The 69,038-nt window shown below is 41.3% G+C and overlaps 1 protein-coding gene across 1 annotated transcript; it reads right to left on the reverse strand.

The window, feature by feature from the left end:
• Positions 1 to 4,103: 4,103 nt before the first annotated feature.
• MBOAT1 (membrane bound glycerophospholipid O-acyltransferase 1) lies at positions 4,104 to 60,536 on the reverse strand. The gene is made up of 13 exons (XM_086842202.1): positions 60,380 to 60,536; positions 37,381 to 37,526; positions 36,783 to 36,860; positions 33,400 to 33,495; positions 23,120 to 23,175; positions 20,826 to 20,880; positions 17,984 to 18,167; positions 16,146 to 16,338; positions 13,291 to 13,394; positions 10,447 to 10,511; positions 8,976 to 9,108; positions 7,680 to 7,831; positions 4,104 to 5,962 (listed from the first exon to the last, which is right to left on the reverse strand). Exons 1-13 carry the CDS (start codon positions 60,467 to 60,469, stop codon positions 5,830 to 5,832), a joined length of 1,485 nt encoding a protein of 494 aa, XP_086698328.1. The 5' UTR covers positions 60,470 to 60,536; the 3' UTR covers positions 4,104 to 5,829.
• Positions 60,537 to 69,038: the final 8,502 nt, after the last annotated feature.

The raw sequence follows: 69,038 nt of genomic DNA on the forward strand, positions 1-69,038 counted from the left end.
TTTTACAACTTCTTGTGGCATGAGCTGCCTGCTCAATCTATTGTCAGAGCTTCTCTGCACCTCCAGTCCCCACCAATACAATTATTGGTTTGAGGATTGCCCCTTATTTCACACACCCAAGAGGCCCTGCAGCCTGGTTCACACGCTGAGGGCTGCAGCGTGTAATTCTCTCTCTCACACATGCTGTGGATCACACATGTGTTCCCAGAGTGGAGACGAGGAGGAAGTACATGGCACACCCCACCACCCCAAACTGTCCTGGGCAGCCACCCACCAGGCCAGCCAGGGGTGGCTCTGGGTGCCAGAAATGGAAGGTTGTTGTCCAAGCTGGTTCCTAAAAACACCTCCAGTGGAAACTGCACTGTCTGCTTCACACTGGAAGGTGCCATTTAAGAGTACTTGGGGAAAAAATAAAAAATACATCAGAGTAAGACAGGTAAATCGATTTGAATGTGTTCATATTATCCCTTCCAATCACTTCTTTTCAGGTTGCCCTTAGTAGTGTATAAGCCTTTTCAGATATAAAATAGCTACAAAACACCATCTTTCTCAAACACAAATTAAAAATTAAAGCAAAAAAACTAAAGCACACTAATACAGAAGCCAGCAAGGCAAGAATAAGTGTGAACAAAGAGAAAACCATTTGTCTCAGAGCAGTGACAATGTCACTATCTGAAGATGTTTCTGGTAAAGAGGAGTCCATCCCAGGACAAGGCAAGGGTTGCATAGCATGTCTGGGCTGTGGCAGCATTTCTCTTCATCCTGTCCCACAAGGACATTGGCCTTGATGTGTTACACGCTCCTTTTCAAGTACTGGCAGGCACAGCATTTACCTGTACAGCATCTGACAGGAGGATCAGGAAAGCTGCCTGTGAGCATGGCATGCTCCTGGATCAGCTGCCTGCCACTGATGCCAGGGTTTCAGAGGACAGCAGCACAGCCCCTCATCTGGGTGCACAGGGAGCCATGCTACAATACAACAGCCTCCAGGCAAGCCTGGGGTCTCACTTTCGGAGCTGTTCTATGGGTGGACAATAAATTTGGCCCCCAGGGCACTTCTCAGAACTGATACTCCCTCGTCCTGTGCACCCCTACTAAAGACCATATTTGAGTCAGGAGAATGAAACTGTACCGCAAGTTCTTAAGGCATAAAACCACCATTTCTTCAATGAACAAAGCAGCATTTCCTCCTGTAATAATAGGGTTTTCCCCCAATTTATCTAAGGTCTCCAGTTTCTCCTGTTCTCCTGCTCAGCATACCTGTGTTGCCACAGGTGTGAGACCCACCAGCTGCCTGGCAGTTTGGGCATCTGGGCTGCTGCAAAACCTTTCACCTGTGCAGTGTCCCCCACTCAGCACAGGAGGAAAATCTCTCGAGTGATCGCCCACAGAGGGCACCACTCGTAAATGTATGTGAGTGAATGCGCTGCCACTTCACTTCTCACCAGCACAAGCCCAAAACCCTTCATGCATATCATTACTGTCATCTCGGGGAAGAAAGGGAGCAGCAGGCTGATGGTGCACAAAAGGGGAGGCTTTTAAAGCTCAGACCGTGCATTCGCGCTCATGCTGAGATGTCAGGCAAGGCTTCCCATTCTGTATCGCTGTGGAACGCCTCTAGCCCCTGAGAGCTGAACTGCATCAGTTCAGTGACATAAGGAAAGAGAACCGTACCTCAAAGGAGAGCTGATATTTCCATATGCAACCATGCATGTCACTTCAGCTTGGGCAAGGATGAGGAGACACACATGTTCTTCCTCTGTCCACAGCAGGTGGACTATGGGGATTCTACCCTTAAATTAGTTAAAGACAAGTTTTTATTTACTTCTGCAGCTAGTAGATAATTTTTCTGAAGTCCTCAGTCCAGGGATAAGAAGACAAAGGGTTTAAACATGCATCACTAATGTCATTGATAGGAATTTTTCCCCTAAACTTCCTTGGGTGTTGGGATTTCAACCTGTATTTCTACGAAAGACCCTAGATCAGGTTTGCTGAGCCTCGTTTTACATGTGTAGAGAGGTAAGTGCAGCTTTATGCAAACACCTACCAAGAGAGTAAAAATCTGCAGCTTTCTCACCCACCTGCTTCATTTTAAGTGTTGAAAAAATCCCAGCTATGTGTAATGTATGCACACAAAACACAGCAGCCAAACAGGGAGAAAAAACATCTGCCCACCTTGTATCCCACTTCTGTGCTGCCTCCATTGCTTGGCAAGCTCAAAGTGGACATGCAGTAATGCACTTAGGGCCGGGGACAGATTACAGGACAGTAAAAGCATACATTGTGCTTTCAGGTCACTGAAGAAATTGCTGAGCTGTTGCTCCTTTAAATACCAGACACATAGTTAAGTTGAAATGAAGTTTTACTCATCATTCAGTTTTCTCTTCCAAGTGCATCTCAACTTTTAGTTTAGAAAAATCAAAATATGCTGAAAAGCAGCAGCTAGAATATGCCTTCAATCCAAGGGGGTAATGGTGGTGGTATCTTTTTGGTATTCTCATATTTAAAATCAACCTTTGTCCATTCAGTAAAATCTATCTAATCATTCTCATTTCTGTGTGATAGTCCTTTATTTCTTTCTTACAAACCATCAAGATTGTTGTTCTCATCAGAATCTCTCTAGATGCTTTTAAGGTTTTTGCAGCACTAAGAACCCAGAGAGGGATTAGAAACTACTAACGTGTTGGTAATCACCATCATGTATTTTAATCACTGAAGCACACTCTCAAATTACACTAGAATTAGAATTCCCAGAATTCAAGTTCCTGAAATCATCCTTTTCTAAACTGAATCTCTACTTTGGCTCTTTGAGTTACGTACTCCTGTGCAAAGTAGATGCACATTACTAGCACAAGTCTCCTCTAAAGCGTAGTGGCTGTTTGTGGTCTTTCTATAAAACAAAATATCATCCCCCTGAAAAGAAGAAAAGGAGAGGAAGGCACAATACAACAGATTGATCAAGGTAACCTCAAAGCTAACAGCCTTTCTTTTTTTTCAAAGGAATATTTTACATCTTTCTATATTCCCTCTGTGTTAGCTTTGCAGGACTGCCACATTTAGCTAGGTATGCTGCCTAGTCCATGGTAACATAGAACAGCAAAGATTTTAGGTAATTTCCTTCTTTTCCACCCAGCTTTAAGACTAATTCAACCACCAAGTTTCCCTGCAAATGCCATGTTTCAAAAAGCCAGTTTCAATTTTGGCTCATGTAACGTACCACGTTAAATCCGTATGACTGGTTCAAATCCGTACGACCGGTTCTCTTTGATTCCCAGGGTGCCTGTTTTCAGGGACAGGTTCAGGTTGAGAAGGCAGCATGACAGGACAGTAACAGTTTGCCCAGACTAATTCATCACATTACAGGAGACAAAACTACAACATAAGTCAATGGCATTACATATAAGCAAGCTTCACTTGGGGAAACACTAGAAGAGAAACCCCACTGATCATACCTGGCCTCTCTTGAACACACACAGCTCAGGAAGAACTGCAGAACAGGGCACAAGCTGTGTAGGTGGATCTCAGGGCACAGAGCAGCAGGTACAGACCCACAAGCCCCTTTGAGAACACTTGTTTTCCAAAGCAGGTGCTAAAGCCAACCTGCTGGGATCGTTTGCCTTCCACAGTCTTCCCAAAGCCCAGAGTCGATGTGAATTTTGCTGGCTCTGCCAGAGCTCACACTGATTCTTTTGTTTCTGGGAGGCAACTGCAGACTGGCTTTAGCCCACAGGATTCCAGGGCCAGCAGCACCCACCCCCAAGTCCCCATCCCTTTTTGGGGGATGTGCCCTGGTTCCCTCCCACAGGAAACAGGGATGGCACAATCAGACCTCAAGGGAACCAATAGATGCCCAATATGCAGCTAAGGCTGGTGCCACAAGGAGAACATACACATGAGGACAAAAAATCACTGGCCAAGATAAGGGCAAAGCTGCCATGAAAACAGACAGGGGTCACCTTGTCCCTGTTTCAGCAGGAGCAAGATGGAAAGCTCAGCTGCTGTGTAAAACCCAGCAGACCTGAACACCTTCCCTCACAAGTGTGATTCCACCCACCCACTCCCCCATTTTCACATTAGAATTAGTGATCAATAAAGCCAGGCGGTGACACAAAGCAAATTGTTTATTTAGATCAATCTTTTAATCCCATCTTACCCTTTAAAATAAATTAGCAAATAAACTCTTCCATGAACTATGCTCCAAATCATAATGTGGGCACAGGACAAAAAACTCCCATCAGAGGAAAAAAAACAAAATCACTTTTTTTGAACTTGTGTTGGTTTCACTGATTTGTTTCTTCTCAAAACATTAGGATTCTGCAAAATTTTAATCTGACACAATAATCAAAATGCTGTGAACAGCAGATTCTTTCCTCAATCACACATTAGTTAAATGTCGATAAAGTAATACCAATACTTTAACAAGGGAACTGCTTCTAAATCCTGATAAAAACATTCCTGGAAAACATTTAAGAAAAAAGTTTCAGTTCCTTTTGATGTGGGGTACCAGTCTATTTTACTGGGTTAAGTGGATTTAAGGAAAAAAAAAAAACAAAATAAAACAAAAAACCCTGACACAGCATTTTGCAGCAAGTTATCTCAATGCACAACGAGTGCTTAGGAATCAAGCCTCAAAATGTCCCTGTAAGTCAAGGACTTTACAAGCAAGGAAACTTGGATCAACAGTTAAGTCGTATGTCAAGATCACACAAGGACTCAGTCTTGACTCTTGTGGTGATCATATCACATCACAATATTTTGTAGAGAATGATTTATTATGACTGTGATAATTACTGTTCAGGTTTCCTATTAGTGTTATCTGCGGGAATGTAACCCCTCCATCAGATGGGATGTTTTTGAGTAGAACAGTCTGATCCACTACAAAGCTTTTTCAGATTTAACCCATAACTGCAAGTTTTAAAACACTAACCCTGTATGGCTCCTCACTCGAATTGATACCAAAAAGGAAGTGCTGCATCACTATGACTACAAAGTAAGGCTGATGTAGCAATGAGCACCAGCTGCATCATCAGAGAAGCACAGCTCTACAGACCACAGGCTCTATGTCCCTTCTTTTACTCTAGATTTGAGTTTCCCCTTCTGCCTTTTGTTGTTCATTTACTTGGCTTTAAATTTTGGCTTAGCCAGTTATCAGTGCTCCCAGACACCGATTCCCAAGGGACTTGTCTTGCCCTCATCAACAGCAGGTGTCACACTGAAGGATGTGAAGTACCTTTGCTGCCCAGCTCAGGCTGCAGTCCCTGCCCCAGGGTTTGCTGGGGAAAGCCCCGCTCCCCTTCCCCCCTGATGGGGCACAATTCAGTGCCAGCACTTTGAGCAACCTCATGCCTGTAGTCTTCTACTTGCTCCATCTCTCTCCACAACCAAGAGATGAAAAGTTTCCCCTAACAGCTGCCTACAGCACCAGGCTATCAGGCAGCTGGTCTAACTCTTTACTAGCTGCTTTCTGTCCCTCTCTCTAATCATGAGATTATTTGTTGATTAATATTTGTGTATTTCTGTAAAAGAGAAAAAAATGCCTCTCTGTGAAAAAGTTTAAATATATAAAAACACTTCATAAAAATATTTATTATAAAAATGAAATGCCCCATGAGCCTGTAAACGTTGCCTGTAGAATCTCCATTAACTGGAATAATTTGAAATACAGTCATTCAGGCTCTTCTCTGCCCTCTCCAGTACGATTTTAAGACAGCCAACAGAAATGCTACTTGTCTTGTACTTCAATCCTCCTACAACCCGTTTTTCTTCTTATTTTTTTGTTTACAATATAACAGTTTGATTTCCCAATGCTGGCAGTTTTCTTTGGAGGCATCATTTGACTTTGCTTTTAATAGAGTTCATCGTGGCCTGATTCTGAGCCCTTCTTACAGAGTGGGTTTGAGGTCTGATTGGTAACAGGAGCAACACCAGGATGCTTAGAATGTGCATGTGAAAATACACAGACCTGGGAACAAAAGAGAAAGAATATTATATTTTTGTGGGAAATAACATGACTTCTGCAACCCAAATATGCAGAATTTAGTGCTAAGGGATGAATGCAGAATGTATGAACTTGACCTAGAAAGCACAAAAATATACCCTTGAATTTCACACAGTCCTGGAATATGGTGTCTGCTGACATGGATGAAAATGCTGCTGTGGATGATAACGAAGCAAGAAAACCATCAGCAAACTCTAGAATCCAAAGTCTGACAGCTCAGATAAATCCATGTAATTCAACCCCAGACTTACTCAGCCCATCTCTCTTTCAATGTTAGAATACACAAGGCCAAGCTCTGAAGAAAAGTCGTTCATGCTTCAAAAAATTTTAAAAAGTGATAGAAAGAAAAATTTCAATCAAAGTGCTGAGATCTGAAATAAATCAAAACACTCAGCTTTAAACTGGGGAAGGTCAGGTAATGACGTTTACAGAAAGCCTGCATTTTTGATGGTAAGTGCTCAGAGATATCTGTGTTTGGTATGTTTCTAAACATCAAATATTTTTATTTCAAATAATTCAGTATACACAAGGTTGAAGAGAAATAAAAAATACTTAAACCAAATAGATGAGGTTCTTCCAGCTTGGGGAAGATGACTTTTGGGACCAGTATAAACACAGTAATGCACATTTCTGTGGTCTCATTTATGCTTCTTACCATAGTTCTTAATATCTTTCTGAGGTGCTTAAGATCACTGCTTGTGGTGTGAAGTGCTCCAAAAATTCACGCCCTAGTCCAAAAGCATAACATTTCCTTGCTTATGAGTCTCTAAGTTTAAGTGTTAACTATGTCCAAAGTTAACCAGGGCAAAAGTCACCAGGGCAAAATTATTAAGAAATGAAGCTAAGAAAGATTTGGAATAATTTTTACTCCATGGTAAGTTTTCTGTGTTGAAATCAAATGTTTCAAGAAACAGGAATAGAAAATGTCGAAATTCAACCTCCTGCAAACAGACTGCCGCTATTTTGACTGCCAGTTTTGTGTCTTTTACGTTGGAGGAGGGAATTGTCTTTCTTCTGAACCAGAAGCTGCTACTCTATATTGACAGTAAAATGAAAGAAGAGTAAAGCCATGTAGTCCCATCTCCCTTTTCTAATTATTTTCTCAATTTCTCTACTTCAATTTGGCTTCATTAGAGCACATGCAATGTGCTCTGCAACACCAGTGTTTTGTTATCTTTAAGGAATCTGGGGAAGTACTCACTTTGTAAGAAAAGAAGCATGCTTTCATGATGAAAAGCGTACTCATTTCAAGGAGCAAGGCTCTGCCAGGAGCCCTCCATATCTCCTGCTGAGTGATCACACCTCCTCTTATGTGCATTCTGCAGCTGGAAGCCTGGTTTTTGCTCAGCACCTCCTTCCTGCTGCCAACTCACATTATTCTTAACCTCTTCAGCCTTGGCTACTGCTAATGGTTGAGACCCAGCTGTTTTGAAAATGGAAACTGAGTATATGAAATGTCAGGCTAAGGACACAGAATGAGAAGAAGAACCAAAGTGCTCTGCCTTGGCACTGTTATAATCTCATTACACCACAGGAGTGCAAAAGTTACCTCTTATACTTTAGCAGGCATCTGAGCTCCTTTCAAATTTGATGAAATGCTAACTGCCTTTCAGTGTGGCTTGGGTTATTTAACAAAAGTCTGTGCCACCCTGGAGGATAAAGTCAAGGGGAGAGGACTTACTTGTAAAATTTAATGGTGGGCTCCACAGCCAGCATAACGAAGGGTGCGACAGTGTAGCACACGGCCAGCTGAGTGACCGCCCAGGTAACAACGTCGTAGGCTATCTTAAGAGGCACTGACGAGAGGAAGTAATGTCTGCAGTTGTTTCTTATCTGCAGGTCAGGGAGAAGCAAGCAGAAAATTATATAAATTCATTTCTTAGGCAAAGTCACACTGACTGACACACAGCAGTGCATGACTCTCTGCTTGTCATCAGCATTAGTATCACAGGAAGGTTTATACAGCAGCTACAAAGCGCTGGAAGCAGAAATACAGATGTGTATGGACTGGCATATTCAAGATCTCACAGTCAAGCAGTGGCAAAGAGAAATGGCCCCCCAGTTTACTCTGTCATAACCACAGGTGCAGACTCTCATTCTGTGTGTCTGGCACAATATTTTTTGTGAGGGAAGTTGTTCCTCCCTTCTGGTTTTCATTACTTCTGGTTATCAACAGTAAATAGAAGTTACTTTAAATGAACAAGTAAGTGCCATTCCCTAGAGATTTTCAGTTAGTTTCACATCTGTGAAATCCTCATAAATGAGGGGTAAAGCACATGTTCAGCGACCTGCTCTAGCGACAGTGGCTAATAATGGTCACCAGGTTAATTCTCCTTTCATATTAACCTGGTTATTTATCCATAGTCAAACTCCAAAAGACAACAGTGGTGCTTCCCAGTCCTGCACAAGTGGCTGGTTCAGTCTGAAAGATCAGCAGTGATAAATTTAACAATAGTGAGACATGAGCCCTGTTCTGTCTTGGTGACTCTACACAAAATAAGGCCCACAAACACAGAGACCATTTTACTGCATCAATTGTATCCACACAAATTGTTCAAGTTTGGGCTAATGGTCAACCCATGGCAGCTCCTTGTGCAAGACTAGGCCCAGAGTTAAACCAGCATACAGGCAACATGACCCAGCAGAAGTCTGGAATCCAACATGACCTTGAATCCCAAGATAATTTGCACGGACATAGCTGGTGGCACCCCTAACTGTACATGCTCAAGCAACATTTCCTCTGACAGCCAGGGACAGCAGTACATCACATCCAGAAATGGTGCTGGTTTTAACTGCTGGCTACTTCACAATTAGTATCAATACAGTATCAACAACAGAGTTTCAGCAAACATCAAGCCTGCAAAGGCATGAAAGAGGGCTCACAGCAGGGACAAGCTGCTTGACCATGTGAGGGTGCAGCTGACAGCTGGATAGAGCCTAGCACGGGCCTTAGAAGAGAACAATGAAAGGTACATACTGCTCTGGCTGCGAGTGTGATAAGGATTCCAGTGAGAAATGTAAAATAATATCCAGGATAGATACCATGCCACAGGGCCGACAGGATAAATGTTAAAGCTGTAGGGTACCAGGGAGCTCTGTCATAGCAGACACTGAAAAAATGAAAACAAAACAGAAGAGGTTGAACAATGGCCACTGCACTTGAAATCCTTCTGTTTCTAAGGTCTTTCTCTGTTTTCTTGGTTGTCTTGTCTTGGTTCGGTCACAGACTAGGACATGAGGCACTCTCCCTTCATTTAAATAGTGGTTTAGATGGAATGAGGAAGCATGCTTAATGCAAAATAGTTTCCAAAGAGTGCCTGTACAAATATTTCTGGTGCTCAAAGCATCTGAATCAGTAACGGAATAAGGGCAGGCAGGACTTTGCTCACCTTTACATCTCTGTCTGGAATCCTACATTACCCTTCCAAACTCTGATGACAGATCAAGAGCAAGTTGAAAGACCAAGAGATGTGACCCCACCCTTCACTCTAGTGAAGAGAGGTATTTTTAGGCACAGTTATCTGGCAGATGCTGGGAACAACAGGGAGTGCCGTAAACTATTGCAAAACAGGGGATTCCAGCTAACTTTAGCAGCAAAAAAATCTTACTCCCCAGATGCAAGGATAACAGTTCAAGTAAACAACACTCAGTCTATTTGGCTATCTGAAGTTTAAATCAAACACTGTGCTCCACAGAAATGAGTCAAGATAATGTATTTTTTACCAGGAATCATTTGAATAATGAAAAATAGTAGACATTGACTTTTAAGATGTATAGATTTACCATCATTATAGTTACAATAACTACAATAAATCTGTGCCTGCATTTCAGGCACTGTGTTGACTGTATGCTGAGCTTTAATCACACCAGAAAGTGAAATGAGTAATGAGACACTGTCCAATCTACAAAATTTGGACTTATATTAATATTTATGGTATGTGCCTTAACAGTCACAGGTTAAAATCAGGTCATCTCAGTGCTATAAGTCTTAAATATCCTAAACAAGGACTCCCTGGCAAGCATCTTAGGGTAACTCCAAACCAGACTTCACTGGGGCTTTGAAGATTTTGACCTTATTTCTTGCTAAATTTATGGATCCCAGTGACACAGCAAGAATCACCTCTGCATGGGAAACATAATATAGCAAAGCAAAACAGTAGAGGAAAGATAATGGAGGGAAACAACAAAATGCTATTGCTTTTTATTATGGAAGATTTGAATAGCTCGTTTATGACTTTGCTGCTCATATATAAAATAGGAGCATTTTACACTTGCAGCAATAAAACTTTACAGCACCAGATACCCTTGTGTTGCACCAACTAGTACAGGCACAGGAAACAAAGGAAGAACAAGAGGCTATACATTTATGAGAACCACCAGTCAGCATTTTTCCAGGCTGTGGAGAGCTTTTGGATCTCACAAGCAAGTAACTGCTTCATTACTCTTACCGTTTCAGCCAGGCAGCTGTCTGAATGTTCCAGTTCTCAATGTACATTTTAAAACTTGTTGCAGTCTAAGAAAGAAGTTCACATGGAATGTTAGCAATGAGGCCTGTAAAATATTACTTGCAATTTAAATTAGTGAGAAGGTACATGGAAAATATTAAATCTAGCAGCTAACTTTTATTAAGACTGTGCCACAATCCATCATTATACTAATATGACTTGGGAGGGACATTAGGCTGATAGCTCACTGCTAACACTTGGCACTTGCTCTAAAATTTCACTTTGTTTCATATAATTAAATACAGTGTTTGATTACTTTTCAAATAATGGGAAATCTGAGAAGCTTTCTTGTTTTCTATGCCTGGCCTTCCTTTCAGCTCATAAACAGCTTTATTTCTGGAAGAGATATCTGGACACCCATTATGCAATCTGGACTTCCCTACAGTACTACTAAAACAAAGTGTTATCAAAAAAAAATAAAAAAAAAAATAAAAAAGACATTTATTATTATTATTATTATTACTGTTTGGAGAATGAAGGGGGAAGATTGAAAAACACAGGCAAAAAAATTAGGATTAAATTTAGAAGCCAATTCTCAGCCCACTGCTAGGCTTAAGAAACCAGAGTGACTCCAGTATCCTGAGAGAACCTCACATATCTCCTCCTCTGAGCTCCCCCAGCTTTAGGGGGCTGGTGGACTCTGCTGTTCAGCATCAGTTCCCCTACTGCTGATCAACTTCACCTCCCAACTCCACCTTGGTCCCTCACCTGCTGGCAGAAACCTCCAAGGACACCCTGGCCCAGTGGGTACATGATTCAGTGACACCGCAATATTTTGCCATATCAGCCAAAGGCAAGGGCACACTGAAAAAATGCATTAGGGTAAAGGCTTCCAAGGGGAATGTGCAATTATCTTTACACTTCCACACAGAATCCTTAAAGCTAGCATTTCATCCTCTGCTTCTAAAGAGTTAAAATGATTAGCAATTCCCAGTGCAGCACTGCTACATTTTAATTGCATTACTTCACCAAGAGAAGCCAAGAAAAACACAGTTTCTCTTCCAGCTAATATTGTCGCTCTCTTTTGGCCTCCTTTTAGTTCCCCTGTTACATTACCAAGAGAGGAAGTAGTTGCTGGCTGTCAAAACAAGCACGCTGCCAAGGCTTTCAAATCCCTCACGTGCGCTTAGCCCCATCATGTTTTAAGGCCCACACAACTCCTTCCATGTGCTTATCTTTTCTACAGATCAGATAGTCACATTTAGCACTCAAGTTCTCAACTCTGAGGTAATTTTACACATGCATGTGGCTATACCTGCTGAATATATAGACTGTATCTGTAAACACTGTACAATCACACTTAAACTTCAACTCCCAGCATTGCTGCTGGCACATAAAGTGATGGTTCAAGGCTTACCCAAAGCCATGGTCTCTGTAATCTCTCTTTTTTTCATTGCACACATGATCAAATCTGACAGCACCCTATTTAATGCTCTTGGAAACAATTTCTGATCTCTGTTGCCCATGTGACCAGCTAAGGAAGTAAATTTTGAGAGGCCATCAGTTCAGTGAGTAGAAAGGAGCAAAGGCTCCTGTTTCCTTTATTTGGTTTGACTGAAGAGTACTGGCTGCCTTTTACTTTCCTCCTTCAAATGGAACTTGCCTCAGCCCACCAAAGGTAAGAATCATGTCCTGCCCCAAAACCAAATCAGATGTAGAGTCAAGATCTCAGAGTGGTATCTAAGGAGCTTCTTTCATCAGGAAGTGTAAAGCATTTCTGGGCTGTGTGTCCTGTACTCATCAAAGAGTACACTGAGGATTAACCATTGTTAAAAAGGTAAAAGAGAAAGAATGATGAAAAACAGGGGATGTACATCAAGGCTTCCAATTTTGGCATCTTCAATGAGGAATTACAGGGGCTCTTTCATTTTTGAGAAGAGCTATTACAGCACATTCACTTAGTCACAGATTGTTCAGCAATAAAGCAGTCAACTTATTTTTATCTATGATTACTTTTAAAATCACAACTAGAGAATTACAGAGGAAGGCTCCTCCTATTTCTAAAGAAGAAGCCTTTAGAAAGCAGTTGCAAGTTGCAGACACATAAATCTTTCCACATCTCACTGGCACTTACAAAATATTCTTCAGGGCAAACAAATTATATGGGCCATCTTTTGGAGACACAAACATGAATAGTTTTCAAAAGGCTAATGGATCTCAGAAGTATGCAGCAGTCACAAGGAAGGAGCGACAGATGTTTTGAGGAACACTGTGGCTCGCTGCATGGTGTTCTAGATCAGCAGCCATCTAAGCTCTGTGTGCCCCTGTCAGCTCCCACCAAGGCTGCTTGGATTGTAACTCTTATGTCTCCTACCCTTGCTTTTCTCCATGTAGCAAAGGCAGTTCAGCCCTTGCATGTGTCTGTGCCACTCGTGGCAGCCTCTTTCACTACCACTACTCCTCTCAACTGGGCTACAAAAGTGAAAGATTGTTAGAAGTAAATAAACAGAACACACCACAGATGGTGAAGAATCATAGCTGTGAACAATTTACTGACCCACTGAGCTCAGCCACAATCTACAGTAACTGACTGCTCATTTATAATATCTGATATAATTATTTATTAGCCCTCACTAAACTATTTAGAAATACAACCTGAATACTGAGCATGAGGAAGCCTGTGAGACAGATGCATTTTATCTGTCCAACAGATAAAATACAAAACCTCTTCATGCTAAAGAGGAGCAGCCTGGAAGCATAGATTTACTTTCCTTTCAGTAAAGCTTTTACCCATTAACATGCTCATTTCTGTATAATTATGCCAATGCAGCCACTCCTTTATCTCACCTCAATGTTCCAGATATTCAAATTGGACAACAGGTCCCAGCGGAAAGTGCCTCTCTCATCAACTCCACTGAATCCATAACCAGCTGCATTGTTGACTGCATCTGCTGCAATGTCAAAGCAAAACAGGTCAAAATCAGACTGCTGGAAGAGACATGTTTGCTTACAAGTCAGTATGGCACCAAACAAACATTCAAGCTAGCTCTGTAGGGTTTAGCAACCCCTCTTTCTCGGAAAAGCTCCTTTTTAGCAAAGGGGCATTACTATAAAGCTACACAAGAGTCACTTCCTCAAGAGGAATGACTAGCTACTCCTTGTACAGAAGAAATAAAATAATAAAATAACAATGAACATAAATCACTTTCACTACTCTTTGGCCCTTATTATTCATCTGAGACAGATATTGCCATAAAATGAATGAGCATTTTTCTCAAAAGGGCACCTGAATGTCACAGCATTTTCCAGAATTCAAAAAACACTTAATATCTCAAAGACATGCTTGTTATTTCTCTTAAGAGTTCCAACATGGCTATGTTAATTAAGACTGTCATTCAGAATTCTGCAGACAAAGCCTTTTGCTAATCCTGTTGCTGAGTGTCTCACTAAAGTGCCTCAAGACCTCTACAAATCCAATACTGAGTAACATCAGTTACACACTTAGCTACTTAAAGCAAGTAAAAGCTTGGATAACAGTAGGCATTACACACTGATGCACTCTTGTCAACTACCTCCCCCCTCTGAGTGCCTGGGAGTCACCTCATCACTGGGTCTCGAGACTGATTTCAATGTGCCCTTGCTAGAAATACCTACTTGGAGTACTAAGAAAGCAGAAGGGAGAATTCATTATTGTCTCTTGCTCACTAGTTGCAGCCAACACTGAGGATCATTGGAAGAAAAAGGGAAGTGCAAATACAGGTAAGCCTTTTCCTTCTAGGTCATTTACAAAATACAAGCCTGGTTATTCTTTAAAAAGGTCAGCATTTCTTCCCCAAGAGTGAAAACTTCTTTTACTTTGCAAATGCTGTGAGTACAGGCACAAGCTCATGGAGAAGCCCTAGTGCACAAAACTAGGGAGGGAACCTAATTATAAGCAACAAGATTAACAATAAATAAATAAATAAATGAACAAGCAACCTTCTCTAATCTGAAACTTTCTGTTTTGTTTTCCACTTTCCTTAATGAGATAGATTTTGCTGATGGAAAGAAATCTCTCTATGTTTTTCATTTTCTCCCTGTTTAAAAAACCCTCAAACAATAAACACGAACCCTGCCTGAAGTTGGTCCACTGGTTCCTGACCAATCTCAGAGACTGGAGCTGCACATAATCATCCCCCCAGAGCAGTGGACTCCTGGATTTGCTCCTCCTTGCTCCAATGGTAGAGGGACCAAATAATGAGTGTTTCCTTGCCAAAACCAAGAAACCAGCAATCATGGGATGAGCAATAATTATACAGCAGACTCCTTGGCCTTTTGCTTCCCATGCTGCTGTCTGCAGAGCAAGGTGTGAAGCACAGAAAGATCTCAACTGTGCACCCTCCAGCTGCTCACAAAACCCGAATCTCCACGAGCTCCACAGAGGTGTGCCTGCTCCCTGCAGGCTTGAACAGCTCCAGCTGTGTATGGCTTTCACAGCTCCTTGGATGGAGGCACTCGGGGACTCAAAGGGGTTTCACTGACAGCTCAGAGTTAGGTTTGCAGTCGTGCACTCAGCACAAATAAAGCGAGAAGCAGGATTTTCTTTCCATGGATCTGGAGGAATCCGGCAACGCAGCTCCCACACAATAGCGTGCCTGTCCTGTGCTGAGGACAGGAAGCATTTATTGCCCATTCCAGCAGGCGCTTTTGTAATGCCCTGGGCCATGCCACCAGGAGCAGAACTGGGGAAGGATAAAAAAGGGATAAAGTGCCTGCTGTTCTGCTGCCTGGATTTGGGATGTGTATAGAGGAGGCCTCACCCTCCACTATGCAAGGCATACTTTTCTGAGAACTGCCTCATTTTTAAGACATTTCTAAAGCCTCTGCAGCTTGATCTTGTCACAAATGCAAATTCAGTTTATCTCTTTAATAATAGACTTCCAGTTAACTATAATGCCAGAAAAAAAAAAGGGAGGCAACAATTTAACATTGGATTCCACAAAAGTAAGTTTGTGAGCAAGCCATTCTTTATCTCAAAGCCTTTCCAATCCCACACATGCCAGTCCTGGCTGCCTTCCCTGAATCTGACAGATTTATTCCCAGCAGTTTAATCACAGCCTCGCAATCAATCTCCTTGGCTATTTCCATCCTATCTCAGTGACGCCCCGCTCAGCTTCAAGGTACATGCATTGCTTGCTGGATTTCCAGGATGTCCCCTACACACACAATGTCTTGCAATACCAGCAAAAAAATCTGGGATATTTTCAGCCTGACCTAAAGGACTTGGCTCCTCACACATAGATGGTGAAACATGACTTGCAGAAGAAGAAGGTAAAATTCAAAATTATTATTTTGACCACCAGTCTAGCTGGCTCCTAAAAAGCTTGCTTCCCTCTTTAGTGAACCCTCTATCTTCTCTTCTCCCTTTTTCTTACAGAGATTTCAGTCCTTCCCAACACTTCCTTTGCTCCCCATGGCTCTCCAGTCTCTCCTCTGGATTGCTTAAAGCCAAGCTGTATACAGGACCCCACAGTGCTTTAGAGGCAAGGCCCAGAACCAAGCCCCCAACAAGCACTGGGTCCACTGCATAAAGGAACACATCTCCCACATGAAATAGAGGTCTAGGGACAATTTAATTTCCCCCCATCCCAGGTTTCAGACCTCCTCCCCCGTTTAGGAACTTATTTGCTACACACAAAGGTATATAATGTAGCCAGACTTACCCAACGTCCATGCAAAATAATACTTTGGTTTTGCTGCCTGTGTTACAACATACAGGTAACCAAGTCTTGACAAGAAGGGAGTTTTATCAAGAAATTCGTTATCAATAATATATGCCATAGGAAAGTTCTTGGTAAGCGTCAAGAATAAAATGAGAGATACTAGTGTGATACACAGCTTGTACATCACTGCTCCCTAAAAAGCACAAACAATGAAAAACATTCATTAGAAACATTTGCTTAAGGGGAATAAAAAGGCAGTGCTCATGACATACAAAAACAATGGGCTTCAAGAGCCATTAAAGTTGGTAGCAACCAAGTTGATACTAATTAATTTAGAAGAGGTGACCAAGAAAAGGCCAGAGTCACAGCTAGTTTAAATTTGTTTACTGAGTCTAGTTTAATTTGGTTTACTGAACTACCTATGGCTAGGTAGAACACTGACAAGTCAAAATCAGTGATGAACTTCATGACAGACTCCACATCAGCGTGCAGACATTCTAAAATGGGAAAGGAAGCAAATAAACCAAGCCCTACAGTGGAAAGCAGAAGTCTTCTCTAAATGCACTGTCCTCTCCTGGAACTAAAGTCTGGGTCCTCCTGGAAGCCAAAAGCACTGATGTTCAGTGCAAGAGTAGGTCTTACTACCCAGCTACCACCCAGAAGTGTTGCTAAAAATGACTTGTCCAAAAAGCATCGTGTTGTTACAGCATGCTTGTACCCACGATACAGGGTATGTGCTCTGCCCCAGTGTTTTCTATTCCAGCTCCCTAGCTTCCTACACACCATTATTGACAATCATGGCAGTAGTTCAAAGATTGCTTGCAAATACACACCATGAGCAAACATTTCTTGATCCAGTTGTAATTAAAAAGTAATCTGACACTTGGATACCATGTGAAAATTGACTCGTGCTCTCAAAAGGCTAATAAAAATGCAATAGACTATTGAAACAACCATGTATTTTTTGACCCTTTTGATTTTTGATCTCTTTTTATGTGTTCTCCAAATTCTGGAATAAAGTAATGTGAAATTGTTTTTTATGCAGATTTTAATGCTTTCTCCTGATGTGCATTCTCCACAATATAGGCATTATTCTGACCTCAGTCAGACTAATGCAAATCAGACGTAACAACACTAGAGACAGTAGAAAGATAACTGTGTGCAACAGGAATCATTATACAAAATAATGTGCTCAGCTTCAGAGGACACATTCTGCACACATTCACAAAGCTACACGTTCAATGTCACCTTAAGATAAGAGATATAAATCTGGACCTCATGCTACACTGTCCTGCTTTACAAAAAGGCTATTTTATAAGAAGGCTTTAAGTAATATTAGAAAAATATAAAACAAAATTAGTGTTTAAACTATGTGAAAAAATTACTTCCTGAGTCATCTTAAAGTGTGTGAGATACTCTTGCAAATCACCTGGACAGGCTACAGTTTCTGACTAGCCCTGATTCATGTACTTCTAACATCTCCTGCACTATGGAGGAGATTTGACTATTTTGGTTTTTTCTGACATTTCCTCTTCTGTCTGGAGCTGAACTGCATCTTGTCATTGTCAGAACCTGCAGCCCATTCCCACTGCTGCACAAAGAACACCCATTAACAATGAACCCATTCTGCATGCCAAACCCATTTGGCAAATTCACTAGCCCCTTCACCCCGACCTTGTGATAAAAACAACAGCCACTCACGGAAAAAACTCACTGTAACCTTTACTGGCAAGATAACTCAAAACTGGTTTTTCTTCTTAGCTTTTAATTATGAGAATCAAGTACAAAGCTGTACTTTCCTAACCCCTACAATCAATCTTTGTCATTTTAAAACTTACAGTTGGAGAAGGATCAGGAAGTCTGTCATAACCCTTCTGCTTCCAGTTCACTTCTAACAGTTTCATGTGCACATGCCTCCCTTCAATGAAGGCGATATAATCCTTGTAATTGCTGCAAGGCCCTGCTATGATGCTCATAAAATTGAGGAGATAACTTAAATACTCCAGTAAAGAAGGTCTTGACCTGTGAAAAGTCAGCCACACACAACAGAACAGACCAAAAAAAAAACCAAAAACAAAACACAGTAAAACACAGCAAAGGCTTTCACCATTTTTTTTTGTTGCACTGTCTACCCCAGTCCTCACCTCTCTCCTACCCCTTTCCCCTCAGCTGAAAGCTCTCTAGATCTGTTCTGGGAAGATGAAACACAGCCTGTTATATTCTGATGATGTCTGGTAGATGGCAGTCAGAGCAAAGGTAACATGGAAATGCTTAAACTACAGGTGAACTAATGCTAATGATTTGAAAAGCCGTAATCTTGAGAACTTTTTAGCTAAAAACAGTAATAAATTTGTCCATTTTGGGCAGGTCAGTGGTACCAGGAATGAGAAGCTGGTAATTGGTTTCGGATGTCTGTCCAGGATGTCAGGGACCATACTGCCTTGTTATACAAACCACAGGGCAAGGAGTCTAAAACTAGGGCTCTAAGTCCTGGGAGGAGCTCTCACTCACCCTTCAGTCAAGCCTTTCAAAAAATGGGAAGTGTCACATGAGACATACAGGAAGAGAATGAAAAAGCACTCCTTCCTACTGTTCACACAAAGGAAGCAATTCCCTGTATAGCATCATGAACACGAAAAGGAACTAAGGGAGGGAAAATGAATTGAAAGATGGCTGAAGATGAAAGTCAAAGAAAGAGTCTCATATTATTTTTTTTCCATTTTGCAAGTGCATATCCCACCAGTTCCTTCTGGGGTTGTACATTTGATGTAAAATGAAGAAATCCACTGTCCTTGCTACAAATCAGTAGGATGGAAAAAGAAAGATGCAAAGGCCTCTCAGCAGTAGTGTAATTTATAAATTGTGAGGCTCGCGGTTTTTATGTGGCAAAAAAAGCCAACATCCAAACTGTGCCCTGTGTTCTGTACTGCATTAGAGTGAGTGCTCTCCACAAATGTCCTAATTGTCACCATTCAAGTAAACATGGAGCCCTTCAATGAGAACACAAACTTGGGCACAGTGCTTGAGGCCTCTTCTGCCCAAGACACGTATGGACACGCATAACCAAAACACACTTAAAATTCTTTAAGACTAAAACAAATTTCTAGCAGAAAAACTAAGCGACAGTTAAACGTTTTCTGTTGCCTACTTCTATTCTGAAGTGGAATTAGTTTGAATAAACAGTTAGATTAACAAGGATTTTCTGCATTCACCCTACTGATTATTGTAGATGTTACTGCCTGAATGGTATGTTCTCTGGTGAAAGCATTTCACAGAAAGATGCAGCAAACAATTTGGAGTAAGGGTCATCTTTCTGTCCTGCAAAATCTGGTCCACGGTGCAGGCTTCCTAGCTCTACAGTAAGATTAAAAATAAAGTCATTAGTTTCAACTTGGATTCTGCACATGGTTGGGTGGGGAGACATGAGCAGTGCACGAAGGAATGTACAGAGGATGAGTGAGAAACAAAAACAGACCAAGAACAGGAGGGAAGACAAAAGGCTGTATTACCAAAGGGGATTTAAAACTCTTCAGTTATGACTTGTCTGCCACTGACACTTAAGCTATTGGCATCTTCTTTTCTATTATGAACTCATCTACTGTACAAGGAAAAAAACCCAAGCCTGTTTGGTGAGAATTTGACTAGAATTAAGGGCCAAGTGCAGTTAAAAATCATGCTGTGAGCTTTAAAAACACTGTGGGGTCACAGCAAAGTTATACAAGGCTACCTACAAGATTTTCTCAAGAAATGACTCCCTTACTTTCTGAAGCTCATAGGCAGATTTTCTGATGGCTGAATCTTCTACCTTGAAAATGAAGGAAATAATTTCCTTGGACTTAAACAAACATATAATGGTGAAAAGTAGTGATGGTTCTAAGAGTAATTCTGGAACACTAATTCTGCATAAAAAAAAAAAAGCAAAAAAAAAAAACACAAAAAAACCTAACAAATTCATCTCCATGTTGCATTTGTATTGAGAGGCAAACTAGGAAAAAAAAAGGGAGCTCAAGGAAGTGCTCTCTCCATATGAAAAATGAGAACATGAAGAACTAGGAGTATTAACATTATGGAGGGAGACCAAAAGAAATAAAGTCCAGCATTCAGAAATTGTGGAGAACAAAAGCAACATTTGAAGTGTCAGACTCAAATCAAAATGGATTTCTACTATGCAGGGAATTGTTGACAGGTGAGGAGTATTTACTTGGAAAAATAACATGGCAGATCAGATGAAGATAACAGCCAACAAGTCTGTAAGTATAGTCTTAGTCTGAATTTAAAAGAGTTAATTCAGCAAAGACTTCTTCTCTTACATGTGGAGTACTTATTTAAGTCAATGAGATATTGCCAAGTACTTCAGTGCTTTACTGACCAGTACAGGGTGATAAAGGCAGAAGTCCTGTACTGAAGAAATAAAGAATATAAGGGAGAAGGTATGTTTGTGTAAAGAGGGCAATGACAGCAGTATTACAAAAACAAAACTGCTCAAGCAAATAGAAGCAGCATGTAGGATTTTTGGCATCTCATGGACTGGAAAGCAGCAGGAAACATTTTCACTGCTGTGCCACTATGCTGTTCCTGACATTGCAATGAAAAAAAAAAACCAAAAAACCCCAAAAAAACCAACACTCAACTTCTTTGGAAAAAATTAGACACACATCACTAAGAGAATAACATCCTTACTTTACAGCAAGCCGATTTTGCTCAGCAGTGAGTTCCTCAGCTTGTCGCCCTATTCCTGGAAAGAAAAATCACATTAGATCTTTCCAAAATACAAACAGTAAAAGATATTCCCAAAACATTATGCTTACACCCCACAAGTAAATTTCTAAAGCCATAATTTCAACATCTCTTTGTCACAGGTGGTTTTAATATATCTCAACGCCTAACTTCTATGTCAAGTTCTACTCTACCTCTTTACCCAGTTCCTTACCTCATTCCCCCTTTCTCACCCTGGCTACACTGTCAGGAAGAGCAGCCATAGCATTCCCACACACACAATGGAAGTGGCAATGCCACCAACTGTTGGCGACCCCCAACAGCCTCTACAAACTGTCCTGGGCTGGAAAAACCTCTGTTGCCAGAAGCTGCTAGCTCATTTAAGCACAAGCTTCCCGCTGGCTCTTTGGTGAGAAATGGAGCATTTCACAGCAGGAGGAGTGGGCAGGGGAAGGGAAACAGGCGCTCAGGGAACAGAAGCTCCACTGGTGTGAACAAGCAGCCCAGCTGCCTGCTGCTGGAGCAAGCCTAAACACACACATCAGTAATAATCTGGAATTGTACAAGGTCCAGACTGGAAGGGTAACCTCCTGTTGAGTGCACAAGACCTTTGGGGCCAGAGGTAGCGCACAGACTCAATGTCCCAGGGAAACGATGGAAAAATCTTGTGTCACAGCCAGTGGTAAACACATGCTGCTTATAGCATATGCCTCAAAACCTTCACCCTAAAGCTTTAGCTGCACATACTGCAGGGAATCCCAGTGGCTTCAGCAGGACTACACGGGATGAGTCACAGCACTCCATGTGGAGCATGTGTAGAGCCTCAAAAGATCAGGGGCTTGGCTCCAATTGACATTACTGTTCTAAACACACTGGCCTTAATTACCAATACACTCACAGGACCCACATCCTAAAACGATTGCTGATAAGCTGCTCATTTCCATTCCCTCTCCACTGTTTCAGTTTGTAAATACTGGGAGGACCTGTATTTCAGAGAAACAATTAGCACTTAATTACTTAAAGGACTGGGTATTTTGTTCATCTGTTTCTATTTACAGACAGCTGTGTTAAATTTTTACAAATAGAAATTTGTCGCGTTAAATTTTTACAAATAGAAATTTGCCACTGATGCTTGAGCTGCAAGCTGCCCTCATTTGATCAACTGCTCCATATATGGATGTTTGCAATGTAATGAGCCTTTTCCACCATCATTAATCTGTAGGATTTCTGGTCTGTTTAAAACGCTCCTGCCTCTGCTGTTGTCTTTTTGTTTTCTGTCTGTTCATTTACCTTCGACATCCTGGGTGTGCTCCTCAGCTGCACGCTGCTTTGGAATTGCAGCAATACCTGAGCTGACCCAACTCACAGAAGCAGAGAAGCCTCAGCAACAGGAATGCCAACAGCATGGTCAATTAGCCAAGCTTCCAGCTGTACCTATTACAGCCAGCTAAAAGCTGGCATTAGATTCTCTTGTGCAAACCTGGCTTGCAAACAATGCCAAACCACCGTGTGACCATCACCTAAATCCATGCTCACAACAGCTCTGTAGCAAGGCACTTATTCAGTCACCCACAGCTTGTGAGGCAGTGGGCCTCAGACCATCAGAAATTCACACTGCAACATCAGTAGGCTAGAGCAATAGTGCTGCTAATGACAACTGACATTTTTAGCCTTTGCACTGCACTGGACACAGGCGTTTTACTGGGAAATAATAGTGCTCTTTGTCACAGCACAGCACAAGACTGAAGACAATGTTATTTTGCTTGCAACTGTGTTTCTCTCTGCACTGGGGAAAAGCTACTGAATTCTACCTCTCACAGCTCATGGAGTATATTACCACTGAATACATCACTGCTGGCATATTTTTTTGCTAAATTAACATTAATGACTGAACCTATGTATCAAACACAGCTCTTGACTTCTGAGAATCAGTAGCAGCTTCAGCGAATTTAATGGAGATGCACTGTAGCGTCTAGACAGGAGATACTGGTATGAAATACTGGTAGCTAAAATCCAAATTTGCCCCAAGGAAGTAGAATACCCAAAGGAGAAAAAAATTATCTCTGATATTGCAAAGACAGTTTTGATCCTACAAACTGATCAAAACTTTAAGTTTCTCATTTTCCTCCACAAAGCGTTTTTCTCCTTCGTTTGGAACAACTCACTGAACTACATTCATTCACACCATAAATCAGCCACAGAATGCACTGGAATAAAAAGGCTGTCTTCAGGACATGGGAAGGGATTCCTTTTCTTACCATCATGTAGCTGGCATGCAAGTGTTGTGATCTTCTGTGTAATTATCATCAGCGGACTACAACAAAGTCAGAAACAACAGTTACATGTCTTGTAATACAAATTATTCCCAACTTTCTCACTGAATGCCTTTATGCCTTTAAAAGGCATAGCTGTATTAGCAACAAGTGGAAAACATCCAATTAAAGCTGAAGGAGGAGCTCAGGCATAAGACAATTGGGTTCAAAACAACCCCACAGTAACTTGCACTGGAATTTTTAATTGCTAAGTGCACACAAAGCCTTATTTTATGTCTCCCTATCGTGCAGCAGTGCAAATTGTAGTTCAGAAGAAATCACACCATCAGGACATACCAGCTTGTGCAGCCCACTGGGCTTCCTTTCAGGCAAAGACCAAATTGAAGCCCCATACAATACAACAGTAGAATACAGCAGGGCTGCTGTAACCCAGCTCTGGCTCTTCTTACTGTTACACTCCTATTGTCTGTCTCCTCAGTGCCCTAAAAAAATGTTGACTCTGCAGATACAGATGCTTATTTCCCCACATGAATAGCTCTATCAATTAGGACTGTGTGCAAATACCAGAAGAGCTGTCAGCACAGCAGTTTCCCACTTGCTTCTTGGCCACGCATCTGTGTTGTGAACAGCCTGTACAAGATACACCATTCAGCTGGGAGTGTATGGGCATCTGGGATCTGGAGCCCCTGGAAACAGGAGCTGGTTGTACCTGAGCCAGGCTTGCAGCCACCCAGCAGCTTTGGTGCCAGCTAAGCATGCAGCATAGGAATAGCCACTGTTCCCAGCAGGGTCACTCGTATTTCCCATATCCAGAGCTTCCTGGCACCGAAGGCAAATGTGAGCTGATGCAACTAAGGAATGGGGGAAAAAGACTAAACTCAGCTCCGTGGCATCAAGAGCTGGTTCCCACAAGGATAAAGGGCACAGACAAGAGCATTTAGAGGAAGATAAAAGGAAAGATGGGAGGAAAACCATGGGGACAGCTGACCACTTCCTCCATCAGCTGTGGTGCCCTAAACACAAAACCTATTGCTGAACATCTGCAAACTGGAAGGACCCATGGCAGGCAAAAAGCAAGGGATGAGCACCTGCTCACACTGCTTCTCCCTATCTCTCTGCCACTGGGGACACTGGCACAGGGTGCCCAGATGTCTCACAACCACAGTAGCCATGAGATGGGAAGGAGTGATGAGGATACACCACTATTTTAAAAGCCTTAGTTGTGATGACTGTGTGTAAAACCAGTTCCAGAAAAGAGATCTGTCTTCACTGAGGATTAATACAATGGATTGTTTCTCCATTTGAGAATAAATTAACAACATTAACCAGATGGGAGTTTCTGACTGAACATAAATGATGTCTTCTACTTGGAAATGAAAACTCGAGTTTGTACACATTTATTTAACTATTTACACAGTTTGACCAGTATATGGAACTTTTTTTAAGAGTCATAGATGATTAAACCAAACATTACAGCTGTTCATTTTAACTATTGTAATATATTTTCTGAACACAATTAAAGAAAAAGGTTGAGGTTGTTTTTTTTTTTTTTAGCTCAAGCACTGTGACTGTCCCACAGATTTCTCAAGTAAAGAAAAAAAAAGTGTAACTTAAATCCAGTGATGTCTCTGTCTAAAATAATGATCAATACTTATGTTCTACAGAGATTTTCAAGAGATTCTGGATCATCCTTAACTAAATTGACCCACTGGTTACAATCAAATGTAAACCCAATGGTGAAGATAAACTGTTTACAACCTGATTATCCCACTAATATAAATCAAACAGATTCTCAAGATAATTCATAGGCTGAGCATGGTAAACACACAAATACTGGCAAAAGACATTCTTTCATTCTGAGTGGTCTTTTTTTTTAACACTTAATAAGGCTGATCTTTTTCAAGAGTCCACAAGTAATTCTGTGTGGGTAATTTGCATTTTCTACCCAAAACCAGAACACGCAATATCAGTCAATTACTCAATCAGCAACTGTTTTTGTCATTTCAGAAGTCCCTACTTGAAATATCAATAAAAAAAAGTTTGCACAAAAAATTCAGAATAGGCTTAAATACACACAGAATTTGAATATAATTGTACAGCAGCTCTTCTGGGGTTACCTAGACCACTGGTAGTAGATAAGGAATGGACAAATTCAACAATGACTTTTCACCTTCCAGCAATATTGTCATATAGTCATTCTAAACTTTATTCCAATTAATCTTTCAAGAAAAGTGATTTATAAGCTGTTTTTACCATTATCTTCAACATCCTGTTTCTCAAAGTAGATTTTCCCAAACAAAATTTAGCTTTGCTTTCAAAGATACATAAATCCTAATCCTTTAAGCATATGAAAAGGCAGATTTTTTTAATCCTTAGGAGACACAGAGGCTGTCACTGAACCAAACCGTTTTACTGCAATAAACACAAATTTTTATTTTGACAGTGTCTGACCTTTCTAGCTTTATGGGGGAACATTAACACTTGTTTCAAATTGCTTCAATTTGTTGCATATGTTTCTTATGGCAAGCACTTCACGCCAATATTGAAGTGGGTAACTTTAAACCTCAGGCTCTGAGCCAAAACCGTATGACTTCAAGTGTCTAAATTTAGACACTTGTCTTAGACAAGGCCCCCATGGTAAACCAGAGAGAACCAAAATGCAAACAATCCAAGGGCAGCGGGAGTAAAGCCTGCACTGAAGTCATGCCACATATAAACACAGAGGAGAGAGGTTCTCCTCATCTATATTAGGAATTCATTGCCTCATTGGTGACACATTGTAAGACAACAGAGCAAGTCAGCCTTTCCTGCACTTTAATCAGAGAAGATGGAGAGTCTGTCTCCCTCAAATCCCATCTCCAGAGGAGACAAGGCACAGCAAAGTGACGTGTCTGACAAGGCAAGTGGGAAGGAGAGACACAAAGTTCATTAGATACCTCCTGTTCTCCCTCCTGACATCATCATATTACATGTCATACATATTTTCCACGGTGGCTGGAAAGTGGCCCAGCAGAAAAGGACCTGGGGGATGCTGGTCAACAGTGGCTGAAGAGCCAGCAGTGCCCAGATGGCCAAAAGGCCAGTGGCATCCTGGTCTACATCAGTAAAAGTGTGGGCAGCAGGAGCAGGGCAGCGATTGTCCCCCTGTACTCAGCACTGGTGAGGCCACACCTCGAGTGCTGTGTTCAGTTCAATTCAGAGAACATTGAGAGGCTGCAACATGTCCAAAGAAGAGCAATGGAGCTGGGGAAGGGTCTGAAGCACAAGTCCAGTGATAAGTGAATGAGGGAGCTAGGATCATTTAGTCTGGAGAAAAGAGGCTCAGGGGAGACATTATCACTCTCTACAACTGCCTGAGGGTGTAGGCAGGTGGGAGTCGTTGTCTCCTCTTGAGCTGCACCAGAGGAGATTTAGGTTAGACATCCAAGGAGATTTTTCACAGAAAGAGTGATTAGACGCTGGAATGGTCTTCTCAGGGAGGTGGTGGAGTCACTGTCCCTGGAGGTGTTTAAGGAAGGACTAGTTGTGGCACTCAGTGATCGGTCATAAGATGGACTTGATGACCTCAACCTAAATGATTCTGTGATCTCTTCTCTACCCTACTCAGGAAGGTGGAAACCTTGCTTTCACAAGATAAGTGTTGAGTATCAGTCAACACTTCACACAAAGGGCAAGCAATGTTTCAGGTGAACAAGGAACATCTTCCTCCCTCCTCTCCTCCTGCCCACCATTTTTCACTGACTTGACCTCAACGGGACCATGTCTTTGCTGCAGGAAAAGGCAGAGAACAATAAACAATGGCATTACTGGAACTCTCTCTTAAAGGTGGGGAGGGAAGAATCATAAATTCCTAAACATGTGAGTTTTGATTATTAAAACTTTGAAATACCAGAGTATTGAATTGCCATTTCTATTCAGCCTTTCAGGCAAGCTCTAACTTTAAACAGCAATAAAACATTAAGTAAGTTAATACATTAAATAGAGCACCATATCGTACATAGTCAACTGTTTCCAACATGATACCCCTTTAAACCTTAAACTCTACTGGAAAAAGCCAATAGTGCTAAAAATAAGAAGGGAAGTTAACAAAACTATAAAACTCACAATCCCTTTTCTTACTTCCAGATTTTGTGATGCACAGGTTTTTGGAGGGGAAAAATTAAGTTGAATTTAAGAAGAAAATCTACCTACTACACTTGTACTTACAAATGAAGCACGAAGATTTGTCCCTAGGAAGGAAGAATTTGAAATAAACCAGATTTAGAAGCCTAAACAACTTGCAATCCATCACATTTGAACACTACCGATTGCTGTGTACCCACATGCTGAGTGGTGATTCCACACCCTCTCCACTTGTCCTGTTAAGCACTACAGTTACAAACTACCACAGAAACACAGAATCTGATTTATGTGTGGTGTGATTTCACCTCCCTTCCCATGTTTTATTTATTGGCTATGAGTTTAATCTTAGGTTGTAGCTGCGCAGTACCTCTTACACACAAACCATAGTGGCCAACTTTTAATGTGAAAAAAAAATAAAAAAAATTAAGAAATTGACCCAGGGACAATTTTATTTTAAAGGCATCTAACAGAAGGTATAGACAGCTTTGGGGTTTTGTTCACCTCATGTTAGATGCCATGAAAAATAGCACAAGACTAAGATGCAACCATTTACAGAGAATGCTCAATAGAGGGGTTTACTCCCCTAAATAAACCTTCCAAATGAAAACATATCGGTTAATATAATTTTTAAATACAGCTTTCCCCAACACAATAAATTTGCCAGAAGCACAGGACAGTGGAAGTAAAGATGTTTTGTTTGTAGACTGCTGTGAGGGTCCTCACCGCATCACAGGCTGGCTTCTGCACTGAGCAAGCTTTGATGCTTACGAGAGAAAAGACGTTTTCCAAGCACAGTCTGCTTGACCTTAGGTAATCCCGTGGAGAAGTCTGGCACACGCTTGCTAGAAATAGTTTCCACTGACCTGATTTCACTAAGAGAGGAGGTGGAGTCAAAAGGCTCATAGCAGACAAGACTCCAAAACAGAGAACATTTATTTCAGGGTTACCTATGCAGCGCTGAAGCCGTGACAAGAAGTTCACACAGTCACACCCTGCTGTGACAGTAACCATTGCTGACAAGAGGATGGCCAAGCTGGCAGTGAGCTCGTACTTTTGCTTTCAACAGTAAGAGGAAGAAGTACTGAAGTATGTCAGAGGAAAAACACTTCACTAAACACACCACCTTCAAAGCAACTTACAATTTCCTGCATGTGATGTGTTGCCTTTTTCTGCATGTGTGTGTGAAAGCTCCCAAGCAGTATTTCTTAAGCCCTCATGGTAGAAACATTTCACTTAAAAGAGTGTTTACTTCTGGAGAAGTGTCCAGGGATGTACTAGATGCATGGAGTTCTCTAGTAGTGCTTGCCTGCTTGAATTCTGCTTAGTTCCCACACTGCAGTTCTTGCAGGGCTCCTACACATCCAATGGTAAGTGATCTCAGGGCTGCTTCCAGTGGACAAGCACCCAGCTGAGCAGCAAAGCAGCAAACAGGCATGGAAAACAGACTGACCCCCCCCCTTACTCACCCTGCACCTGCACTGCTGCTGGGGACCAGCTGCACACCAAGCACTGCTGGAACAGACACCCCAGCAATGTACTGCATGTCACACATTTGGAAGACCAGAAAATGAAAATAATGAACTGAACTTGCAGGACCAGACAACGTTTCTGCTCTTTGTTTTAACGTGGTAACAGAGTACATCTATCTTTGCTTTCATCAGCAAATGTATTTCCTTTGTGAAAAACGGCTGCTGTACTTTTATTCCTTCCTTTTGTGGTTGAAACTAAAAGCCCCTGAGAGAGGAGAAAAACAGCAACAAAGCACTAATCACCCAGTAAAAATTCACTGCCTGAAGTGACACTTGTTACTGAAGCATCTGCTTATATATATATGGCTTTTTTAGAGGGTTCTCTCAATAGTCATCCCTTTCTAGGAGGTTTGCTGAGAATGCTGCTGCTGCTGCTGCTCTGCATTTGGGATAGGGCAAACACAAAGGTGGTGTCTGGAGAGTGATGTCCACCAAAGCACTTGTGAAAGATCTACTGATTTGACACATGGGGAGGAAAACCTCTCAAGTCTCTCAGATACTTCAGCTATGGTCTCTCTAAGACCACAGAAGACTGAAAACTGTGCCAGTGGGTGTAGTGATCTTCACAAACTGAGTTTCTCTCCTGTAAGGAGTGACAGCAAGAATCATAGAATCATTAAGACTAGAAAAGACCTCTAGGATCATTGAGTCCAGCTGTTAATCCAGCACTGCCATCTTCACCATTAAACCATGTCTCCAGGTGCCATAACTGCATATTTTTTGAACACTTCCAGGGATGGTGACTCCACCACTTCTCTGGGCAGCCTTTTCCAATGCTTGGAAATACTTTCCATGAAGAAACTTTTCCTAAAATCCAATCTAAACCTCTCCTGGCGTAACCTGAGGCCATTTCCTCTCATCCTGTCTCTTGTTATATTGGAAAAGTGACTCACCCCTGCCTTGCTACAACCTCCTTTCAAGCACTTGTAGGGTGATAAGGCCCCTCCTGCTCTCCAGGCTAAACAACCCCAGCTCTCTACTCATATATGAAAGAAACTCCCATATGCACAACCAGTCTCTGACATTTCACTGAATAGCCTGCAATATTAGGAAATTTTGCTCAGACACCGCAATAATTCAAAGAGGAAACTGAAAAGCTCTATGGCCCTAATCAAGCAAAGGATTGAAACAGACACAGGTTCCATACCTTCTGAATTTTTTCTGGATGATCATGTGCATCTGGCATTTGATCATGAAGCTTCCTAGACTGAAACCTTACCTATTACTATTTTTCATAAATCAGAATCAAGATACCTTATTTTAAACTAATTTTCCTTAAAGATATATATATATATATATATATATATATATATATATATATATATATCATATTGCTATACTCAATCTGAGCCTGGAATACAAAGGGAAAAAACACAAACTGTATGATATTTTTACTGTTGTATTATTAAGTTGTATAGGCAGACAACTTACCAGCATAATCCTCTTAGCATAAAGAAGAAGAAATGAGAGAAAGAGTTAGGATTTCATTTTTTCAGGTACAATGTACAAATGCCATGGCAAACCAAGCAAAATAAAACATGCATGTTTCTCTGAAAGATTGATTTGAATTAAGGTGGAAGCACAGGATTCAATTACTGTACAGTTAGCATTCAAAAACAAATAGGATTTTTGAGGAAGTAGCAAAGAGAAAATTCCTAAATTATACCACTACATATTTGAGAAATAATATAACCAAAAGAAATTTGATAAAATATATACACATTTTTTAAAATTAATTAAAATTGAAGTGCAGCAAGGTGGAAATTATTTTCCTTAAAACCTGGCAGTCATTTAAAAAAAAAACACAAGTTTTTCCTTAAGTACTATGCAATACATGAAAAACTCTTAAATCAGGAAATAGCTGCAAGAAGCTTGAATGCAGCTCTGTCTGTGGGACTGAGTGACCAAACGTTTCCTTTTTAGGAATTAAGAACTAACTAGTCACCAGCAGGTGAGAAGTCCCTTCTTATTTCGTAGCCTGGAAGTGATGTGCCACAGCTTGATCTTTCACTTTCCAGTTTGCTTAAGATATGACTCAGAAGTTACCTTGTTCTCACCATCTCTACCTGCATTTTACAAGCTCTGTTCTCAAAATGGGAGGGCTCCAAACAAATAGCACAACCAACTGTTACTAAAAATGCCCCAAAAATTTGCAAATTTGCAAATATTTGCAAACACACTTCAGAAGGGTTATGCATGCAAGTTGCTAAGTGCACAAGGCAGGTCAAGAGAGCAAATGAGGGATGCTGGCTTTCAGCACTGCTGCTGGGAAACACTCAGTGATCATCTGGCTCATCACTTCAGGGAACTGACAGTGGAAACCTGATGGCAATAGAACTGGTTATGTGCCTATTGGATGTGGATTAAAACTTCCTCCTTGCAACCAGATATCACCAGACTTATGGAATACTTAGTCAGCAGATGATGGTTTATTTGTTTCATCTTAAAGATTCCTCCAAATCCAGTGTCTTGCCTTCTCAGTATATATCCCCAGCCACGTTCACCCAAAATTGTGGGTGGCAGGAGGGAGATGAACTCAGCTCCATGGTTCTGTCTCACTCATTTCTGAAACCCTGAACTTTAATGCCATCCTCCCAGCTATGTCCTGTCCTAATGATTCCCTATTACCACATGCAACAGATGAGGAGCCATCAAATATGGGAGAATGAACAAGGGAAGGTTCAGTTGCTGCTCATACATGGTAAAACTGTGTCCAGGGAGTATATTTTATCTCTCTGGGTCATCACATCTGTTCAGTATGGGAAAAAGCTTCAACGGGCACATATTTGCAGCTGAAGAAAACAGGTTTTAAGACAGATTTATGATGGTGATCTGGGTGTCAACACTTTGGATTGCAAGTTTTCAATACTTCATTACAGTATTTTTATTTATTTGTAGCTTCTAAAATACACCATGAAGGTGCAGGTCATATCCATAAACAAGTTCCATTTTTTTACTATTTGGTAGTTTTATTTTTGACTGAAGTTTAGGAATTGGTGTGTATCTTGAAGAACCAAGTCAAAATCAAATAACATAGTAAGCATTAATTTATCAAGAAATAATTTATTAATTAATCAAGCATTATTTTTTCACTACCATTATTATCCTCAAGCTCATCATTAAATAAGAGCAGTTACTTTTTCATCAAGGGAACAGAGAACACTTCCTAGTCTATAAAAAAACAAATACCATTCCTCTTCTTTCACCTCCAGTCTCAGCTGGATCTTTATTAAATGTATCCAGCAAGAGAGAGCTAATATGCCTCACAGGGCATTTCTGAACACAATATTCAGAAAAGTATGATCTCTCACATTTCTCTCTCTGTCTCTGCCTCTTACACACACTGAGCTATAGCGTTCCAATCCCATTTATAGGCTTTTTGGTAGGTCATGCTCTTTGAGGACATGCTTTTGTGTATTGAAAAAACTGCAGAAAAAATTACAGAACTACATTTCTTTAAACATGTAAGTTCACATTACTGCAGCCTCCTTAATAAAAAACCTCCAGAGTTTGAGAGAAACTTCTCCTCCACCACCTGAAGTTTAACTAAATGCTGAAACCCACCACCTCAAAGAGAGAGACACATACACAAAGACAGCAAAAACCTTCATTCTCCTACTCTGTGCCAGTAAGATGAAAGAGACTTGGAAGAGCCATGTAAAACTTACTGTGTGAGTTTACAGAAATATTTCATTGTATGTTACTAATTACTCTGTCTTCAGACATTCAATTTAAGAAGTGGAATACAGATTAGCACACTGGTTTTAAATCATGCAAAAGCATACCTTCCTCTCACAAACAAAGCACATAGGGTGAGCTGTCTCTATCTTTGCAAAGCATCCTCTACTGCTTCCCTGAGTGAAATCAGAGACTACAATATGTATGAAAACCGTTTCACACATATCACAGCATACAAAAAGTTGGGCCATTTAAGCAGCAGCCACAAGCTGGCCCCACAAGAGAAACAGTGCTGACAACCCAAGCTGATCTCTGTCTCTCTGACTGGGTTACTGACCCAGCTCCACCTGCAACTCCTCCCTGCCCAAATCCTGCTCTCACACCCTGGGGTGCTGGGCTGGGGAACACCTTCAAGATAAATCAGCATGGGGGAAAGGAGACACAGAGCTGACAGCTGTGCCTAGGAAGCTGGAAGGAGAGCAGCCCACCCCACCTCCCAGGGCAGACCACCAGGGAGCAGAGCACCAGCCACATAAGTCACTCCTACAGCTCCAGGAACAGACTGCCCAGCTTATCCTCCCAGGCTGCTCTGCAGGGAAACCTAGCTAGCTCACTACACTCTCCCTTCCCAGCTACACAGCTTCTAGCAAGAAAACAGTAGAAACAACGAGTCATTGCAAAAATCATACAGTGCTTATTCCTTTTTTAAAAAAAAAAAAACACAACAAAAACCAACCAAACAAACAAAAAACCCCACCCAAATCAAAAACAAAACAAACAACAACAAAACTCCAAAGATCACAACAAAAGCCTCAGAAAAAGCTTAAGGGTAACAAAATGGCAGGTGCTCCACAGACAACATAAAAATCATTCTTACAACTTCCTGAAATCAACTAACACTGATTGACACAGGAACCAGTTTGCAGACTCACTCACCCGGAAAAATCTGTAGTGAGAATACCATAATGAAATATGTATATTCGGCTTATGTGGCACAGTGTGAGGTATCCCATAGCTACGACAAAGGAGTACCTAAAAACATAACACACAGAACACATAGTTACCAACACGAGTACCAGCAAGAACTAGAATCACTCAAATTGGGTTGGGCTTGTTTTGATTTTTTCAGAGTGTTAAAAAGTCTGAAGCTACGCTACAGGACCTGGAAGGAATTCTCAGAGGAGACTGATGGTGTTGTATGCAGCTGAAACCTGACAGAGGTGTCTCCTCATTCTGGGAGGGGAAAAAATGGAAGAAGAAATAGGATTGATTCAAGTTGTAAAATTCAATTTTCAAAACTCCCATCTTTGCATATTATTTCAAAATTTCTGTCCAGCTTAAGTATTTAAAACCAGATGATACTGTATGTCAGTCGCTGAAGTTATCCACTGCATTTTTTGTCTCTAAATGTTTTTCATATGCAACTCTTCTTCAGAAAAGAAGAGTTAGGAAGTTTAGAAAGACTAAAATATTTCAAGTTTAAGGTGTTCACTTTCGTGATTTTTTAAGGGCAGATGATGGCACACAGCCTGATCTTTTCAGCTCTCCATGCTGAAGCACACCATCTTCCAGAAAAGTCATAGAATCAGATAGATTGGAAAGGATCTGTAAGATCACTTCAGTGCCCAGCTGAAGAAGTGTTCCTTAGGTAGATTGTGACAAATTCACTCTCTGTTTCAAGATGATAGCACACTTCTGTTGGGCAGGGCAGTAGCCCTGAATAATAGATAGAAGATTCTATCTTAACAGCTGAACAGTCTGAAGACTGGAAATGTTGCAGCATTTGCATGGGCAGATGCAGCCTTTCATAAAAGTAATTTCTCCCTGTATTTACATGAGCAAGAAAAAGGACACTGGGGAGGAAAGAAGCAGGTGGATCTTTGGAGACAGACTGGCACATGAAGCAAACAAAACAGTGCAATGGCGAGCTGGGACACCAGAATGAAAGGCTGGCACCACATGGACAGGCCAGGACCAGGTCTACTGGTGTCCTCCATAGCAGAGGTTATCCATGTAGGGGAGAAGAGGCAAAGACCAACAGACAAAAGGAGATGGCACATCCTGCAGGCCTGGTAGGGCTGAGCCTCAGGATACTGGTAAGCACAAATTGCCAAGAGAGGTCCCCCCACCCCCACGAGAGCACCCACCACAGGGGAGAACTAAAGGTGAAATCAGACAAGAGGATCAGTCAGCAGACAACTGAAAAAAGAGCCAGGCCTTTGTCAAATTATGGCTGGTTTTAAAAGAAATGAGTTTTTCCTCCCTGGGGGCTAATAAACTGCAGTGTGAGTGACAGTGATGGATCACAAGGCAACCTGTGGGTCATGTGGCCCACAGCAAACAGCTGGATGAAAGGCAGACTGAAAGGACATGACAAATTCTTCAGCAGATTCAGAGTAGAATTTATCGTATTTTATCTGGGTCAGGCATCCAGTCCTGCCTCAGCAAGGTCCTTGGATTCCCCTCTCATCAGCAGAGAATGGCAAGCATCCATCCAAAGGCAAGTCACCCAGCTCAGACATGTAACAGCAAGAGACAGGATGAAGGATCTAAAATAAGCCTCCATGCTGAGGGGTAAAGCACTTAGATTGAAATGGGGAGCAGAGATATACTGAACTGCTGATGCAGCTGGGAGCATTTCTGATGCTGGATTAATTCATCCATTTATAGTCCTTGAAAGCTAGTAGCTTCACCAGAGAGTAAACTAGCAAAAAATAACCAGGGAAAAGAATATGAAGGTTAAATGATGCAGTTTATTAAATTTTTTCTCTTCCACTGCATTTTTCTGAGGGAAAAAAGAGCCAGGTCTTGAAGCCCCACTCTGAAGGAGCTGTTCCCCTTATGAACAGGTCCAGACCTTAAAGTGGCATTGTTCAAGCTTACTCTTAACTGGTCTGAGTATGTTGTTACTTTGCCAAAATTAATGATGTGAATGTGCTTTGAGTCACACTGTTATGGCTAGTAGCATGCAATAGAGAAGTCCTAACCCAATTCTCCCTCAGAACCCTTGAAGTTTTTCAGCAGGTTGGACTGACATTTCACATAGACTCAAATCAACACACAACTGTCTTGCAGCAGTGGGCGACGCTATATGAACTGGCTTGGTTTGTGTTTCAGTATAAAGCTATTTTGCTATTAGCCATTGTGGTTAACTGGCTAAAGAGAAAGAGTGAGGACACACCATTGAAGTTGTGCCCTTTTCCTTATCACCTTATCACTTGTCTAGGAAGATGCAAATAACTTGGATGATTCCTTGGTTCCTCCGATCTACAGTCACTAACTCCTGCAATTCCCTCAAGTGACAGGAATGACATGACCAGGAAACCATAACATGATTTTTCTAACACCTTTTTATTTGGTGTCTGGATGGCATTTCTTTAACAAACATTGTCCAATTACCTTTTTTTTTTTTTTTTTTTTTTTTTAATGACATTATTAATTACCTCTAGACTTCTGGGCTTTTCACTCTGTGAGAGGGTGAAAAAAACACCTCCTTAATACCTATCTGGCTGGTGCAAAATGCTAGTAACTGCTGTAGACAGGATTTTTTTTACAGTTCACATTTCTAAATAATAGAAAAGTCATAAGTAGGGTTCCCATTTAGATATTAGAGAGGTGCCTCTTCAGGAAAAAAAGGAAGGTGGGAGGATTATCTGACTATCAGATTCTCAAACAGTCCTGGCCTTGAAGGCAAGCGAAGAAAGGGTTTCTGTTCCCAAGCCTAGATTTATATGGATTCTGAGCATTCAGCAGCAGCTACAGAAACTGCCAGACAGAGCAGAGACAGAAAACACCTGCCACACATCCAAACCATAAGCTTCTGCTTTAAGCAATAACAGTTCTGGTATTTTCTACTTTTTCACAAAGCCCAGTACCAAAAGCAAGACCTCATTTTGTGGATCACTAAGCTACCTTATTTGAATGACCTAACTCAAGAGTAAGTGGAAAATACCGAAAGGCCAAACAGCAATCAGGAAAACACATAAAAAAGGAATATCAAATGCAAGCTGGAAGAATACAAGACCAACGAGAACATGACTTCATTGTGTTTAAGACATCAAAGGTTTGTCCATAAATTATTATGCCTGCAAAAGTCAAATTTTGAGGGCAGCAATTTCATAGGAAAATGCAATACATCAACCCAAAAAACCACAAATTGAGATTACAGCTGTTTCTGTAACTCCATGAACAAAGCTCCTGCAAGTTACTGGGAAAGAAGGAAAGAAGAGAAGGTGGTTCTAAAAACTCCTCATGATTCTCTCTGAAAGCAGAGAAATTATGAGAGGGGCAGCTGCAGACTTGCAGCCACATCAGCTCACCTGTGGATGTTGGGAATACTCGCCATATTCATAATGCCATAGTTCATCATCACCAGGACAAAAAGGTGAATGGAATACCTTGAAGAAAACAAAGTGAGTATTTAGATAATTTCTGTGTCACCTGGAAGTGCTGGCAGTTGAGAGTAAGAGAATATTTCCCTGTGCAAATGACATCAATGTGATGTCATATCAGGGTACCAGTAAAACTGGATTACCACACAACATCTTTATAGCCTGACTATCCAACACAGACTGATACTAACTAAAAAGATATTACCTATATGTTTAACTGAAAGAGTCGCCTGGCTAAAAGTACACATTCAAGTTAGATACATCTCTTCCAAAAGAGGTATCTTCACAGCAGACTGGTGAAGAACTTCCAGAACTAACATCACAAATTAAATTAAATACTTCGCTTAAAAATACTTCCATGAGTCATTTTACTTTGAGGGTTTGGAATGGTTATGTTGGTTAGAATCTTTTTTATTAAGGTAGCATTAAGAGCTTTCAGATTAAAAAGATGTAATCCAGAAAAGCTGATATGAAGTTTAAAATTATTTTTACCCAAGCCTTGTCTAAATGGTTAATAAATACTTACCACCCAAAGCAGAAGACAGCAAAGTATATTCCAAAGAGGGTGGCAAATGCATGGCGAACAGCAGAGCTGGCATGACTGGGACTCAAGTAAATACGAAACCAAAATGCAGCCAAAAGTGCAAACAGCTGACAGGCTACAAAATTGATCTGTAAAAGAAAAGCAAAACAAAAAACTGCTTTGATTCTTGGAGGAGGAGGGGAAGGATTCTCTCTTTTCTCAAAACAATTAAGAGCAGAGGTAGGAAACGGGGGGGGAAATCCTGAGCTCCGAATCTTTTGCTTCTCAGCATTCTCACTTGTGAACTCATGCAGTAACTTTTCTTGGCCAGTGACAGAAGGGATTAAACAAGCACACAGCCACTCAGAAGCAGATGAGGAAGGTCAGGCTCCAGCTACCCCAGGGCACAGGTTCTCTGAATCTCTGGGGGTTCTCACTCTCCTCACAGGAAGGCTCTGCTCTGCTGCCAGCCTGGCTCTGGTGCAGGGTACATCATTCCCCTTCTCAGTCCTCTTGGCAAGAGGCAGGGGCCAGAAAGCAGTCTGGGACTCTGAAATACTACCCCAGTACCTGACATTCCCCCAGCCCAACACAAGGGCAAAATCAACAATCCTGATGTGACACTGCTGACTAGCAGTGAACTTAGCTGAATTCCTCCACTCCACAGCATCTTCCACACAGACCTTCCAACTCTCCATTTTTTTGGGGTTTGAGAGCAAAGAAAACAATTTTTCTTTACCATCAAGCAGACATATAAAAGAATATGCTTCCTAAATGTTCTTTGGCTGCTTCATATGAAAATCAGTCTGGCTTCACTACAAGGAGGTAGTGGTGGCAGTGGGAGCACAAGACATGCAGAAGGCAAACAGCACAGGAATAGAGGCTACTCTTGTCAGACACAAGGACAAGCAAAAGCTCCAGTGTTCTCCAGAGGAAAACCAATACCATGCTGCCTTCTTCAAGTCACCTTCTCTTTGACAGCTTCAGCAAAAATCCCAGGAGTCAGAGGAAAAACAGATCAAAGTCAGAGTCAAAACAGAGCTCAGGAGCTGCCTCTGTCAGAGCAAATACACCACTGGGATACAACATCCTGAAGTCCAGCCTGGACCCTAGACAGCTGGAGGTAAATTAATTTATTCACTTGCAGTGTTGCAGTCCTTTGTTTTGTTTTGTTGCTTTCTTTTTAATCTTTTTTCTTTTTTCTTTTTTTTTATTCACCCTGAGCTCTCCAGCAGCAAGTCATCCCAGACCAAGCAAAACTAAACAGGCTGCAACATTTAAGCAATCACTTGGATTAGAGGATTATCCGAAGCTATCAGTCCAGGACAGGATAATACATCTCACTCGGAAATGCTCTGACATGCTGGCTGTCCAGGGGTAGCTGGATTCTGCCAGCCTTCTTGTCAAAAACATTTACAATGTGTTTAACAAGATACTATAGCCCCAAAGTGCTTTTATTCTGGTGGACTACATCCAACATGGTGTTAACTGTTCATGCAAATGCTTTCATTAAAGGTTTGTTGGCTTCATTGGTGCAGTTGCTTTATTTCAGTGATGCAGGCAGTCATGCAGTAGAATAATGCAATCATTTAAATACTTAGGTGTGCTGAATTTTAGTTCTTTGGAGCAGAGACAATATAAATTTATTTCTTGCTCATGCAAGCAAACAGTATTTATAACAAATAATTATAAATAAATAGAAAATTATCATATTACATATATGTCATAAATTATTAATTTATTATATATATGATAATATATACTTATATATAGGTATATATATACATATATACCTATATATACATATATACATATATACATACATATATATATATATATATACACACACATATATATATATTTAAAAATATAAATATAAAACAGAATTATAACCAAAGCAAGTAATTCTCATTTTTAGTGCAAGATTTATAGAGGAAAACAACAAAATTGTGCTGGTCTCATAAAACCCAGATGCTGTAGCAGAAATCCTGAACTTGTCTGTTACCATAGAGTTACATTCAAAATGCTAACACCTTGCTCCCACCCTTCCACAGACAGAGGTGCAGCAGAAACCACTGAAGCCCCTACAGGGATGCTTTCTAAAAAAGTCCCCAAGACAGATGGGTGTCAACTCATCAGCGACAATTCAGTGAAGTTTAATCCCCCCCATCCTGCTCCAATTTAGGGTGACACTGGCACATCCAGTGCAGCTCAATTCTGTGGCATGCAGAGCTTCTCTGATCTGGTGTAAAAAAGGAAAGTGCAAAGACTCACAGAAGCTGACGTGACTGATTGTTTGAAAGACAATACCCTCCTCTGTGCAGTGCCACTCACGGAAGCTTTACACCAGTAAAAGCCATCATGATAAGCAGGCATTTGCTTTTTGCTTTCATCCTGCCCTTGTATACCCAGTTTGAGATGTTAAGGATGCTGGAATCTCAGAGGTTCACACACACAGCACAAGGAAAGTGCAAGATCCCAGAGCAGACACACTTGTAATATAATTTAAACAGCTAAGGTGGGGAATAACAGTGGGAGCAGCAGCAGCAAAAAAGCAGCAGCGCCTTCATCCCAAGCCAACATCCAGCAAAGCACAGTTCAGCAGCCTCACATACATGTGCTGTTGCCTGCCTTCATCTTTGAGTATGTGTTACCTGTGCTCCCAACCTTGCCACTATCACACCTTCATTTTGTTGTGCAAATTAACCAGGACAATTAATCAAGACTGTGCTCTTTTTGCAAGGGTCAGTGCAAAGCCTCGTACCAGGTCAAAACATCACCCTTATGTTTCATTCAGTTTTTGGTTTATAAGGGCTGTTTCTGCAGAGCAGCCAAACATCACAGACCCAATGCACTCAGCAAGCAATAATCTGGCAATAGACCAGACTTGCTCTGTTCTACACACAGGAATAGAGGGACACAACAGCTTTTCATATAACCACCTCTATTTAGTTATTTCTATGTACCATTTTAAACACATGCAGTGTTCACTTGCATACACACAAAGACCAACAGCTCATCTGACAGTGACTTTACTGCATTCCATTTGACATTAGTTTTATTCTTCATGCTACATACTTAAGGCATCCAAGTAAACAGATCCCTAAGAACTTTAAGAAATGTTGAGCTGCATCACAGGTAAACTAAGCCACACTTTCCTTCCTTTCCCTTTCCAAAGAGAAAAAGATTCATACTATTCCCTTTTGGTTATTTCCACTGTTGCTAAAAACACTTTATAAACAGAAAATTCAGGGCTTCTGAACACTGATGAATGGTGTCCAGGCAAAAATAACACAGAAATAAAAGTTATATGCAAATTAACCTTTTTCAGCATTGCAAGTCATTTGACCTATGTTTTTAGCTAGTCACATCTATTCGGTGTTGCCATCAAAATTTTGCACATCTGGTTTCAACTTTGCTAGCAGAAAGGAAACACCTTTGCTTATTACAGTCACTTTCTTCCATGCTCTAGAGAGTAAGATGTAATAAAATTAGGAATCAGAGCACATGATACGCTGCCAAAAGAAGACAGTATCTTCCTTTCATTTTCCAGGATTAAACACTGGAAGACAGAAAGGCAGCCTCATCACAGTATTCTGCAACGACATCTGGAAGACTTGTATCTGAGTCACAGCCAGCTGGAGACAGCCTTGCAATACAGAAACAAGATATCCCACACTTCTGGAGAGAGAGAAAATCTGGAACAGCTCCAGCGCAACCAAGTCGATCGTTATTGTTGTCTGGTTAATGAATCCTTTAATTCTTTATTAGTCTCAACTTTAAAAGGTTGGATGGATCCAGAGAAGGTATGAACAACGAAGGAAAAAAATAAACTGTAGCTCCTCCCTTTATTCTTTCAAATTCTGTAGTAGCAATAACTCAGCAGCGATGTTTCAATTGCAAATCTGAGTTTCACACAAAGTTAGCACTCAGATCAAAACAACCCACCAAGTACTCATGATGTTGATGCAAGAATAGCCAAACAAAGTGGTTTCAAGGTCTCCCTATTGGATTATGCTATAATCCAAGCCTTCAAAGTACATAAAATGTCAGTTCCATCTGTCCTGAGCCTTTGCATCTTCTCCCATTTTTAACAGGGTGAAACTTGGCAAACATTGGACTGGTACGGTATGAAGGGGAAATGCTAATGCCTAGGGATTTGGAACCACCTTTTAGGTCATCTCCATCAACAGGCAGGGCCTTTTACACAGGAAAGTCATCTCCTCAACTTCCTAACCATTCTCAGAGGAAATCCATAAAATTTTTTTCTCAGTATTTTAGTTGATCCAATTAACCATCTGCAAGTGGGCACTTCTAAGGGCAAGTACCAGTGGGCAAATCACAAAATAAAGGTCCCAAATGCCTGGAGTTAAACAAATGCATTTAAAAATCTCACCCTTTGGAGGACATGAGCCCAATGTCAATAACACTGAATAGGAATAACCATCACTTTTTGTCCTGGGAGCAAACTGGCCCTGTAGTGAAGGCTGGGTAGGAAAAAAAAAAAACCCACAAAAGTAGTAACTTGTCAAATCCCTGTAACAGGAGAAGCCATAGAGGATTTCCAAAGAGAGAGGTAAATGTGTTGCTTGGTGCACTGAAAAGTTACTGAAAAAAAATCCCAAAAAAATCTTAAAAGGAGAAAAGAGAAAGTGCTCTTCCTAGCTAGAAATTCTTGAGATGGAAAACAGAAAATATGAGAGGAGACAAAACCTGACAATACACCTTTAAACCAAATAATTACAAAGAGTCTTGATCACTGCTTATTGTAGTTGAAGGTAGGCTATTGATAACCCACTTCAGGAAGTTCATTTCTGCTCACCCCATAAGCCTTGCATCTGCAAATCTCCATTTCAAAAAGTGGCAATATACATTTGAGAATGTATATTAACACTCCAGGAAGAGATAGTTAAGTACAAACACATAGCCTCCTATTTTAGTGCTTTTAATCTTTACCTTACAGTTAAGTAGCAGAAGGAAATATCCTGCATTCTGTTTTGACCACAAAAATACTTTGTTTTTCCTCTGCTACATTTTTCCTCCCTTAGGCTTGCCGAAAATCTGATCTCACTTTCCAAAAATCTAGGAGGATATAACAAATTGACCACGCAGTTCTCTCCAAACTCCAAATGACAATTAAGTCCATTACCCAAACCAGATCGTCCTCTGTAAGCAAAATTCCTGTTAATGCTGTAACTCTGACAATCACTACAAGCAGTCAAACTGCTAACTTGCCCCTTGTTGGATGACAAGGTGCTGGTGTGTCCTCAAGAGCACAGAATCTTTGGATAAAAACCAGGCATGTTGCACATTCACACACATTCACAGACAGAGGTACAAGTGTGTTGGAGCACAGCCACACTGTCAGAATATTCCCAGCCAGTATCCAGGTCCATGTCCACTTCACCATGTAGCAGATGATGCAGTCAGGTTATAGATATGACAGAAGATACCTCTACTTTTATTCCAGGCCTTGGACTTACCAGCCAAGTGAGAGAATAAAAGGTTAAAACTGCATTTCATTTGCTGAAAGGAAATATAAGAATAGAGGACTCTCATGGTGGCTCAGTATAAATATGAAGTTGCAGCTCATGGTCAAGATATTCTGCATTTGTTGTCATGTGCTGATGAGCTTCTGAGCTTTAGGAGACTGCTACAAGGCTGTTATCTGGTAAATCAGAATTTCTCCTCTATTCGCAGACCTAGCACAGATGACCAAACAGCTGCTTTTAGTATTTGGAAAAGCATAAAGAACCTTGCTAACAGAAACTACTGACAGCAATAGCAACTCCTCAAGTCAAACCCCTCTCTGTGGAGTACAACAGCGCTTGGGTAGTATTTTGGAGAGGGGATGCCATAATAAAGCATTCCACTCTGCCAGAGATCAGCCCCATCTTCCAGGACGATGCCTTTCTTGCAAAGAATAAAGCAAGAGCTACAGAAATTCAGTAAATTGTTTTTCATGTTTAAAAGTTTATTTTGCATATATAACCAAAGACACCTGGCAAAAAGCATGTTTAAGTTCACTTTGCTGGAGACATTTCTACTTTGATGTTGGAAAAGAGACCTGCTGTTATTACAGCGTTTCATAACATCTAAAATGTGATATTTAGAAGGGGCGTGCTAAGAATGAGAGATGGAATAGTCTTTAATCAGATCTCAAAGATATCTGATACTTGCTGAAATTTCTCAAAATATTTTGATCTTCCAGACTATTTTTATGAACTATAAGGACAAATATTCTCTGCAGAGATCACTTAGCTCTACACAGGGAGAGGACAAGCACCTCCAAAAAGGAGGGCAATATCATCGAGACCATGTCAAGTTTCCCACTGCTAGAATTCTGACTTGGGCTTCCATGAAGGAAAAGGATTTGTGTAACACCATCTATGCAGTTCCCCTTAATGCCCACAGCAGGATTGCTTTGCACAGAACTCAGTGCACTGACAGCCAGCATGAACAGGCATTTGTAAAGGGGGCAGAACTGACTTTCCCTTGCAGGATGCTGTATTTTCTGTTCATAGCCAGCCACTGAGGGCTGCAATCAGCATGAATCAGAGAGGAGGCAAATTAATTTACATTGGGGAAATACTGGCTCCACTGCTGACATGTCACATCTCCAGTGCTATACAGAAACTATTTCTCTGGCTTTGTGTTGCAGGAGTCCTATGGAAGATTTTGGGGAGTACAGAAGCAAAGGCTTGAAAATAGAATTTCTCTCATGGGAGAGATAGAGAGAGAAAAGCATAAATACATGACTAATTTAAGATTATTGTCTTCTTCAGAAGCAGCACTAAGTTGTCAAAGCCTTGGTGGTTTTTGTCCAGCTGCATGCAGAAAATGGAGTTGGTGAAGTAGAATATACAAAACTGACAATACTTTGGCTTGTTGTGCTGTTTTCCTGGGTAAATTCTGTTTCCCTACTTACAGGGTCAAATATCCTTCCATGATTTAGACTGTAAACTTGAAACAGATGTTCTTTCTGGATTACCTCTATGAAACCACTTGCAGAATAATCACAGCAGGGCACAAAATATAGTTATAGATTAAACCCTGAGTCATCAAAAATTGTAAATTAAAAACATTTAAGTCAAAAGTAAGCTTGAGAAGTCAAATCTACATCATAATGCTAAGTCACACTCCCATACACTTACCTTTGATAAATTTAATATGTAGACCTGATCCAAAAACAGCTTTAGTTCACTGTCAACAGCTCTCACATTGAGCTGTAATAACTCTGCATGTTGAACAGATGTTTAAGTGATGATCATTTATGTGCAGCAATGTTCTGCCACTACCTGTACCTCATTAATTACTGCTCTCACAGCAAGTGATGCCAAATGATGAAATCTGCTTGTATCTAAGATAGTCAGCACTGATTCCTGCCTGTAAAAGGAACAGCAGCAAAATCAAACAATTTGGAGCCTTTAGTCATTCTGGTGGTTCTTTTAAACCAGAATGCCTTTAGGTTATTAGAATATGATGTGTTTCTTCAGACTGCTCAGCAGCGAGGAAGCACACTAATTACAGAACCTTTAACTCCAAAAAATACTTTAAAAGCATAATTTGACATACCTCTGTGCAGGTGGAGTATTGCACAGTATTGCATGTCAGACGTGACTAAAAGCAGAACTACGGCCAGCAGGTCAGAGTATGGTATTTTAATTAAAAAAAAGGAAAAGAGGAGTGAAGAGTTGCTATCCAAACAAGAAGTTTGACACACCAAAAAAAAAAAAAATCCCAAAAAAATTAACAAGAAAAAAAACCCAATACCAGAACTACCAGCTTTGCTTCCTCACAAAAGAGTCACTTGGATCAAGTACTTCTGGTAGGAAGGATGGCATCTTGTACCATCTGCTCTCCTTGGTTATGCACAGATTCATACTGATGAAGAAGAAACAGACTGACCTTATCACCACATTACTCCATCATTCCAGCCATTCTGTCAGGTATGCTCAGAAGGCCCCATTTAAGCATATGTAAAGTTAGGAGAGAGATTCTTAAGTGAAAATTAACAGAAAGAGGGAGACAACAACTCCAGGAGAGTAAAATACAACAAAGCAGACACTTGAGTCTGTGCAAAGACTTCTCTGAAAGTCCATAGAACTCTAAGTTCCCAGGGTGGGAAAACCACAACATTGTTTCCTCTCTCTCTTTCTAAGCCACCTGCAGAGTTCAGGCACCCATCTGGAGCTTGGATCCTTGGTTTCCATAATCATTAAATACACCCCATCCCCACCTTTTCCTCATAAAGGAATTCTTGGATAACAGATACTGACCCCAGCCAGTCTTTTCAGACATGATGGGTGCCCCAAACCCCAAACAGTTATTTCCACACCACATCTCAAGAGCACTGCTGAGTTCCCACCTCACAACAGTGTCCCTTCATCCACCACAGACAATGGATGGACACCACAGCACCAAAAAGGAAGCAGGACCAAGTCAGGTCTCATTAGACATGATCCAGCTCGAGTTCACCAGCCTCAAGCACTAACTGATCCTGAGATTACGGTCCAGTTTCTACATCTGCGCTCTTGAGTAAATAACTTCAAAGTAGCAGCATGAAGAATAGCATCAACACAGACCTGATTTTTCTCCCCCCATATCTAAAGGTTTAGCTTTTAAAAACTTAGGACACAACACAGTAAGTAAAGCACCTTTTCACTTTGTCTGCATAACTGATAAATACACAGCTGATCTATTCAAAACACAAAGAAGGAATACAGACAAATGTTTGTCTACCCAACCACTCTGCTAGAAGGTCTTTCCGTGACTTCAGTGTAAATGATATTCTCCAAATCCCAATGGGGGTTGCCTGAACACAGGAATGGCAGGATACTTATGGCAGTGTTTGTGAAGTCCCAGTTCAGAAACACGCTTAACTTTCAGGCTGGATGAAAGCCTTGAGCCTGCACATATTCATCAATTTAAAAATAAAACAATACGCTTAAAGTGCAATCTGTCACTAGAATGGGAACTGGCACATCTAAAATAACTTGCCCCATTCTTGCTGCTGCAATGTCTGTGTGATTCTGTTTTCAGTTCCTTTTCTATAGAAAAATGTCAGTGGTCTTTAAAATTACAAACCAATGCAAACAGAGCAGTTTTGTTCTCATTATCCCAGTGATATCCCAGTAAGTGCACACAACAGAAAGAAACAAATATCAGTAAGGGGAAAAAAGTGCCAGCTTGACAGGTTATTCTAAGCCAAAGGAAAGTTGTTTTTTTCCCCTCTGTAGAAACTGTCAGCACTGTGCTAAATTTAAGCACATTATCCTTGGAATTAGTGGCTTGATCAAAGACTAAACTTTTCAGACATCGCAATGGTATTATGTAACACTTCATTAGGCCCTTAAACACAGAAAATCTGGAACATCCTTTATTTAAATGCTCAGTCATGTTCATAGTAACTTAAAGGCACTGTAAAAATTAGCATACTAGGACGTGCTTAAAAAGTTTAGGCATGGACTTCGCTAGAGAAAAGGATAGATTTAATCTGACCTAACACTCATCTCAATACCAGAGCTACTCCATCTAATTTTCTTTTCATTTCAGTGTGGAAAAAAAGGCAATTCTAGGTTTCAATTCATCAAATCCTGAAGCATAATTCTAAAACAGGCACTTCTACTATAAAAGTACTCTAGAAAATTAGATTTAGATGCAGAAATGCAGACTTATAAAAAGTATTTATACTACACACACTAACTTTACCAGAAGCAAAAAGAAATCCCTGGATTGTGAAACTGGACTTCATTTAGCTGTAAGAAACAAAGTTTTCAAAAATGGCCCATAGATTGTCATCCTTTAGTTTTTGAGTCAACACTTAAAGACACCATAAAAAGGTATTGTATTCCAGAAACTGGTATTCTACACTAATATCAAGTGCCTGAAACAGAACTGGGATAAAACAAAACAAAATGCAAACCTAAAACCAAACAAACAAACAAACGAAAGAAAAGGTACCAGTCAGGAGAAAAGCAAGCTAGCATATCTACTGCTAGATACGGGTGGAAGAGTTTTAGGGTAACAATGCTCCCACACAATGGGTGTAGTCAAACACACTCAGTTTCCTGCTTCCCCAGGCAGGTGCTACAAACCTGACTTCCTCCTGTCCTCTTCCTTGCCTAAGCAGTTTTCTGTCTCTGAAATACACAGGAACAGCACTTGCAGATGGCGTGAAGAACAAAGCAAATGCTTTTAGACAAGCATAAAAACAACACTGGGGTACATCAACATGGAAAGGTGAAGATCTGTGTTGCCATCTTATGCTCCAACCTAGCAAAATAGAGGGAGACCACACACTCTCCAACAATGCAGTCAACAGAATTTGGTGAAAGAGGTACAGAAAGTATTCTCAGCTACCTTTCACAGGCAGAAATAGACGCACAAAACTTTTGTGAAGCCGGCAGTAAGAGCCAGGGAATATGCACAGTGAATCTACATAATTATTTTTTTTTCTTTAGAATTCATTTTCAGTCAGCTCAACCAGATGCACAATAGAGAGGTTTTTCACATGGGGAAAAAAAGAAGCATGACACAAGGGCAGGAAATATATGTACAACCACACTTTTTGGCAGTAAACCTTAGTGAGAACCATTTAACTGGGAAAATCAGTTTATATTTAGACAATTATATTTGCAAACATAAGAGATAGTAAAACTCACATTTTTTGTTTCCAAAAAACAATGAAAACTTTATAATTTCCAGCAGCTTGCTGAGTCACACAGTTCCCCCAAGGCACTTGATTCTGCTGGCCAGCAGATTTTCTAGATAGTTATTTTCTTCATTTTTAGCCTGTTTTCAAAGAGCTGTGTATGTGCTGCTTTTTTTCCCCCCCAGTTCAAGCACAATTATCTTCATTTAATTCCTTTGCTATTACAGTGACCATGCAGAATCAGCAAACCTCTGTTAACTGCCAGCTCCAGATACTCACTTTCACAACCACAAAATACTGGTCCTTCCTATTGTTCTACGGCTTAAAAGTAAAATTATTGCTCTGTGATTTTCAATATATGACATGTTTATCTAACCTTCATTTATGTGGGATGCAGATTTATTTTGAATCCCTTCAGAACCGTGGTAGGAAGAGGAGACACCAAGAAAACGTGTACAGCGAAAATATCCTGTTGTGGCTTTTTTTCTCCTTCCTTATTTCTGCTCAGAATTTGCAGCATACTTGCTTCATGAGCATTTTGGATCGTGAACCATGCAAAAAGACAAGAACATAACCCCAGCTGTTGAGTTATGCCTGTTACAAGCACCTTACATCTACAGCAAATATCTCTGAAAGCTGAACTTTGGAGCATGCCTAATTTTAGGCACTCAGCTTCAGACACTATTAAAAACAAGTAACTTGGAGATGACAAGCGCTCAGGACTTGGCACAAGTGAAACATCTCAACCACCACTAAACTAACATATTTGGAAATCATCAGTACCTTTCAAAAAAGTCATGCTCTGAAGGAATTTGAGGGGTTGCCTGCTCAAATTAAACAAACAAATAACAAAAACCAAAAAAGCCCACATTTCCTAGTTTTCAAACTTAGCAACCAAATCAAAACAAAAACTAACAGGAAAACACACAGCATGAACAAGCGTCAGTTGGTGGATAAAAAAATGAAGAAAAAAAAAGATATATTTGGCTTTTTCTATAAATTTATTTTATTTGCACTATACTATATTTGATGAAAAAATATTTAATTTCCTTGCCTTTTTAAAGAGCCTTCTTTACATATCCCCCCACCAGAGCTCTGTAGTTCTATTTGCATGCAGTACAGCAGAACTTTGGCTTATAACACTGATATTTTCCAAAGATAACTGCAATATGAGGAGGAAAGAACTCACTCACATTTGCTTAATCATGGTATTTTTGTATTCTTGCCATATTTATGAGTCAGCAATAGCAGAAACTGAACTTGCTTTTCTTAGGCAATAGGAATAAGTTTCACTTTTTCCTCTTAAAAAGTTAGGAAAAAAAGAGAAGAATGTTCTTACTTTTTAAAATTATTACAGTGATGCTCCTACTGTGCAGTGACAGGCAACTTATTATCCAAGAAATGAAGTACAACAACAAAATTCCAAAAACTCCAAGTGAACTCTTCTCCAAACACCCTAAGAATTTGAACAAACCCAGGCAAAAGAAATTCAACAATCCTTTAAGTTGCACAAACAATTATAATTTCCCTTTCAAGCAAACACTTTACACATAAAGCCTAAAAAAAAAGCATGCTTTGAAAAAACTAGGACATTGAGCAATCTGTCCAGCTGGCTTACAAAATGTATTTCCACCTCTCTATCACAAGGTTTTATACCACTAACATCTGGATATCTCAGAGGCACTTTGAGAAAGCATTTCAGGTGGGATTTCTAGCAAACTTTGCTATCTCAAATTGCACATGGTGCTTTTCCCAGTGTCACTGTAGCACCAAGGTGCAGATTCAGTTTTGGGGAGCGTTTCAGTTTCTCTGGTGCTGGGAGGCACCCGAACAATGAGTGGCATGGAGTTTATACGGGACAAGGGAGAGGAGACTCGGTTGCTGGAGGTGACCAGCCACCTGGGTCCCCAAAGACCACCTGAAGCTTTTCCAGGGCACAGGCCACTAGTTCTACCTGTCAGCAAATAAATGAGGCCACCGTCTCTTAGACAGAAATTCTCCAAGCGATTGCAATAACATGATCCTAGACACAGACAACTGGCCCACTTGCCATTTAAGGTCTTCTAAAACTGGACAGGTACATCATCCTTATTAGTGACTATGCTCAAAAACTGAAGTGCCACGGGAAAAGCAAAGAGAGAAGGCAGATACAGAATCTATTTTCTCCTGATAATCATTTAAACCCTACTCTATCTAGGCAAAAAAAAAAAAAAAACAAAACCAAAAAAAAAAAAAAAAAAGCCAGGAAGCCTAACTGAGACACCTAGGCAACTGAGGTAATGGTGCACATTAAAATGTATGAACTGATAAACTGATAGATAACAGACTACAGATCAGGATGTCAGAACCCTATCAAAGGATGAAGGCAGACTTCACCAGACACCTGCTGGCATAGTCTATTCAAAGAATATATGCAGATCACAAAACAACCAAATACAGAATTAAAGATATGCAGCATGAACTGAACAGAGGGGAAGTGCTCAGCATATGGACGAAAATCCATCAGCAGTTAAAAATCAGAATAGAAAAGTAAGAGGACAACCCAACAGGGGAATACATTGCACATCATGTAAGGAGCCAGTTACTTTTTATATAAACTAATGAACAGAAGGACAGCTGCAGCTGGGGCTGCCTGAAAGTGGGATGTCAGAGAAGTGACCTTTCCTAGGCATTGGCTGATCCTTCCTGCAGAGATCTGGTGCTTCCTGCTATATCATCACCACGTCAAGAAACTCAAGTAATAAATCCAGCATGGAGTCAAGGTCTGGGAGGGGATGATGACTTTAGCAGAGCCACTCACCCATAATGGAAGTAGCCATGCTTTGGACTGTCAGCAGTGATTTGGGATCCTAAAGGCATCAGCAACACCAGAGGCAGGGCTGACAGAAACCAGCACCTGCAGAGGGAATCCTGAAAGGAGCCAGAAAAAGAAGAGGTACTTCCAAAAGCTTTTTCTTTTAAGCTACACTTACCCTAGAAACTCACGTCTTTCATACAAAAATCCAAGTCCATTTTGTCTCTGGCCAAGTTCTTGGCCTCAGCAGCCTCCTGTTGACAGGGTTTCGCAGCCAGGTCTGCACTACATGAAAAACACCTCAGTTTTAACCACTGTTGAATCTACAGCCTGTCACATGTTTCTCTGAACATGAAGAAACATTGCTAGAAAGAAGGGAATAAGTCCCTTCTTCACTTGACCAGAAAGGTTGTGAACTCCCCGTCCCTGGAGGTGCTCAAGGCAACCTGGGGCTTTGAGTGACATGCCCTAGTGGAAGGTTTCCTGGCATAAGGGTTGAAGCTAAATGATCTTTCAACATATTCTATTAATGTAAGGCCAAGATCGATTTCTTTCATGCTGCTCACATACACTTTCTCCATGATCCCTCTTAAAAGTCACATTTCTAAAGAAAACATCTCAGTTCCTTCACTTTGCTTTAGCAGGTTTAAGAAAACAAATTACCCTGTATTTTTTTCTCTTTTATCTAGTTCAAATTCTCATTCTGGTTCATGGCAAAGAATGGCTACAGTCATCTTTTTATTGACAAAACCAACCATAGTGGAACAGAAATATAGTTATGTCACTCTGCCCTGGCCATTCTTTGTTCTAATCCTCATTTTATTTACTGATTAGAATCACCAGAACACCTCTGAAAGTTTCTTTCTCCAAACTGCTGAGCCCATTTTCCTCTCTAGGATGTTTGGTTTGCAAATTGGGAAATAACACCCTATCAGAGAAGTGGCAATAAAGGTAAATTAAAATTAAAATTCTATTCTCTGAACAAAAAAACAAACAAGTGTTTTCTCTCTCAAGAATCTATCATATTTCACAGTGTCTCACAGCAATATGCCTACACTTTCAACATACTCGTACAAAGTAGGGAAACCCACCCGTACTCTGAGTGCAGTGTTATTGTTGCTGTGGCAACTACAGACCACAATTTTTTGCCTCCAGAGAATTAGCATGAGCACAAACATCCACATCAAGGCATGTGTGTCCTAACAGTGTCTACAACTCACGGTGGATGCCAAATGCTGCCATCAAAAACTGAATTTAATTTTTTAAAAAATGAACTTTAACTTCTCAGTCACTGTCTCCATTTGTCTACACTTTGTTTTCACCTTCAATACAGCATAGTTGGCAAAATATCCTGAGAAACCTTGACACATAAGAAGTGTAAATGTCAAACTACTTAAACTCCACATGTGAGTAAACAGAGTAATTATAAAACTTTCTCTAAAACAGATTAATTATTGATCTATCAGCTAGAATTTGCTGATATTTATATATTTATACTTAATGTAAACCATTGGAGTCAGGGATTTGAACCTGCCCTCTGTATGTGCACATGAGATAAACAGTCAATACTGCACTCTCTTTAACACTACCTCACACTGGTAACAGAAAACCCCTACTTTCACCAGTTTATAATGTCATTTAAGCCAGATGTAAGAATTTAAAATTAAAACTTTTCTACTCAGTGGTCCTTTAAAGAGTTTTACTTAAAACCAATACATGAACATGAAAACAAGAGCAGGAGTTATTCAAGAAAAGTTGAAAGCAGGGGGTCCTCAACTGTTTTAGGTTTTGCCTTGTCATTTTGCCTTCTCCATTCCTGCCCTGTTTGCATACCAGGGCCAAATTGCACTTGAACAAGAAACCACAAATGAAGAAACAGTTCAAGTCCAATTAGAGCTTTGCCACAAGACCAGGGCCTGTGGAAGCAGCAAACACTCACCCAGCTCATGAAAGTCAGCATTTGAAATCTGCTTCTTGGCCTGAAATTGTTATTTAATTTTTCTAGTCTTCTGCACCTAATCCAAAGAAATTATTTGAATGAGTATTTTCTTGCCCCCCTTTTCCATCCCAGATGTCCCCAGCCTGACACACTCACTGAACTTGAAGGTCACAGAATATAATCTCTCCCTGATCAAAAACCTTAAACTTGCTATTCCATAGGGTTGCCAGGTCTTTGTCTGGGATTTAGCAGCCAGATACACACACTCAGGTCTATTTGCTTTTTGCTGAGGTCATATAGGTAGGCAGCTCACATGCTTTGAGACAGCTTCCCATCCACTACACTGCAGGCTGTGACATGAGGGCACAGGCAAAACTCCCATTATCCAGCCAGTCTGTTACCAGGTAAACACCAGGTAAATGTTGAGAGTGCTCAGATCTCACAAGGACAAAGCAGCCATAAATGAAGAATTGTTCTGATGTTTAGTATTTGTTTTGCCTCAGACCAGATAGCATGGCAACATTCATGCTACAGACTGATAGATGAATTTACTTAAAAGTTTTCAGAACAATGAGTACCATTTCCTGTTGAAGAAAAGAGTACAAATTATTCCTGGCTGGAAAAGCTGTCTAGTTAATACTTTGGATTTTGGTTTTAAAAATTGCCTTCTTTTTGGTTACTTTACTAACACTTAGAGGGATGATTGAGAACAAATTCTTTGGAAATTTGTAAATGTTTCAACATATTTTATTCAAAAGTACGTTTACAAGAGGTTTTCTCCTCACATTATTAAGATTTATGCTTTTTTTTAAAGCCTGGAATTTTCTTATCATGAGGGAAGTCTGAAACACAAGGGAAAAAATAATTCCACTCAACTCCATTAAGGATGCAACATACTGTAAGTAGACCCTATCCAAAAAATTTCTAAAAAAAAACATTTATGTCAGAACATGTGCTTTTGTTTTTGCGCCTGTGCTTACCTGTGATTTTGCAAAAGCAGTTTAAAATGCTTTAACCAAGGGAAAAACAACCCTGGTGAAAATAAACATTTCTAATCAAGGTCATAGGAAGGGAGACTGATGCAATCTTGCTCTGGGAAAGGACCACCCAAAGGGTTGCTCTTCGCTGTTTTTCTCTATGGCCGCTCTCCCTGTTGGCAGAGGCGGGCCTGGCTGACCTGGCTGAGCCCTGTGCAGAACGGGCTGGATTCCACCTATTCAGAAGTGACCAAACCAGCCTGACCAGTGCCGTGCTCTGAAGAAACCGGCAGATGAAGGTCAGAGAATTCCACTATGTCCATCTTGGAAAATGCTGAGGTGGAGCAAAAATGGATCTGAAGAGCAAAGCACCTGTGGGCGAGATGTCTCATTCCTGCGGCTCATTGTCTGGAGGGTCTCAGTTAGAGGAGCCAAACTCAAGTGCTGTGTGTCCCTCAACAGCCAAAGCTCTGCAGGTCCCTGGGGAGCACCCTTGGGCTTCACATTCTCAGAGAGGAACCCTGTGTAGATGCTCCAGGGCCGCTTTGTGTCTGAAGCGTGCCAAGTGGGACAGTCAAGGGATTCCTTCCCAAAGCACGCTCCTGGTCCAAACTACATATTAACATAAACACTCTCACCACTATTAGTAAACTAACTGTAGAAATTTTTGCATCAGGCTGCCCTTTTAAGAGCAGGCCTGAGTTTCTGGAAGATCTCCTTAATGGCCCTCAGTAGATTATCCAAGCATCCAGGAGATGAGATTTGGTACCCTCCAGGTTATCTATAACTACCAAGTCACCTAGAGAGGGATTTTTCTTTCACTCCAAAATAAAATGTGGCCACATTGACACGTTTTAAAAATCATGTTAGTGGTTACTTGATTTTGGCCAAGTACAAAAGGTTGGATTCCTGCAGTAATGCCAAGCCCAGCACTGCAGCCTCCCCTGCCCAGGGACTAGCAGCACCACTCTGCAGTTTGGCAAGCCTGCCTCCAGCGCTGCCCGCCCTTGCGAACTGTAACAGGAGCCAAGGAGCAGCCAGAGTATTAAATACTGTGCCAGGCTGGCAAACGCACAGCAAATCCCTCAGCATCAGGGGCTCCCCCGAAAACACAGAGCCAGCTCTGTGCTCAGTGCCTAGACCCCTAGGCTGGAGCCCAAGAGCCTTCATCACTACTTTAGATTTTCTCAGAATAGCTGCAGAGCACCATTAAATCAGTGCTGGCGTGATTAACGTGCAGAGAAGGTTTCAGGGAACTTTATGCAGCCCTTCATTGTTTATTTTTCCAGATCTTGTTTAACACAGATGAGAAGGAAAGTGCTTAAAAGGGGGAAAATTGTAAGCAGCTGATTCCAGTTGCACTTTTGTCCCTTGCCAAATTAAAAACTTAATAGGACAGGCTTTGTTTTCAAGGCATGAGGGATGTGGAAATATTTACACTCGTAGTATCAAGGCTTCAGCCATAAGGTTCAAGACTACAGTGCCAAACACAGTGAGAACACATTGGAAAAGGCAGCACACATTTCCAAATCAGAGGAGAACATGTATTTATTGCAATTGTTAGTCATAGCTTACCTGAACAGAAAAAAATGCTTTGGAGACAGCCTTAATCTTTGGAGCAAAGTAGCATACCTCTGTCCCAGGACTTTTGCAGGATACAGACAGAATCCTGGACCTTGCACAAGGGACTGGACAAGTTAGAGACTGGATTTACTGTAAATGCACCATGAACTGCCCCATTCACCTGTCTAACTGGAGACCCAAAAGAGGGTCAGAAAGATTCTTCCTCTGTTCTATACATCATGCCTTGTCCTTCATGACATTATAATAAAAAGCTAATGGTTTATTCTAAGGAAAACAGTTTTACAAAATCTAGGTACTCAAAAGTCAGAAAGTATCAAAATTAAAGTTGGTTTTGGCAATTTAAGTAATATTTCTCAATAAATGTGTTAAATTCAAATTTCATTTCTTCTATTTGCTTCTCAAATAACTAAAATTTACATGGCTTTATTTTTGTGTAGTTGAATGTGTTAAGCAGCAAGGCATTTAATGTAACAAATACTGCTGCAATTCAAAATGGAAATGTAGAATTTTCAATTGCAAATTATGGCATTAGGAAACTGAAACGTAGCATTGTTCATACCAACCATGACAGTTGTTGCCAGTGCTTCAGAGCAGCTTTTTTCAGTTAAAAACCTGATACTAACCCCACTTAAATCTTTAATGAACTTCCATCTTCAGTTATCTCGCTTTGGTCTGTAACAAATTACATTTCTTTCCTGAGCATTACATTTTCTAATGTCTCTATTGACAACCATTAAAGGATCCTCAAAGTTCAAAGACTAAAGTCTGTTAAGTTCCTAGAAAGATAATTTTTTATTTTACTTTACACTGCCCAAAAAGTGGATAAGAAAAAAAATCAGAAAGCAGAGAAGTAAAACTGAAATCACGCAGGAAAGAAAAAAAAAAAAAAAAAATTTAAGGGAAAAAAGTTAGCAAAACCATCCCTGATTTTGGGATCAGAATACATGTTGATTTTGTAAAAGTTATATAAGATACATGTGCTTTTTTCTTCTTTCTCCTTTTTAAACCAGTTCACCATCATGCTTTGTGCAGAGAGGAATGGTAGACAGATATCTTTGATATTCCAATTATCCCAAGATTCAGAGGCATGTCCTGGAATCCCTCCACAGTTAGGTTTTTATTAAAACTGCTGCCAAAATATAAATATGCAGATGACCTACAATGAAAGAATTAAAATGAAAAATGTTTCATTCCCACCAGCAGAAAAAGCCAAAATTAAGTTCAAGTGAACTTTTTTTTTTCCTCCTTGGGGAAACATGGCAGGCCTCATCAATGAAACCACTGAAATTAAAAGCCCTCTGTATCAAAAATAATTAAAAGCTCTCATATAAACATGAGAAGATGCTCATACAGTTTTGTGAGGGAAAATCCTCTGAACTTATTTCCCTCAAAGTTAACAACCTTGGTGCTGTCTGACAACAGGTCAGGCTAATAAGGCCTGTAAATATGTAAGGGGTGTTGTACAGCAGTTGACCATTTGCACTAGGGTTGCTACTTCTAAAGCAATAGGTAACCTGGCATATCAAGAGTACTACAAAGTAACCTTGAGAAGTGAAACTTTTTAATCCTACGTTTTAACCCTCTGAGCATGAATTGCTTCTAGAACCTAGAGTTTAGGAAGGCATGGTAAAACTACGTATAGATAAACAATGCCATTAAATTTGCCTTAAAAATAGCTTGAAATAGTGTATTTATTTCTTCACAGTATTTTTACATGCACACACTTTGTTTACATAAATTACACTATTAAATATTTAATGTTTGTCTTCCCATATCTCACGGATTTTTGGTAGAGGACTATGTCCTGAAATTGGTGATTTTTGGGCATATATAACAAGAAAGTGTATAATTTGCCAAAAGTCACTATATAAGCAAGCTGGAGGGATGACATTCCTGCATCAATGATTTTGGTAATACATGATATGGAAACAAAAAAAACACCCCAAAATTCTTTTGCAAATCCTGCTGAAGGTATTGTCATTGACCTAGACAGATATTTTTAGAACACAAGTCAGCTAAACTTCAAAGTCTGCTTTCCTGAGATATGAAAATTAAGTGAACTCAGAGTCTTTTCATCCTCTTTCAAGATCATTAATCTTGTTACCACATATAGCACTTCTTAAAAAATAATATTTCAGTGCTAAATTCAAAGATCAATCATCCATTGAAGAGACATGTGAACACATGCTGACACATCAGGATTGTTTTAGCATCTAAAGCACAAAACACAACTATGTCCTCACGCAGTGCACTGTCTCCTAAACAAAACGTGAGTGGTCTGCCAGGTACACAGTGCAGATAGGAACTCCATCCTCTGTCATTCTGGGCTGATTTAAAGTTGTAATTTTTTACTTAAGAAAACCAGCAGTGTGAAAAACGACATTTTCATAATCATCCATGCTTCCCACAGTGAGTGATACAACAGCTGCTTCCAAGATGACAAAACATTTTCCATGTACCATTACCACAGTTTTTCTGCCCCAGCGATGAAAAGGTAACAATTACAACCTTCATTACTCAGACCTTGAGCTCAACTTTTTTTCTGGTCTTTTCCATAGACTGAAATCTCTCTCACAGCACAGTTCTCATGTAAAACCATCTCTATAAAAGAAGGGACAAGTCTCCTGTTCTTTTAACACAGATATATATGGCTTTCACATACCAAAGTGACCTGGAGGGTCTAAACTCCACCTTTGCCTCTTGCTCTCCAGGCATTTCCTGGCATTTTTGAATGTTCAGGGCCAGCCACGGGGAATTGCCAGCTGCATGGAGCAGAGGGAGATTGGGGCTGTCACCATCCAACAGGCTGAGCACAATGATGTGGACACAGAGTGGCAAACCAGAGATGTCTCCCCTGCTGTGCCTGGGCACCAAGCAGAAGGCACAGAGAGTCTGTCAGCGCTGCAATAAGGGGCTCATGTAAAACCAGTCCTTGCTCCACATGGGATTCAGATCTGGAAAAATTGTCTTTCATATACAGAGCTCCATTCTGTGCAGAGGAGCTAGTTGCTGAACCTGCTTCAGGAAAACACTCTCTCATTTTAATGAGAAAGGTAAGCAACCCACCTGGCAGAAGAGCCGTGTGAAAAAGTTTTGATTCTGCTTCTGAGGGCCTTAGCACTGCAGGTCAGAGTCGAGACTCATGTGATTTGAGGGAACAGTGGTGGCACAGTGCTTCCATGCACACCCACAATCTGGGTACACCTTATTCCAGGACAGCAGAAATCCCTGGTGCTTGGCATGATGCAGCATACTGCAGTGGGGCAAGAGGAGTGGGGGAAAATTTTTTAAAGTATTGATGGTTTAATCTCAGAGGGAAAATTAAATAGGGGGGTTTTCAGGTGAGGAAAGCTCTACTTCACTGCAGCTATGCTGCAGTTCTGTGATGAACCCCATCAAGGGGGGGTTCCTCCTGGCCCATCGCTTCCCTGTGCCACTGGAGCCAGCAGGGTGATGGGGAGGGACAGCAGCTACACCTGCACACACACTCACACAGCCCAGCCACAGTGCTGAGCCCAGAGCACATGGCCCTGCTCACTGCTGTGGGCTTGAGACACAAATCACCAGACACAGAAGTGCCCACCACCAGCACCCATGAGACCAGAGCCCAGGGACAAACACAGCACGTTAAGTCTCAACTCTGACCTGCAGTGCTAAGGCCCACAGATGCAATGAAGCATCCTCAGGCCCAGAAGAGCAGGAGAAGAATCTTCTCCACAGACAACACCATCTTTGTATCACCTCAGCTGAATGGAAGGGCAAGATTCTGAAAGCTTAGAAAGAAAAACTGCAGTCTGTCAAGACTTCATTGTTTGGGAACTGAGTCAGCCTAACGCTGTACATACACTGTGGCACCACAAACAAGCTGGAACAGTAAATGTTTGCTATTCCTGGTTTCTTTGATGTTCCTGTATTCATCAATCATGGTATGGAATACCTCAAAAAAGAAGATATCACTATTCACATGCCTTCTAAACTAATAGCTCACAGATAATTATAGGCCTTTATTGTTTGACTGTGTTAGTGTTGAGCAACATATCTCTCTCACTTCTTGCATCAAAACCTGTTTTCTGTCAAGAAAGGGGGAAACTGGCATGGTTAGATGAAGGAGTTTAATCTACAAAATGACATCTTTCTTACTCAGCTTTAAAAACAAACAGTAGTAAAAGATGACACATAGCACCACTCACTCTGCAAACAGAACAAAGCAAATAAATCTCAATCTTCTGTTGATTTTTCACCAAGCACACCTCTGCTACCCTGGTTTCTTAGAGTACAGCTCAACTTCCTAGTAGCTGGGTGAAGTGCTGACCAGCACCTTTTTTCTGGTCAGCACAAACTTCCAGACTTTACTTCCTTGTCGCTGAAAGAATGCAGGAAGGCAGCAGGTGCAATGCAGGCTTGAGAGTCAATAAAAGGCAGGGGGTGGGGGAGAGCAACGTTTTTCTGCCAGTTAGGGATAAAGTTAACTAGGACACTATAAACAATTAGAAAACACCACCACAGCCAAAAATCTATGATGCTATAGAGGATTTAATGAAAACTTGCCCTCCCAGAAGACCACTTGTGTGTGTGTCTGTGTGTTCTGCCTATCTCCATATATGCACTTCGCAATTCCATCAGGCACTTGGACTAGGCTGGAAGTGACTTCTGAGCTTCCCTTCTACAGTCCTGTAGCCACGAAAGCAGCGCCAGAACCTAAGGATTCCCTATAGGGCATCCCGCATCTCCCCACGCGGTACCCGGAGCTGGGCCAGCACCCGAGCTCCTGAAGCGTTCCAAACTGTGCCGCAATCAGCCCAGCACCGTGACTGACAGCATCCAGCAGCATCCAGCAGCGACTTCTTGCGAGAGCAGGAAAAGCGCCAGGCGTTGCCGGGAAAAACGAAACGCTTTTCCCGGTGACAGCAGCCCGACCCCCGCCCAAACCCGCTCCCACCGCGGGCTCTCCGCGCTGCTCCCGAGGCCTCGGGCAGACCCGTCCGTGCCGCCCAGGGATCCGCGCTGCGGATGCCGCCCGGGCCCGCCGCTCCCGGCGCGGCTCGCAGCCTCACCTGGTCCAGCGGGATGCCCAGCAGCGCGCTCAGCGGGTGCAGCAGGGTGGAGCCGGTGGTGCGGTGCGGGGCTCCGGGTGGCTCGGCCATGCCGCATCCCCCCCTCCCGCCGCCGCACGGCCCCGGTGCCACCTGCGCGCACCGCCCGCCGCCGCCGCCGCCGCGCCCGCTCCGCGCCGCGCCCGCCCCGGGGCCCTCCGTGGGGCGGGGCCGCCGCCGACGGCCGGGGCGGGGCGGGACGGGCTCCGGGGGCGGGAGCGGGGAGCCCTCGCCATCCCCGGGGCCGCGGCTGCCGCGGGCCCCGCGGGCTCGGCTCGGCCGGGCGCGCACGGACAGCGCAGCGGAGCCTGCCGGCCCCGGGCTCCTGCCAAAAGCACACGCTTGTCCGGCACCCGCAGAAACAAGGTGCCCGCTGGCAGCTGCCCCGAGCAGGGGAGGGCTGGGGGGTCACAGCCAAAACAGCCCCAAGAAGTATTTAATAACTTACGTATTTATTTATACAGAGACCCTTCACAGGGGGAAAAAGGAGTAGTGAGCTTTAAGTGATGTGTTTATCTCGCAGCTTAAAAATGGCTATTAAAAAGGTACTTCTGCCAAGCTCATCTTATCTGCAGGAGTGTCCTTACGCTTGCCCCGGACAATGTGGTGTTGTGTTGCGAGGAGAGCTCGGTCAGCGCTGCAGGCTTTCTGCTCAGCTCACAGCTGCTGGCATGCTCGGAACCTGGAATATCCCAAAGGGTCCTTGAGGGCTCGGTTACACACTCTTCAATAGGCCGGTCGTTTTCTCTTCAAGTAATTGCCAACTCTGCTAGCTGAAACTGAAAGAGTGGCTTTAAATGGTTTGTGCCATGTTCAGATGCCCTGCTTTGCTTATGCTGGGCAAAGGAGCGCTGTGCTGGAAAACCCAGGCAAAGGCTGTTCAGTGGGGAAGGGGATTTACAGAAACAACACTCTCAGTACCATTTTAGTGGTGACAGTTCGAACGTACGTGAAAATATACATATGCGTACGTGCACACATGTACTTTAAGTGGAGAAAGTAAGAGGTTTGGAAGAACTTGATAACCATGCCTGAGAGTTCTTAACGTTTTCTGTTATAAGTTGCTCTTTCCAGTTTAAAATTTGCCAGCCTGAAACTATCCGGATGGATCTTTCCATGGTCTGTGCCTGCCACAAGCAGACTGCTTGTTGAGTTTTGGCTAAAATCATTGATCTGCCTTTGGGAACAGAATAAAAGTGATTTATGACACACACAGTACAGATGATATCAAAGCTTTTTTCACTGTGGAAATCTTGTACCTCTGGGAGAGTGACTTCAAGTTTAGACATGGTCATTTCCTTGGAATCAAGGAAATGCCTTTCACTGTGTTTGTGAAACTGCTCAAGAGTCATCAACTGCCAGAGTTCTGGAGCGAAAGCCACACATAATCCATGTGGATACTCAGGGGGCCAGCACATAATATTTCTGAAGACCATAAGCATTCTTCTCCCCTTTGTATTTCCTCTGTGTGACTGGACTCCACCTATTTCTGCCCGTACAGGAGCAGGATGGGATATCACACAGCTCCAGGCACAGGAACTGCATCTCTCTCTCTCTATTCTGTGCTCAGCCATCTGGGCTTTGTGTGGTGGTAAAAACAGCTGGTCTGCAAAACAGCTGGAAGGAGGGAAAGACAGATGGAGAAAGTCAGGCACAAGACCACAAGAAGGAAGGAGATGGCAACTCTGAAGTGAGGTAGCCCAAGAAGCCCGGTGAAGGGAACTAGAACAAAGCTGGCTACAGATACAAAGGAACAGAGCAATCACTTTGCCTTGTCCTGTAGCCATCAGGACTTCCAAGATGGAAATTTCATCTGGAATATCATGTTTAATAGCCACTCATAGGCCTATCTTACATTTCTAATATACTTTGAATTAACTTATCGTTTTGACCTCCACAGTATCCCATGGGTTCTGCTGTTTAATTATGTGCTGCATGAAAAAGTACTTCCCTTGGTTTGTTTTAAAGCAGCTGCCTTGTAATTTCATTGAGGGCTGTCTTGCTCTTGTGCTCTAAGAAATAAACAAGTAATCATTGCTTAATCACCTCCCCCATGCTTTTCATAACTTCATATACCCTGAGTTGCCTCTTGTCCTCACTGAGGACTCTAGTTAATCTCTCATTACGTGGAAATTATTAGTATCTTTGTCCTTCCTTTCCACCCTTTTCTTTTTTCTTTGAAGAGACTGAAGTTTTGCAGCAATGAAATATGTTGGTCTTCATTCCTTTACCGAGAATCTCTAATATCATCCCTAGTGAATTCAAAGTCTATTTTCTCAGAGACAGTAGGTAATTTACAGTCTAATGTGTATGTATAATCAAGATTTGCTTTTTCATACTTGCATTAACCAATACTAAATGTTAACACTCTTTCAATTTCACCACGTGTAACATTGTTAAATCCGTTGCAGCTCAGTAACAAAGCTCTGAATATGCTGAATTACTTCATATCCTTGCTAACTTGGTCTTATTATCTCCCTTTCCAAAAACTTAAGGTGTTAAACAGGACAGATTTCTTTGTATTTACTTCCAATTGAATATTTTTTCTCCTCCTTCATGTATTCTCTTTTAAAGAGCTAGTAAACCAGGGGGAAGTATTTCCTGTGATTCTGAGATTATTTAATGTCTTTGGGTGTGAAACCTTGCCCCTTCTTGTATCTGGAAATACAAATATACTTTCTTGACAATATCACTCTTAGTATTTAGAAAACACTAATAGATTTGTGATGTATAACTTCTGTACAATGACTGCAGTTTCCTCATTATATCATAGTTTTCTGTGTGTCTTCCATGACTAAAAGACTCACAGACATCAATAAGTGTAATTTAAATCTTAGACTAAATTGTAGTACAATCCAATATTATCATTTCCTTTCATGGGAATATGAAATCCCTGTTTTATTTAACTTTTAAAATTTTCCCCCTCTATTTTCTTGTAAGAAAGGATAAATTTCTTCAGAAAAGCAAATCAGACTGTTTTGAAATAGAGATATAACCGTTTTATCATTCACCTTACAACACTGACAACATGAATTTTATATCAGCTTCCTTTTTTTAGGGATACCAGTTGTTAATGAGTAACAAATAATTCTGAATTAAAATTAGAAATTAGGTGAGAAACATACAGGTGGTCTTGCTAATAATTTCTCTGTCTGAATTTGCTGTGTTTGATATCTTAGCTCAGTTTTACTTGATAAATGCATTATTTTGTTAAACTTATCTGATGTTATTAAACTTACATGCAGCTGTGAGCTTCTTAAGACTTCTTTTCTTGTTTTGGTTTTATTTTTAAGTAGTTTGCTATTAAAGAGAACTAGCATACAGATATTCCTGTGTTCTCTTTCGTATCAAGGCCTATTTTATAGTAAATCTATTTTTGAATGACTAACTTTACAAACCTGGCAATTTTGCAGCTGATAGGATTCTCCCATAACTAAAACATGGAAAAATCCCAAAAATATTTGATAGTTTTCCTATTGCAACTGTGAAAGAAAATACATTGACAATTGAGCTGTTACACAGTTATAAATGCAAGACTAGTGGCGCAGTTAAACTTGCTCAGGGAGTTTTTTAATGCCACAATTCAGGTTAAGCCTGGGTTATTGGTGTGTGTGCACTGTCCAGGCAGTACTCAGCAAATGACATGAGTTTTATCCATTCACTGGCAATTCCTGGGAAAATTACCAAACTTCTACATGTCTCCCTGCAGAGACTCCTAATTTCAGCCAAGCATTAAAGCATAGGCTTAAATCCCATAGGACTGCAGTTTTCATTGAATTTTAACTAGTGCTTTGGTGCCTTGGCATATCAGATCCAAAATAAAGTTAGTTTGTGGGGAAAAAAAATGGGTGAAAATAAGGAGAATATAATCCCCTCTCAGTTTCATCTAAAGTACAGTGAAATAAACCTGTGTGCAGAGTAGAACAATGTGAGTATTCTGATTACTTGAAAATACAGGGAAAGGATTGTTGCTGGGATATTTTGATCGATTACCCCAAATGTACATTAAAATAACCGTTAGATAATAGATGTAAATACCAAATGAAGTATCTCCAGGAAGGGTGTATTTATTAAGTAGTTGCAATCAGAATGATTGAATGGGATGCACACGAGGAAGTTCTGTTTTGGGTGCCTGACAGCTTTCAATCTAAGTTTTAATCAAAAGAAGTGCTGTGGACATGGCAATAGACAGTGGAGCCATCTGCTCTTTGTAGATTATTCTGTGTGTGCACGTTTGTATCCATTAACTTATGGATGTGTGTGAGTGCTGAAACTGAAGGCGTTTGCTGTGTGCTCACACACACTGCACTCATAAATCATGTGTATACTAATAGTTTAATCTTCTTATGATGTTAGTGATGGGAAAATATTATTGGTTGTAGCTGAAATTTGCTATAGTTACACAAGAAAATATACCTAAATCTAGTGATAACCTCATGGAAAGGGTGCTCTATCTTATGCTATGTGAACAATTCAGTGCTTTGCTGAACCAAGCTCAGAATTCTTGAAGCCTTGAAGTAAAATGGAAATAGTGGCCTAAACTGAGAGCTACACGGGTCATAAGGAAGCGGACAGGATTTGGAAAATTCAAAAAAGAAAGTACAAGTCTTTGCTACCACACATGATACCAAAACATCAAAAGGGTTTTAGTATTAACTACAGTGCAGGGAACATCTGACTTAAACAAAGGGGTTTCTTGAAGCAGTAAGCAGACTTCTAACAACTTCTGTGGTTACCAAGAATGCCTTTAAATGTCCATATTTTTCTTGCTGTCACCTACACCTATGATAATACTCTACCATTAATATTTACAATTTTATAAATGAATCCCTGCTTTTCCCTTGTCCTCAGTGGGAACAAAATTTAATTAAAAACTCATGTTCTATTAGTTGAGAGCTTCTACTCTTTGATTCTAAAAGGGTTTCAAAAATTTGTTCTTTGGACTAAACAAGAAATAAACTAATTCTCTGTAAAAAATTCACAGTTCTGTATGTCACGAAAATGAAGTTTCATGATTATGGTTAACAGATTTCAAAGGCACAAGTTTTATGCATACTTTTTATACTGTGAACTCTCTGATAAGTGTCGAACTCAATGAATTTCAATGTATAAACCACTGCCTTACAAAAGTCTTTAAGAGTAGTTTGACTGGATATTCACTTTTATGAACTGGGCCCCAGCTTTTGTACCAGCTCTGATATGCATATGCAGCAGGTGAAGAAAAGTTCCAAATCCAAAATCCCTCCATAGAAGAATTTTTCAAGCCATTTATTTTCTCCATACTCCAAAATAAGTTATGAAAATATTTATCTGAGGCTAAATTCCTTTCAAGAACTCCTGAGTTACATCCTCAACACTGGTGGTTCCCAGGAAAGTGGTGCTGCTACGTTCCAGGAATCCAGGTGTGTAAAAAAGCACCAGCCAGGTCTTTAAAGCACTTGTGGTACAGCCACCTGAGCTATGCCCTGGAAGATGAAGGATTCCTCTCTGATTCAGAACTTTCCACCTACCACCAAAGTCACGGTGAGGATTTACTCCCTCTAGGTGTCTCACTGCCAGCTCTTCCCCAGAGAAAGCCTTTCCTCTGTCACTGTGGGACAGGGTGTATGTGTTATCAATATGTATCTCTCTAGAAACATAAACTAAAAACTAAAATTTATGTTTCTTTCTAAAAGTGCTGGGAGGAAATTAAGATGAGGGAGCCAGGCTTTTCTCCGGAGTCCCCACTGAGAGCACTAGAGGCAACAGGCACCAATTTTTAGACAAAGTAAAACAGAGAGAGAGAAAAGCCCCTTTTATTTTGGTGGACATCAGGTGCAGGAGTCCAGGGGTCAGCCAGGGACAGGAGATGAGTAGCTGAGACGACAGAGCCAAAAAGCACTGATAAACTTCCAGAGGCAGGAATAGGCATGACTTGGTTCCCCTTTCTCTGGGAAATACGGTTGACGAGAAATCTTTTACAGCCCAGAAGGGAGAGCTAGTGCTGACACTGGTGACAGGCTGCCTCTAGAACCTCACTCCTGTGGGAAATAATGTCCTTAGGAATCCATGTGCAGAGATGTGCAGTACCCCAGTGCCAAGGCACAGGACTCAATGCAGTCTCCTGGGGAGCTGCCATGGAGTTCTTCCCAAACCCTGCACAGCACCATCCCTGGCTGTCCCTTGCCAGCAAGATGAACTGACTTAGAGCAGAGTTGAGAGCTGGGAAAAACGGGCAGCAGAGCCTGGTACTCAACTGGGTCCCTTCCTCTTCTGGACCTTTGTGCTTAGTTTCAGTCTTCTCCTTCTCTTTTTCCTTGCTGGATGCCATTCCCTCTCCTCTGCCCAGGACTCACTTCTCTTCCTTTTTCTTGGCTTTTTGTTTTCTTTTGAGGAGCCTAAAAAAACTTTCTACCCCATACTGGGATAAGATAGGGAAAGGTAGGATCAAGCGCAGTCAGCTCTTGATTTAACCAAAGCTGCCTCCCTTTACCTTCCTTCCAGGACAGGCTCCCTAGTTCTCCTGCACACCCCAGACAGCCTAGCCATGGCCTCTGGGCTGGTTGGAGACCAAGTAATGGGTGCCTAAAGCAGAAGCATTGGAGTCTGCAGGTGGCAAGGGGCAGGATGGAGCAGGAAGGGACTCTGTCCCACTCTTTGCTCTACAGAGCTGATCCCTTGGGCTGGTTTGCATCAGACCTTTCATCAAGGGCCTCCCTTGGGAACACAGTGCTCACTCACTGGGTGTGTGACCCTTGGCTCCTCGGGGAGCCGCATCAGTCAGGGAGCCTGCAGTCTCTCTCCAGCCAAGAAAAGGTTTGCCTGCTTTATCCCACTGGGATTTCCTCTGGTCTTGTGAGACAGAGCTCTGCAGAGAGCCCTTGGGTGCCATACCACCTTCTGTGGTGGAAGACTCTGCTTTGGAAAGCTGTCTTTCTGGGGGGATTTTGCAGGTGTTGTGGCCAGTGTGCTGAAAGAAAGCCAGCAGCTGCCTCAGGAAGAGGCTGGCTGCCAGTGGCTTCTCAGCCACGCTGAGGGAACAGCAGCACAAGGTCCACCAAGACAATCCCAGAGCCGGGGCAGGAGGCAGCCAGCAGCTGTGCTGCACAGCTGTGCAGGTGCTCTCGGCCAGCCATCAGGGATCCTGTGCCTGAGGAAGGAAGGAAACCCAGCATTGCTTCCCAGAACTTGATTTCAGCCAAGCCCATGCTACATAAGGCTTGTTGGCCACACATTTTCCCCCAATACACAAGTACAGCCCAGCCAAGGTGAGCTACCAGAAACATCAGCCTTTGAAGGAAGCAGTCCCTTGGCAGGTGAATGCCAGTCCCCTCCCAGTGCCTGCTCATCCAGAAGGCTGCAACTCATGTTTATGCTTTCAGTTCCTCCAGCTGTGCCTGCTTGCTGCTCCTCTGCATGGGTGCCATGTAGAGCTCTGTCATGAGAAGCTCTGCCAGGAATGCTCTGTAGAAAGTCCTCCAAGGGCTCCCAGTAAGCCTTTGGAGACTCCAGGCCACAAAGGAACTCTTCCAGCATCAGGTCAGAAGGGCTGAGGTCAGACAGCAGCAGCACAGCTTGTCACCCACATCCAGGATCTCATCAGCTCATGAAGGGTTATTCTGCTGAATTAAGATTGCCTCTGTCACAGGCCCCTCTTGCTTGCAGGATGCCCAGGAGCTGGATGGGCCAGGGCAGCATGCCATCCTCCTCACAGAGGGATGCCAGGAGCTGCCCAAAAAGCACCCTGCTGCAGCTGGAGCACACCTGGCCTGGGCTCTGGGCAGTGGCCACTGGGCTCCACCACAGAGCAAAGGGCCAGCACAGCTCCTTCCTCCTACTGCTGCTCCCTCCCACTGTGAAAAAGCACTCACCCTTATCAAAAAAGAATATTACTTGCTGAAGGAGTCTTCAGAGATCACGGGAAAATTATTTTTAATATTTACACATAATAGTGAATTAAAATCTGAATCTGTTGATGCGAAGTTAAAGACAGCGGAAGACAACAAATAGAGGCTTGCACACACTTTTTAGTTTGTGGTTCATTCTATCAATACGAGGCCTTCTATGTCTAGGCTTGAGGTAATTTTGCAGCCTAGTTTCTTTTCCTGCTGCTCAGAGGGATGTCTTGACTTTAATAAAATCAGTGGTCATAGGGCAGGCACATGTACCTATAGAAGGAATCTCATTTTTCATTTACTAGTGAATTGAAAAGAAGTTGGTTTACACAGGATCTTTTTGTGAACTCTGCTACTCTTCATTCCAGAACATTTTGAGATGTAGAAACCTGTGTAATACAGCTTGAAACTAAAAACCTGGAAGGGTATTTTTTGATGTACAAAATGAGAAATTGTAAATATTGAGGTTTAATATGAATTACTCATAGTTAATATGAAAAAGCAGTTTTCATGAACCTTTGTTCAGGCAAATACTTCAGAATCCAATAACTATTGGACATGGCAGGAGATTTCAGCTCAACTACATTTAAGGAAATCAACAGAATGTTTTATAAAGAGAACAGAAGATGTCTAGGACTATTAAAACAATGATGTTTGTATTTTTAAGGAAGGGTTTGCATAACAGTTGTGTAAAGGCAAATTATAGTGCATTAAGATTTTTGATAATAAAATTCCCTCAAAATTCC

The sequence above is a fragment of the Cyanistes caeruleus genome, chromosome 1 (assembly GCF_971803275.1).
Source record: "Cyanistes caeruleus chromosome 1, bCyaCae1.hap1.1, whole genome shotgun sequence".
NCBI classification, from domain to species: Eukaryota; Metazoa; Chordata; class Aves; order Passeriformes; family Paridae; genus Cyanistes; species Cyanistes caeruleus.

What these genes read in the sequence shown, in the direction of transcription:
- MBOAT1 (XM_086842202.1), bottom strand. Translation starts at nt 60,469, where the DNA reads ATGGCCGAGCCACCCGGAGCCCCGCACCGCACCACCGGCTCCACCCTG. An exon ending in TTCCTGATCCTTCTCCAACT is followed by an intron (nt 16,339 to 17,983) that starts GTAAGTTTTAAA and finishes TGTGCTTTTTAG; the next exon opens with GGAGCAGTGATGTACAAGCT. An exon ending in TTATTTTGCATGGACGTTGG is followed by an intron (nt 13,395 to 16,145) that starts GTAAGTCTGGCT and finishes TTGACATTGCAG; the next exon opens with CAGATGCAGTCAACAATGCA.